Raw genomic sequence first — 72,089 nt, forward strand, 5'->3', positions numbered from 1 at the left:
GTTTAATCCAATATTTATGCACTGTGCACTAGAGCACATGCAAACCAGCTTGCGACCGCACCACGCCGCCACAAGAGCCTGAAGATAAAGCATGCTCACAATCGAAGCGCACGAACGCAGAACTATACGGCTGCGTCACAGTACAGAGGGAAGGTTTAGGCTTGAGCAGCGGTGAAGATAACCTCAGTCAACCCTCAGAGGGATTACCGCAAAATGTATATGGTAAACGGGCACTTCCTGGGTCTATTTGAACACTTCCTTACCACAAAGGCAACGAGCGGATGTTTTGTTTCCTCTTCCGTATGTACGTACCCTTCGCTGTTTGTCATGAGAGACCATGCCTGCGTTTCAGCGTGTCCCGCCTCTCACCTAGATTTTCAGTATTGTTGTAAAGATGATCACAGGACCACAAGAGGAGAAGACATTAGACTAACGATGATGTGCAGTTAACAGTGCAGTAGCGTAAAATATGTAGCTTCCCAGATGTAGTCAGTTAGTAGCTCAGTGTTGGATTAAACTCGCTGGCTTCCATGTACGAACCAAAGAGTCATAATCAGGTTCGAGTGTGGACCTTAAGTTCAGGTTAGCTGGAGCATGGATCTCATCTGCTCTGTGTGCTCTCCGTGAAGCTGACCCTCTCCTCTCTGATATCTGGCTGTCTGAGTGTGGCACATCGCTCTACAGAAGCCTCTTCTTGGACTAAAAAAAAGCAGAAATGAATGAGATCTCACCGGTGAACGGTACTTTTAGATTTCTAAGGTTTATGTAGCTGGGTCAGACAACTCTATTTCACCCAGCTCTTATAAACCAAATGTTCCCACATTCAGTTTCTCCAAACCACCAGTAAATTCATTCAAAGAATTTCCGAGAGCTACAAAAGCACGCAGACTATATCTAGAAGAGCCACTGATGGCTCTGGTCCTCCCCCTCACTCACCCCAGCTAAGCCCAGGCCTGGAACTCCTCACCCGGGCATGTGCCATGGTGCCTGGGCCTTCTCGGAGCCCAGCTGATAGGAGTGGGGCCCCATCTGTTTTTCTCCTGACAGTGCGATATGAGGGAGGGCTGTCTGTGGGACGAAGGACCCCCTGCTACCGCCGTCACGCGACCCTCTGGGAGTGAGTTGCCATGGTCCACGTGCCATGTGTAGATGTCACACATGGGCGTCCGGGTGGGCAACGAGCTGGCAGGCCACAGCCGTGAACTTACAGGCTGTCAATTCAGCGCTACTGACGTCTCACCGCCTGATCTCAGACTGAAAGACATGCAAAGTAACATTTATAGGGGCTTCTATCTAGTCATAATTTTCCTGCGTCATACCTGCTGTTCATGAACCAGGCGCAATAGCACCCTGAACTGTAACCACAGACTTAAGTCACAAGAATGTTCATTTGAATTCATCATTATTAAACCTCATTGTCATCAGTAAGTGAGTTTAATGACGCAGGCAAGCATGTCTGTTCTCTCAGTGGAAGGACACTCGAGGCTCAGGACCCTAGGAAATGGAATCCAGGATGGGCGGGGCTTGGGGGCATGGCTGAGATAAAAAAAATGTAAAAGGTAGAGCTCAGCAGTTAGGTGAGCCTGTTAATAGTCTGATCCCTCTCTTTCACACTCTCCTCCTGCTTTGATCAAGGCCGTGGTTTGAAATCACACCCCATCAAAACAGAATTGTAATACCTGTTAGGTTGTGCACCAGGACACACTGCTTCAGTCACATCCTCCCATGGTAATTAACATTGTTTATGCTGGAAATTTCTGAGGGTTTTTTTTTTCTTGGTAATGTGGTAATGTAATTTTTTTAATTACTTGTCTGGCACATTACTGAGGCGTACACAATCAATTTTTTTTACAAGACACGTATTTGCAGCTATTTGAACACATTTTATTAGCTCCTGCGTACAAGCTCAGTGCTGGTGGGCGCGTTCAGGTCAGCGAGATGCAAACACCGTTTGATGAGCAGAAAGTTCATCTGCTTCACTGCAGCTTAATTATTTAAAGGAATCATTTATTCAGCTGATGATTTGTTTTGCATCTCTAGCTAAAGCTGCTAAATCCAGCAGAAGAACTGAACATAGTATCTGTCTGCTTGCCAGGGGTGGAGTCACCAGGGGTGGGGGCTCCAGGGATGAGGGATCCAGGGGTGGGGTCTTCAGGGGTGGAGTCTCCCGGGGTGGAGTCTCCAGGGGTGGGGGACCCAGGGGTGGGGTCTCCTGGGGTGGAGTCTCCAGGGGTGGGGGATCCAGGGGTGGAGTCTCCAGGGGTTGGGGCTGCAGGGGTGGGGGATCCAGGGGTGGAGTCACCAGGGTGAGGTCTCTAGGGGTGGAGTCACCAGGGTGAGGTCTCCAGGAGTGGAGTCACCAGGGTGAGGTCTCCAGGGGTGGAGTCACCAGGGGTGGGGGCTCCAGGGGTGGGGTCTTCAGGGGTGGAGTCTCCAGGGGTGGGGGACCCAGGGGTGGGGTCTCCAGGGGTGGAGTCTCCAGGGGTGGGGGGACCCAGGGGTGGGGTCTCCAGGGGTGGGGGACCCAGGGGTGGAGTCTCCAGGGTGGAGTTTCCAGGGTGGAGTATCCAGGGGTGTCCTCTGGCGTGGGACACTGAGCCTCCGTCGTCTGTTAGTAGCATCAGAGTGCATTTATATTCCACACAGCCAGTCGAGTAACGATGACTCAAGCTTGATTGAATCAACATGACTTTCTGGTCTGCTTGCTTTGTTTTGCTTTGTTTTTTATTTTCTGGTGAGGTGGGGGTTGTCACCTCCATCACCTCCATCACCTCACTCCCTTCCTTTGACATACAGTAAATCCCAGTGCACCCTTACTTACGTGTTCATGCTCTTATGTCCTTCGGATCACTTTGTTCTCAGTCTGTTTCTATTAGTTCTGTCTAATGCCCCCCAGCAGTCGCGTGGTTGAAGGGAAGCAAAGCCAGACGCACCTACTGGTCAGACATTCTTGGTCAAATAAACTTGCAAAGTTAATGCCCCCCCCCCCCCCCCCCATCTCTCTCTCTCTCTCATGGCTGTAATCAGCTCATTGGAGTCTGACATTGGTGTGCACTCACTCAGGAGCACAGGGCCAGGTGTTCTGATTCACTGAGTTATTTATTAAACTGGATCAGTATTGAAATTTATTCTGCTGCCACAGCTGCTCTTCCCTCTGCCACTTCACAGGGATTCCTAGAACAGGAGCCCGCTGTTCACGAAGCTCTCTCTCTCTCTCTCTCTCTCTCTCTCTCTCTCTCTCTCTCTCTCTCTCTGTCTCCTCCTCTTTTCTCCTTCTCTCCTCCCATCTGTCCATCCTGATCACCTCTTTCTCTCCCTCTCTCACCTCTCTGTTCCTGTCTCTACACTTTCACCTGTTTCTCTTTGCTCTGTTTTGGCTGTACCCTGTAGCCTTACTAACTAACTGTGTCCCGATCACTTGCGTTCTCTCTATTCACAGTGAATAATCTTCTCACTCCTTTACTCTCTATTTTTAACTTTCTGTGATCACCTTTCTTTGCCAAACTTCTTTCTTAAAGTTTCTTCCATTTGCTTTATATAATGCTTTCTTGATCAGTGTCTCTCTCTCTCTCTCTCTCTCTCTCTCTCTCTCTCTCTCTCTCTCTCTCTGATGGTTTCATAACATCTTGGATTCTTTTAGTTCACTTCTCGCGTTCCTTTTTTCTTTTTTCTTTACTGTCTCTTGATCTCTGGTCTTCCTCTCCTGTTCTTGTGTGCTACACAGCTTTGAAAGAGAACCCGGTGAGACGGAAGAGATGAGCTCCCCTCTCTGGCTCCAAGAGCACGTTAGCGGAGCCTTCTGAGGGAAATTAAAGACAGAGGCAGCCTGAAGCGCAGCTGTTGGGCTGCTCATAAAAGAAGGTGCGTGTTGAGGTCTCTTCCCTGCCTGTTACAAGCAGAGGCAAACAATACAGATGAATAAATAAAACCCTACTAAGTTCAATTTGAACCATTTGGAGGGTCAATAAACAGCCCATGTCCTGCGCTCCACCTCGGAGGGAAAACGTAGCTACTGCAGCCAGTACTTGCTGATTTGGCCACATTTGCACATGCCGTTGTGTCTCACACTTGGGCAGCGTGCTGCACATTTGAAGAAGTGCCTTTAGGAGAGCGAGCTGTCAGAAGCAAGTAAACGCCTCAGCCTACATGACAGAGGTCCCACGGATCCTTCTTCTCTCATGTGGAATGGGCTATCGTCAGCTGTCAACCCAAACAATGGACCCTGGCCTGCTGATACAGTCTGCTCAGCCCCAGAGGAGTAGGAGAGGAGGAGGAGAGGAGAGGGGAAGAGAGGGAGGAGAGGAGGGAGGGGAAGAGAGGGGAGGAGAGGGGAAGAGAGGGGAAGAAAAGAGAGGAGAGGAAAGGAGAGGAGAGGGGAGGGGAGGAGAGGGGAGGAGAAGGGAGGAAAAGAGAGGAAAGGAGAGGGGAGGGGATGAGAGGAGAGGGGAGGGGAGGAGAAGAGAGGGGGAGGGGATGAGAGGAGAGGGGAGGGGAGGGGAGGGGAGAGGAAGAGAGGAAAGGAGAGGGGAGGAGAAGAGAGGGGAGGGGAGGGGATGAGAGGAGGAGGGGAGGGGAGGAGAAGGAGAGGGGAGGGGATGAGAGGAGGAGGGGAGGGGAGGAGAAGAGAGGGGAGGGGAGGGGATGAGAGAGGAGGGGAGGGGAGGAGAAGAGAGGGGAGGGGAGGGGATGAGAGGAGGAGGGGAGGAGAAGCGAGGAGAGGGGAGGGGAGGAGAAGAGAGGGGAGGGGAGGGGATGAGAGGAGGAGGGGAGGGAGGAGAAGAGAGGGGAGGGGGATGAGAGGAGGAGGGGAGGGGAGGAGAAGAGAGGGGAGGGGAGGGGATGAGAGGAGGAGGGGAGGGGAGGAGAAGAGAGGGGAGGGGATGAGAGGAGGAGGGGAGGGGAGGAGAAGAGAGGGGAGAGGAGGGGATGAGAGCTGCACTAAGGGTACACTCCCAGGCAGAGGTGTTTCCATGCAGCTCTTGTATGTGGCTGGCAAATGATTACATCACGACCCTTTATCTTCCAACTGACAGTTTTGGAGCACAGCAAATGTGGTTTTTTGTTTTTTGCTCATTCAAATTCCCAGAAATTCCAACAGTGCAGAGAACAGACAAAGGTTGGAGCCTCAGATCCTCCGAGAACCAGCATCATCTACAACGTCAGCTGAAAAAACACTGGAGAGGGAGCCAAAGCAAGCATCTCTCTCTCTGTCTCTCCCTCTCCCTCCATCGCCTTCTCTCCCTCACCATCTCCCCCTCTCCGTCTCTGTCTCTCTCTCTCTCTCTCTCTCTTTCCCTCTCTTTACCATGCCCTCACTCTCTCTCTCTCTAACCCTCTCTCTATCTCTCCCTCATGCTCTCCCTCTCTCCCTCTCTGTGACTGACAGCTGCAGACCCTGCCCATGCAAAATGTCAACAGGAGAGTAAGAAATGAAGATTGAAAAAGAAAGAAAAAATCTAAATTTATCCTCCCAACTCACATCTTTTTCACTCACTTTATTTCTCTTTCTCTCTCACTCATGTACTGTCACAGACACAAAGACACAAACATGTATATGCATATGTACATATACATTTTCTTTACTGTGATTGTTAATCATTCTCTCACAGTAAAACATGCACATGTGTGTAATGCTGAATGTCACTGTATGAATAGCTGTCTGCTGGTTAGCCAATGGGGAGGAAATGAGGAATATTAATTACTAAAACGTGTTTGGAATCTCTCACCTAATTTAATCCAGACAGTGATCTTTATACAGTATATGCCACATGATACAGGTGTTATTACTGGGTGACAGGGCTAATGATATATGTGCACTATTTAGTTGTCTCTATTCATTTACAAGTATTGCGATTGTAAAACAATTCCTCCAGGAGATGGCTAAACAGATTCATTTATTTGCCACCAATAAGACAGTGGTTTTCTGTGCCAAGGGAAATAGTGGCACCATCATAATGGGATCAGCTGTTCCCAGTGCAGAAGAGAGACCAAAGGAAATACTCAAGATGTCATTTTGATATTTCACGTGGAGGGTTTGACTTCCACCCATGAGAAAGGAATGTTTTAAAGACAAGTTCCACTTCTCTTGGATAATTCGTTCAAGTTTATGAGGAGGTGAAAGAAATTAGACACAGGGAGAGATGGATTCAGTCGTTAAGACAAGGACTACCAGCTTGTGACACAAGAAACATGTAGACTAATTGGCCCCCACTCCCCTAAGATAAGAGTCACCATGTGACAGAGGCTCGGCTGAGTCGTAGAATCAGGGGCGACGTGGCACTGGCCCTGTCACGTCCCCTCACACCTCAGACTCCCCTCCCCGCCGCTCTCCAGTCGGCTGTGGGCGGGGCCGTGCCGACCCCGCCGTGGTCGATCGACATAGGGCGTGTGTGAGCGCAGCTCCGCCGAGCCCCGTCGGGTTGGATTAATGCGGGCGGCGTCGTGGCTGGAGGACGGCCGGGGTTCTGGGGCAGACAACCATGACGCCAAACACGTGGCCGTAATTCCCCACATAGGTGGATGCGTTGCTGATGGCTTCCGACAGTCCCTCAGAAGCTGGCTCGCACGAACGAGGGGAGTTTCAACCGCCCGAGGAGACAGCTGAGCATGAGGTGAGCAGAACCCTGAGAACAGGGTGAGACGATGTGGGTGAGAGAGAGAGAGAGAGCGAGAGAGAGAGCGAGAGAGAGAGAGCGAGAGAGAGAGAGAAGGATGAAGGGAGGCAGACAGAGAGGGATGAAAGGAGGGAGAGAGGGATGAAAAGAGGGAGGGAGACAGGGAAGAGATGAGGCAGAGGGAGAGGGATGAAAGGAGGGAGAGAGGGATGAAAGGAGGGAGAGAGGGATGAAAAGAGGGAGGGAGACAGGGAAGAAGCGAGGCAGAGGGAGGGAGGGATGAAAGGAGAGTGAGGGAAAGAGGGATGAAGGTTGCATTTATAATCAGCTCTAACCTTTACCTCAGTTCCATTGCGTGGTAGTGCTGGTGTAGTGCACAGTGCCTTGTGTGGAGGTCACTCAGAGTGTCGGTCATGTGTACAGGGAAGGCGCGTGTGGCGTACGCACTCTGCTGGACTTCCCCATGCTGAGAGCATGTGGCCTCCGGTCAGCTGAGCTGCCTTCAGCAAGGGCTTCCTCTAAAGACCCAAACACAGGAAACACTGGTGAAGGGGGCTCACCAGGGACACGATAAAGACCAAACAACACAAACCAAAGCAGTGAGCGGGTGCATGTGGTGATGTGTGTTCAAAAGGTGTCTCCTGTCTGTAGATACTCGACCCATTTTGCATGAAACCATTTCTTTGCATTTCACTTCGCACTTGTCGGTCTTGCACGAAGCCTGTGTCTCTGCAAGGTAAAAATGACACAGATTTAAATCGACCATCTCAAAGGACTGAGAACACTTTAGTTCCCCTTTAAAACACGGGCGCGGCAGAGGCGGTGTGCAGCTGTTCTCTGCACCAGAGAGCAGTGAGACGGAGAGCTGGGTGCTGGTGACAGAGAGATAAAGTGAGTCCAATGCGAAGGGCAGTGGGAAGGTGAGCACGTAATGAGCCATCCACCTGCGACCCCCCGGGACCCACCACTGCAGACTGATTATAGGTGTGGGATAATTTACCCAACATTTCCAATTTGTTCAGAATGCACTTGGCAATTTGTGCTCCATTTCCTGTGATCCCCCCACCACCCCCACCCCCACCACCACCACTTGTGTGGTAGATTCACAATGTGTCAGCTATATGCTAACGCTTTCTGTACATTTCTCACACTGCTGTAGTTATATATGAGGTCAGGACTTCAGGAAAGGCCTTATGTGTCCCGTTGTGGTACAGGCTATTGCAGTGATGTAAAAGAAAGGGCCATTCCAACAAATTAATATGCTATGTTCAAACAGTACAGACCCAACAAAGTACTTTAATGCTTTTTGAGGGGATGTTTTATTATTCATTTGCATCAATTAAAAATGCATACAATGTGATTTCACTTACACAAAAATATCCCATTAACTGAAACGTCACCTTTTTAAGCGAAACAACCACGATTTGCAAAGTCCCCAAAGTGGCTCCAGTACTTTCAAAATGCCAGCTCCCAAGCCCAAATTGGGCCAATTATTTCAAAGCCACCTAACCTTTCTCCACAAACGCTTCACCATTTCGCCTCGATAGCTCACAGAGGGAAGCAGTAAGATTTAGTGATTGGTGATGTTGCAATTACGACTCTAAAAGGTTTGGAAAAGCCTGTATTCTCCAGGACGCCGCAGGCTCGTTTCAAAACTCTTAAAACTTAGAATTCTGGAATTGTCAAAGGAACATTAATTCATGTGTGCTCTTGAAAAATAACATTACCGTTGGAACATTTTCATATTAGTGTCTATTTGGTCATAGCACTTCAACTGCAGCAACACGGGCAGTGAATAACCTATGTCACAGCCTTGAAGACATTTTCATTGGTCTCTCTAAGAAGTCTGATATGGTGGCCCATCTCAACCAATCAAAAGCCTGGAGGTCTGAAGCACTGGAGATGCTGCTTTCAGCCTTTCAAGGCCTACCAGTTTGCTTTTGTATCATGTCCAAATTGCTTTTCATGGGTTTCACTCAAGTCTCAGTTAAAATAAAATGAAATGATTGGCCTTCTTGGTGTCCTTTCATAACCTACATCCATTAATTTTGAAAAAATGTTCACTGGAATGAAGTTCATTATAAAACTAGATTTTGATTTAAAAAATGATTAGAAGAAGAAAAAAAAATGGCTAAAAATATTCACGTTTTGTTCTACTGTAGGCTACACATACTGGACGCTGCCAGATTAGAACAGGGCTATGTTCTCTCCTGTTGTGCAACTCTGAGCTCCAGTTGGTTTTGCCACTGTAAACACACAACTGTACATCTCAAGCAGGGGATATACAGACAGACGGATAACTGAGCCTGCTGTGTTTGTGAAGGTACATGTTGAATCCCACGGTACGTTTCAGTGTGCGGTTTCAGAAGGGACGGGGACTCGTTCTGTGTCGCTGTCGTCTGTCCGGCCCTCACGTCATTTTGGGTCAGACTCTTCCCACTTCCATCCCAGCAAAACTGGGCTTGTGTCTCAAAGCAAACAGGCACCTGGCTCTACCCAGGAAGTCTCTTTTGCACTCCCATAAAATTTGAGCTCTTTTCCTGTCTCGTGAAGAGTGGTGAGATCACACATAGAGCATGAATCGAACGCCTTTCCAGTCACGCGGTCCGCTCGACGGGACGGGAACCGTGATTAAGCTGAAATGGCAGCCTGAATAATGTTAAGTGGAATAAAACTGGACTGAAGACTCCACGGCCCTGACTGAACTCTGTATCCATGTTTATAGTCTCTCCCCCAGACTCAGATATCCTTCTGACTCTTCAGTCTAATATTTCAGTTTATGAGAAGCAGAATCCCCTCTGCCCGTGGTGGCAGCTATAGAAACAACGCTTCTTCATTTTAACAGTATGTTTGACAAGAAGAAAAAGTCTCTAAAGACTGTGAAAATAGTCAGACATGAGGTGACATCATCTGAAAGTCTGGTTCTGCACCAGCAGGATCGCTACACGCATGCCCGGTGCCCCTTTGTGAGGCCTAGCCGCGCAGCCACATGTCCATGGTGTGTTTACGTAACATTTTTCTCTAAGACAAAACAAAAGCTACAGGCCCTCCGGGTGCTTTGTAGACTCTTAGCGTGAGACACCAGACCAACCCCCCAGTAAGCACACTCACATGGAGCTTCTCTGCGCCTGTGTTCCGTGACATTGTTTGTTTTTGTTTCGTCGCTGTGAAGCTCCTGCTCTGGAGTGTCAAGGTTGAAGTCTCCTAAAAAGAAGTCCCCCCTTTCAACCTTAATCCCCTCAATTCTCATTAAATGAGCAGCACCTATGACTAATCCTCAGGAGAATCCAGAGGAAACACACACACACGTACGTAAACAAACAAGACGGCCCTATAGTAAAACGTGGCAGGCAACAGTGAGTCCTTATGAGTGAAACAGTTACTTCAAGACACACTTAAAGTCCAGTGGTGCATTTCTTCGTGGGCTTGGCAGAGGGACTTAGCCCCTCTCCGAGGGCTGCGACACAGCCTGCATCATTATCTCTTCCAAACAGATGTCTCGCTCGTGGCTGTCTACCGAGGACATGTTACGCCAGCGGCCGCAGGTGTCCCTGTCCAGCTGTGTCCAGAGTCATCAAGTCACTCCAACTGGACGTGGATGCTGCTTGCACAAGATTGCTTATCTGTGAAATAAACACCGAATGTGAAATCTCAAAGGCAGAATTTAAAAAAAGCAATGAGCAAATAAGACAGATATATGGAGGAATCATCAGGATTTTCATCAAGACCTACCAGGGGAAAAACAAATATACAGATACTCCCTTTCACGTTTTTTTTTCTAAAACAGAATGAAAAGCGAAGACCACAAACAGCTGAGAATCCATAAAAGCTTTTATGATCTGGAGCTCCATCCAAGTCCTGGACAGGATAATTAGACTGTCTGTGAAGTATGTTCAAGAACAGGGCCAATTAACCAACATGGATAGGGGGACATGATTAGGAAGTATAGGACAACACAGAAATGAGAGAAAACCAGAGAGAAAAACATGAGCCTAATCAAGGGATGGAATCACAGTGGTGTGTCATCTGTGCTTCTCTGTGAGTGGCCTCTCCAAGCACACAATCACAACCACATTATAACTGGCCCAGTGTCTGGGACATGGCCGACTCGTGCATTACCACCACAAATGATTTGGGTTACAAACAACCAGCTGATGTTTCTGCCATGCCTCCTGTGTTTTTCTCTATCTCTCTTTTCTTCCAGAAAGGGTCTTGGCCTTTATATAATTCTGAGGGGTAACATATTTAAAATAAGAGGTACACACACTCACTCACAGACCCTTATATGTACTGTATATAGAACTTCAGAATCAGTGCGCTTGTATAGCTGATGAAGGACCTCTATCTGAATATCATGTATGTCCAGAAATATCCAAAAGAAGATGAAGAATATTTAATAATATGACAATGTCGATAATGGCACATATATATTTAATATTGTAGATCTATATCCATAGATATTCTGAATAAAAGCTGAGTGAAAGGGACTGTTCTGTTGACCAGGTGTCAGGAGGAAGAGGACGTTAATATCAGGACAACCACAGAATACTAACATTCTCTTAGCAGGACTTGTGTTCTCCACTGTTGAATTTAGCTTTCTCAAGATAACACTGCAGAAATATTCAGTTGCAATACTCAGTTGCACCTGAGCACCTGCCAAGAGAAATTCTAGCAAGAGAGAGGTAGAGAGAGAGAGTGCGATAGGTAGAGAGAGAGCGATAGGTAGAGAGACATATATATGGAGAAAAAGAAAGAGATTTTTCAATGGTTTTCTCCACATGGAATGGAATGGAATTCAGAGTGGAAATCTCAACATTCCTGAGGTCTGGAAACTTGAATAGCCTGCACACATTTTTCTATTCTTTTCTCTCGATTGTTTCACATCATGTGCTCATTCTCCTCTCTTTAAAGGAGCACAGCCTTTGCCCTCTCCACACACTGCTGCTCCGTATAAACCCATAAGGGGAAAGCATTTTGCTTTTTATTTTTTTTGCACCAAGCCCCTGCACCATGGAGCTTTCTCCAGCGTGCCCCTCCATTTTCCCAGGCAGGGTGCACGGAGACAGGGCCGCCTCCCACTCCCCCATGTGCTGCCCCCGCCCTACATTGAAACACGGTGCTGCTCTCTCAATTGCAGACCACTGTGAATGTAGACTAAACCATCTGGTGGGGGTAATGGGGCTAGGAGGCTTTTTTTTTTCTACGTAGGCTAGCTCGGGGAGGTCTGAGGTTACATAGTTCTACAGGCGGACTGTTCGAACTGGCACGGTTCAGAAGAATACTTAAAAAAACACGCCTTACATGCTGCAAAAAGGGAAATTCTGAGCTTTGGGGCTGAAAATGCACATAGTTCTAAGAGTAACCATGCATGAAACAGGTGGCAGACACAGGTGCACATGCTAACACAGAAAACCAGCCAAAACAGTACATAGCCTTTTCATGCATTTAAGAGCCCAGGGGAGCCACTGACGTCTCTTTGTGAAGGGGAGGACACACACCTCCAAATGTTCTGAATGGCCAGATCATTACTGATATAAAATCTCAACAGCTCTGCCATCTTCTGCACTTGTGCACCAATTTACTGTGTGATTCATGAGGTGAAAGAAACTATATCTAAAATAGGAGCTATGTTTTCTCTACACTATTGAGCACACTGAATTAGTTAGCATTCATACAGATATTGTCTGCCTTAATTCAATCTGGGATCCTGACCGCGAGTCCCTTTCAACCTTTGAGTCTGATTTTAATATGAAAGTACAATGGCAATGCCTCCTAAAGTCGCACCAGCCATCTTTGGTGTGTGATTATGGTGCAGGCATAATGTACCGTGCCATTTTGTAACTTTACAGGAAGACGGACACACAGACAATGAGCTTATTCACTTGGGCTGTAGGCAGGAAACAGCAATGGCTGCAGGGCCATGCAGTACTGCTGTGGAACTAACACAAACCTGCAAGGCACAAGAGGCTGGCAAAGTCAGACAAAGATAAACCCAATTTAACATGCCATTCTGTGTGTGTGTGTGTGTGTGTGTGTGTGTGTGTGTGTGTGTGTGTGTGTGTGTGTGTGTGTGTGCGTGCGTGTGTGTCTGTGTGAGCGTGCGTGTGCACTTGTAAAAGTTGTTTGTTTATACTCTAATTTTTGTGTTTATTTGGTTTTCAAATTGAATGTCCCCTCTTAAATGAGAGCTAAACTGAAAGTGGGACTTTGCATCTAACTGCATACTTTATCAAAAACTAAATGAATGACTCAGAGTATGTGACAAACACATGGCCAGTCTGTTATATCTGGCCTCAAATAGCACATTACACGTCCTTGTTATCTGACCTTGGGAGTCGGTGTGACGGCCCAGTCTGTGCTGTGTAAATCAGGGCTAATTGCCAGTCCATGGCTCCAGATCTCTTTTAAGTGCCCAGTTACACGTGGCAGATAAGTTATTTTGACTGATGATTGTCAGTGGTGCCCTTGCAGTTACGCAGGTGGGTAAATTCCACACTCCCCCTGGTCTGGCCTCACAGAGTTATGGGGTTTGTAGGCCAACACTTAGCATACATATTTTGCCAATAAATGCTAATTTAGTCCATGGCGCTAGGCAAAGTAGGGCTGAGTACCAATGCAGAACGCAGGCTGCTTCTATTGGCTGGCAAACCCAGTTTTGTTCCACAAAACACCAACATGGAGAAACATCGAAGCGGCTCCGATTACATGTGCAAAGTCTGTTTGGAATGCATCACCGTCACCTCGGGCTGATGAATGCCTGGAAGACCACTCTAGCCACGAGCGGGAGCCGAGGCCAGCCAATCACGTTAATCGATGCCCATGAGCGTGAAGTCATCATTAGGCTTGTTACAGCGCTGGAGTGAAGCATTCCTTCAAACAAATGCCTGTTTTCTGATGAAGTGTTCTTGCAAGGCCTCTGCAGACAGTAACGGTCACATTTTTTGGTTTTGCACGCTGAGAACAGAAAGAGCTGCTCTACAATCTGCATCGTTTGCCCTTCCCATTACTGTTGTTGAAATATTATTTTACCTGGAAATGATGCATCTTGTGGGAAATTAAATGAGGTTAGAAAAAAGGTTTGTAATTTGTTAAACCCGTTAAATATTGGTTGGTGAAAATGGTGGCTTGAGGAGTTCAGAGCAGTAATTTCATATGAAAGACCAGAGGTGAATTACACTGAATGAAAAATGAGTGGAAATTCTATGTCTAATGGTCCTACTGTGCAGTTGTATTAAAAGAGTGCTTTAATAAAATACTAAGGGACGATTTTTGTCTCAGAAATCTTAATGATAATTAATAGCTCTCTCAATCTGTAAGATTTAAGGACTTTAGATTTTAGCAGCACCAGTAATTTCTCAATTGCTGAGGATTTGAATTAAAATGTTGATGTTATAGCCAGGACTAATGTATACACACAACGCACCTGTTTCAGGCTACCTGCTTCATTGCTTCTTTATCTATGTAACTACTTGTCACAGGTGTTTAGACAGTAATGGACAGATGAGGACCAGAGATTTTTTTGAAAGAAGCAGATGTTCCTGTATTGTTCTCCACCTCTGCTAAGTCTTCAGCTCTGAATAAGATGCTGGCCTGCAGCCTCTAAAGAGCCAATGCTTTCAGCACGTCACATAAACTTTCATTACCGCCCCCACACCCCCACCCCGGCCTGGCCACAGCCCACTTCTAAGCTCAATTAAAATCATTAGAACCCTGAATTGGTGCAGCCGGTCATGGACGTCTGAGGCCGTAGTGGTCCGGGAGATTTGATTATGGACTGGGACGTTGGGAAAAGTGATACGCCATAATGCGCCACAAGGCAGCAAGGAGAAAGGGACACGGGCTGTGAAGAATCGGACCATTCGGCATCGTAAATTACAATTATTTGCACCAGAAAGGTTGGAGCGAGCCACTTAGCATCTATCAGTCCGTCCATATGGCCAGGAGATCAGCTAGCCCCGTGCTTCCTCTGCTCTCTCTATCTCTGGATGCTTCTGGAGAAATTGCATTATAGCGGGCGAGGAGAAGGCTTAAAGCCAGGAGCTTGACTTAAATCACAGCCTCCTAAAGCATCCTTGCTCATAGGACCATCATCACCCATTGGAGGAGCATGCAGGTTGGAAGGCTGTGTTTTCATTGGTTAATGCCTCTGGGCCTTTATTCCCCCTCTCCTGTTCAAGTTTCATTTGGAAATTCCTTGTGTAAACATCCTTTTTTTTGTCACTAGTAGTGACATCTTTGTCTTTTAGAAAATTGGATTGGAAGGTTCTAGATAAACGGTTAAGCATGTGAAAAAGATCCTTTGATCTCAGCCAAACAGGCTTTGCTTTATCAATGGAAAAAATGTTAACAAGTTTTGCACAACAATAGTGATCATATTTGTGCAGCTGAATTGACTACAATACTGAGGGTGATTCAAGACTAACCATTCAGTGTACAAGGCAACAGCCTGGATGTTACCTTGGAAACCAACATGGTTCTGATTTCATCTCCGTGTTCTTTTTGGCATCTGATCACTTGTGCTGGAGCCAGACAGAATGTATTTTTTTTATATTTGTCAAGTTTTGTTGAAATTCCCGTCACTACAATCCACAATGTTTTCTAGTCCAACAAAAATATCTTAACAGGAAACACATTTTAAGGTTTCTGGAAATAACATTACATCTTGTTCTTTTATTTAACATCCAGAATTTGATATGCTGGATTGCCTATACAGTGTACCAGCAACTGTGACTGAGAGCTTTGGAACTGGTATCTAATGCACTTCTGTGGGTTTGAACACCACTGGTGTGTGAGAGAGCTTGGCGTATTCCCTTTGCAATAAGAACGGTGCTTGGTAAGACCCAGTGGTACCAAATAAGCCCCAGTTCACCCAACGGTACAACTAGCGTTCAGTGGCATGTGTTCTCATTTCCAACCAGTCCAAGTCCTCAACGCTTCCAAAGCCAAATTCAATGGGCAAGTGGTCCACTCTCAAATGAGTGCAATGTAACAATATTAAGCATGACGGCTCCAGAGATACGGGCCACTGACGTACATTCTGCGAGGATGTACAGCATCATGCAAAAATCACATCTGTCCAAGTTTTCCATAGTAAAATGAAAGTGGGCAAGAAGTGGCAGTAAACTATATGGAGTGGGGGGGGGGTGGTGGGAGGGGTGCAGCTGTGTGTCTAGTGCTTGGCATGCGTCCACACACTCGCACATGCGTTCAAACACCGTGCTCTCTCTAATATGACCAGATCCTAGACCACAAGCCCCCACTCATTCCTCCAGCATGTCCCATAAGTCTGCGTGTGGTTTCCTTGAGCGGAGCCACAGACAGGAGAAAGGAAGCCGTCACCAGCTGATATTCCTGTAAAATCAGCCCCGGTTCCTGCAGAATAAAGTGACTTTTATTTCTGTTTACTTCCTACCACCTACAACAGAATAATACGACTAGGACAATAAAAATAAATAAACACAATCCCTCCACCCCCAGAGTGAGCACAGAGCCTGGAGCTGACAGTTAGCAGAGTCTTTTTTCACAGCCGGGCTGCTATAAAATAAAGCTAGGCAAAGGGTCATACATTTATGCAAGTCAAGTGATGGAGAGTTGGCTGCCTCCAGTGCAGATGTCTACCTGAGGCTGAACAGATGTTGTGTTTAATATTCATCCAGGCAGTCGCAGTCAACTATATACCATTCCAACCAAAAGTCTTAAAAACTTCTGAAGCAATCTTATAAGACTATTATGTTGAATTGGTATTAAGCTGTACTAATATATGTATGAAAAACAAATCTTTTGGGGGGAAATTGCCCTGGTAATCTTTCTCTCGCTCTCTCCCACACACCCGTACACACACGTGATCTGTTTGTTTTGTGTGTTTTTTTCACTATGTCTTATTGGGATGTGGGATCATGTATGTAGTCTTTATACTGTGACCTTTGGAGTGTGTTCCGGTTCATACAGCAGGGCGCAGCATGGCAAGATCTACCATAATGCCATGTGTCTCTCTTCACAGTTAGTTAGTCTAAACCTAACGGTTACTGCATGTTGTAAACAGTTGTTAATTCTGGTGTGCGGAGGCGTGAGAACCATCCTTTTGAGTCTTTTTGGTTGATCTCTCCCTGGTTCACCTGCTAAGTGTAAATTCCCATCCGTCCTGGTTGCGAGTCTTTGTAAAGACTCATCTGAGTGTAATTAGCTGTACTCCTGAGTAGAAATCAGTAGTCCTTCATCTTCTTCTGCCATACTACAATATGTCATTATATAACGATATTCAATTTGTCACTATTAAATGATTTTCTAAGTCTAACCTAAACAGATACAGAACTTGAAATGAAGTCACATATAGATATAGAACTTTAGAACTTGTTGGGACTTGGAGTCACACACACACACACACACACACACACACACACACACACACACACACAAAACTATCGGCATGTAATTACCTAAGCAGAATCAGAAAGAAACATGAGAATAAAACTTTCTAAAATGCATTTTACCTTGTAAGGACCATTTAGCTGTCCTGTAAATATAGGGAGAGAGTGGGAGGCAACGCGCAGAATTGGAACAAATACCAATAAATGTAATTATAAATCTGGCATCCACTGGGTTAGCTGCTCATGTCTGTGAACGCCCCCCCTCCCCCCACATTGTAAGTCAGTCTGTCTGTCTGTCTGTCGATCTGTCTGTGTCTCCATCTGTCTGTCTGTCTCAGTCTCTCAGGATGGACTACAGGAGTACAGTCATGCCGTATTTTCATCCTTTTTCTTTTCTTCCCAGCGTCAGTGTGCGGACATGGTCGGCATCTTCTGAGCACATACTGCATCACTAATTCTAAACACACTTGAGTGACTCGTAACATGACAAAGTTCAGAGTTGCCATAGTGATGTGTGAGTCTGGTGCAGACGGCTGGATTGGATCTCCACTGCACGTGTGCAGCTCCTGCTGTGAGCTCCAACACTGCCTTACAGCCTCGGGCCACGCCGGAGCCTAAAGAACCATGTAACCGAGAAGACAAGGACGTGACAGGGACAGCAGCTGTCCCACATCCTGGACGACCCTACCAAAGAGACAGCATGGAGAACCCGAGTCCGGCCGGATCCCCCACCGGCACTGCCATATGCTTTTAAGGTAAATAAGAGAGAGGATCAAAGGAGCCTGTGCCCTGGTCTCCGTCTGTCTCCTGCGCAGGACGGCCTCCAGGGGCGGACATGAAGAAGCACTGAGCAGACAGGCCATTTGCAATTCAGGTGAAGTGCAAGAAACAGCACAGTTCTGAGTGAAGGGAGGGCATGCAGGTGCAACGGGAGCAGAGGAAGATCAAAGACTTCACCATAGCAACAAATGCAGCACCCTGCCAGCTACATAACTTATGCATCTCATGTATACATTCCTGCAGACGCCTGGCATTGAAATACCAACACCTGTGTTGCATACAACTCTCAAACAAATATCAATACACAGGCTTACACACACACCACCACCCAACAGACACATATACGTGTGATACTCAAACATATGCAAATGTGCACACACACATGCTCACACATATTCTCACCCCCCCAACCCCCCCCCCCCCCCCCCCACCCCCCCCCCCCCCCCCAAATGGATAGCACTCGGTGGACAACAGGTGCTGGTACATGTGCAGCAGGGTTGAGCACACAGCCCAGCTACTGCAGCCACTGATTGCTTAGATTAATTTGGAGACAGCTGCCTCTGGACGCCGGTGACCACTCGCCCTGCAGAACTGAAAACAAAAACCTGCTCCCGGAGCTAGCACTGCAAAGGTCAAAGGAGTGGAGAGGGGGAGAGGGAGAGAGAGAGAGAGAGAGAAGTGTAGAGAGGGGGAGAGAAAGGTGAGCAGAGGAGAGAAAAATGGGAGAGAGAGGGGAGAAGGGAGAGAGAGGAAAGAGAGAGGGGGGAGAGAGGGAGAGAAGAGGGGGAGAGGGAGAGAAGAGAGGGGAGAGAGAGGGGAGAGAGTGAGGGAAAAGAGGGGAGAAGGGGAGAGAGGAAGAAGGAGAGAGAAGGGGACAGAGAGGGAAAAGGGAAGAGAAAGAGATAGGTGAGAGAAGAGGAGAGAGGGGAGAGAGATGGGGAGAGGTGAGAAGAGGAGAGAGGGGGAGAGAGTTGGGGAGAGAGAGAGAGCATTTGTGCATGTGAAAAAAACAGAAAATGAATGAATGACCAATTTGTGCTTCCTTCATTTTCTTATCCAGAGGTAAAGACAGAGAACAGCAGGAAACCCAATTAACGCTATTGGTGCATCAGACTGCCTCACTGGGCTTCACCTGTGCACCCCTGTAGCCTTGCATCCCTCCGTGGGGGGGTCAGCTGTTAGCCCCCCGGAGGCCCTCGCCCCCACACTGGTCAAGGCCTCCATGATGCTGATCAGTGTGCAGCGGTGAGATGGTTTAGTGGACATGAAGCTCAAGGCCCATTAGAACACTGCTCGCTTTTGGAAGATGAGTCATACCACTATGGCTCAGAATGTAAACACACGATTCACGCTCATTCTCCCACTGTGACGTCTATATACACTTCTGTAAAATTACAAGTCTAACTGACTAATGCAAGATTTTGAAGCTAAATGACTACCATGTACCCATTTGCACAGGGAAAAAAAAATACTGCACATACTGTAATGCACAAAGAGGGACATAATAAAAGTCCCTTCTGGAGGCACAGAGGTGTGCAGACTCTAGAATGGCCAGCTCAGGAATCCACATTTAAGCTTTCAGGAGACAGTACGTTCAGGATGTTAAGCTCAAGAGTCATTGCCCTCTCGTGCTACTCTTGTTTTGCTGGTCAGATGGATGAATTTATACAGGCTCTCAGCTAAGGATTGTTATTTGTGGTGGTTTTATCTGTAGTAGGGTAGCTGTAGTTTAGCTCATGGAGGTATTAGTGGTGGTTTTATCTGTAGTAGGGTAGCTGTAGTTTAGCTCATGGAGGTAGTAGTGGTGGTTTTATCTGTAATAGGGTAGCTGTAGTTTAGCTCATGGAGGTATTAGTGGTGGTTTTAGCTGTAGTAGGGTAGCTATAGTCTAGCTCATGGAGGTAGTAGTGGTGGTTTTAGCTGTAGTAGGGTAGCTGTAGTTTAGCTCATGGTGGTAGTAGTGGTGGTTTTTATCTGTAATAGGGTAGCTGTAGTTTAGCTCATGGAGGTATTAGTGGTGGTTTTATCTGTAGTAGGGTAGCTGTAGTTTAGCTCATGGAGGTAGTAGTGGTGGTTTTATCTGTAATAGGGTAGCTGTAGTTTAGCTCATGGAGGTATTAGTGGTGGTTTTAGCTGTAGTAGGGTAGCTGTAGTCTAGCTCATGGTGGTAGTAGTAGTGGTTTTAGCTGTAGTAGGGTAGCTGTAGTTTAGCTCATGGTGGTAGTAGTGGTGGTTTTTATCTGTAATAGGGTAGCTGTAGTTTAGCTCATGGAGGTATTAGTGGTGGTTTTATCTGTAGTAGGGTAGCTGTAGTCTAGCTCATGGAGGTAGTAGTGGTGGTTTTAGCTGTAGTAGGGTAGCTGTAGTTTAGCTCATGGTGGTAGTAGTGGTGGTTTTATCTGTAGTAGGGTAGCTGTAGTCTAGCTCATGGTGGTAGTAGTAGTGGTTTTAGCTGTAGTAGGGTAGCTGTAGTTTAGCTCATGGAGGTATTAGTGGTGGTTTTAGCTGTAGTAGGGTAGCGGTAGTTTAGCTCATGGTGGTAGTAGTAGTGGTTTTAGCAGTGCTAGTGTAGTAGTAGTTACAATCAGTTTCACACATATTGCAAAACAGTTATTCAAATTATTCAAGTTATTCAATTATTCAAAGCAATTATACTTCTATTACATCCTTGACCCAATGTGTGGTACCATGGTGCACCACGGTACATGTACAGTCAACCCAGCGCCACCCTCCCCAAGGCAGAATTGACAGGTTTTAACAATCTGCTGGTTCAGGACCAACCCCCTCCCCGTCAAAGATCTGGGCTTGCCTGGCATATCTTCAGCCAAGGAGGGTGCGTGTTATGTGTAAAAAAACTTTTTGAACCAGACCATCATACGCTTCTGGTTTTTTTTTTTTCCTCTCCACCCAGCACAATTTTCTGCACGGCCACACATCTGAAATAGTGCTCCCCTCGGAGAGTTCAGCTCCTGAATCTCACACTCGTCCAATTTACTCTTTGTGGTCTTTTTCTTCCCTGATGTCACTGTAAACGCAGCCATTACCTCTGTTCTGCCCTGCCAACGGTCCGCCCGTAACCGACACACACGCCTACCGAGAGGAGCCATTAGGCTGGCGGCAAACGAAACCACGGAGACGTTTCTTGGCAAATTGCCCTCGCTGCAGGTAGGAAGGACGCTCATTGTTTTTATTGAGCTGATGGAATGTGGCACACAATGTTTTGTTTTATCAGAAGATGATTTTATGATTTCTGAAGGAACATGTGTCATTCAATATATAAAGGTTCTATATAAATACAATGTTACAAAATCCATCATGGCATCATGTACGATGCGTTGAGTACGTATTGTGTTGTTTTCAAATGGTCCTATCACAACAATATGATGTCACTGATTACTTGCCATTATAGTGTACAATATATTTTTATTGTTCTCACTATATATATATATGACATAGTCACACTGTGCATAGTTCACTTGTAGTTCCAGGTTTCTTTCTCTGTCTCTTACTCTCACTCTCTCTTTCACACACACACACACACACACACACACACACCTCATTCCTAAAGTGTAACTCAACCCTCATCCTGAGTTCAATTTGCAGCGCTGCCAAGTACAACACTCACCATTCCATTGCCAAATAGCGCCGTAGGACAGCCCATCTGATCCTCCTGTTATCCCCTCCAGCCTCTCCATCACACCCCCCACCCCACCACTAGCACCACCCTCACCACCCTGTGTTGCCATGCCTCAAGACAAAGTCCTAGACCTTGTATCCTTCACAAAAGACTTGGAGAGAACAGAACTTGATTACCTTTCTAATTCCATTCCAGTTCCCCACTTTATTGGCACATTACAATGTACTGTGCTCAGGTGCTGGTACTTCATCTTTGGACCATAGTGGGTGAGAGATTTCTCCTTTCCACCATTCCGCTTCCCATTATGGCTGGAGGGTCCTGTTGACCCCCCCCTCCCCCTCCACACACCCACCCCAACCTTCCCGCTGTACAACGTCCAGCATTCAGAGGCCCGTCTCCGTGACTACTGGGGGGTTGGGGGGGGGGGTGTGGTTTAGAGCGAATGGAAAAAAAGAGATATGTCAGTGGTGAATGGAGTCCCATTTACTGATAGTTATCAGGATTACCTGTATTCATTAAACTCGATGCAAGCAAAGGTTGGCGGTGTTTGCAGTAGATGGCCCTGGTTGGATCACTCACAGGCTGGGCCTTTTCCTTCCCTAATGTCAGTTATCATCTGAAGTACAATGCAACAATAGGACATCCACACCAGTGCTGATGGAGGATGACAGGCGGGTGGAGGGGGCGGGGGGTGGAGGAAGCCAACAACAAAGAAGAGGGGGGCCTGTCTACGCCTCGGATGCTAATTCATTTTCAAAAAGAAAATGAGGGAAGAAGAAAGGGACAGAATACGAAGGCAATGTGGATCAGTGGCAGGATTTGTCTCCCATTCGCACGGACTCCCAGAGCAATCCTGCTTATCTCCCGCCAAGACTGAGGACAGCAATGGAGTTCCTATTTATTCTTCTTTTTGGATGTCTGTCATGAGGGGGGGGGCTATGCATTATCACATTCTGCTCCTTCTCTTTTCCTGGGGGTGGAGGAGGGTGGTGCTGAACCAGAGGCATGAAGCACGTCCTGTTAACCACATCTGCCACTAGCACAGAGGCGGCTGCGCTGCATTCCCTTTTGAGGGAGATTTAACTGCAAATACATCCAAGAGAATTACAGGACAGAATTCCCAAGGGACACATTGATTAGAGCGAGAGGTAATCTTGAGAAGATGGACGCCCTGCTGCGTCCTGTTGGTTCTGATGTATGAGTTGCCATTACCTCTTTGAATAAATCCTCATTACGGAACCGAGAATATGACAGCTATTTGTCAGCTGTCTAATATATGTTGCCAGTTTTTATTTTTTAATGTTTTTGAATGGTCCAATCATGGCATTTGTTACATATCTTAAATTATGGCACATAAAATTTGGCGATCATGAATTCTCAAAATGATTTGGTTTGCTTGAAGCATTTAAAAGATCTGAAGCTCTTGTTTTGGCACACTGGATGACCGATGTCCGGCTCTAAAGCCACAGTGACCCGGGGGAGACGGGGCACTGCCTCGTCCAGCCCATGAGCTGTCTGCTCTGGTGTCCAGCAGGGTCAACCACATGCCACAAGCTCCCAATTAACCCCCATTCCATGACCAAGCCCCTCTCGACCATCCATCATGTCCATCCTGTTAATTCTGCTTAATAAATGATTAAACAATCATTTCAATCAGCCGGGCTTTAATGGGACCATATATCCTTGTTAGGCAGGACGTCAGACGCTGCGTTATGCTTGTGTACAGCTGCGTTCTGGACAAAAGACATGGGAGGAAGCAGGCGTGGTATATACATGAGGGGGTGCTTGAACAATAGAGCGTGAAAAAATGCAAATGGAAAATAAGTGCGTGGTAGAAGGAGGACGAAAACGATGGCGGGAGAATTGGTTTGTCTTTGATTCGGGATGCGCCGCGAAAGCTGTCACGCGTGACCCGTTTAACGTCAGTCACGTGTGCAAAAGGGCTGAGAGGGGGCTGCATTCATGCACGCTTCAGCGAGCTCGAAGCCCTCCCGAGCTGTCACGACCCTTTGTGCTTGGTAATGTCGGGGACGACGGGAGGCAGAGGGACACTAGCTTAGGCAGGAGCTCAGAGGGCAGGCACACTGAAGAGATGTTGAAGAGCCTGAGGCTTGGTTGGGCTGGTCAGAGACACACACACACACACACACACACACACACACAACAGAGAAGTAACTGTCACTGGCCCCTCATCATCTTTGCTACTGACCAGAATTACTGCTTAATTGATGGTACAGAAGCTTTTTAGCCCCCAGCCATTGGAATGGGCTCCATGGTTCTATCATGACATGTAAGCTTTGTCTGTAGAAGAAGCTCTATACGCACAGAAAAGAATGTAGTGTGTGTGTGTGTGTGTGTGTGTGTGTGTGTGTAGGCCTACATATCCGTGCCTGTCCATGAGGTATTTTTGTTGCCCATCCATCCAAACACAAATTCCTCCTCTTCCCAGCAATTACCTCCTCCTCCTCACCCCCTTCTCTTTAGGCACCATCTCCTTCACCTGCATGAAGGGCCACACCACGCTGACAGTCTCCAGCTCAGCTTACAGCCAGCATCTGTGCCACCCTGGGCTCAATTTCCCCTCCATCACGCTGCTGACATCCATGCAAAGGGCTCCTCAGAGTTCACTATTGTGTGATTAGGTGCGTGTGACCAACCTTCTGCAGGCCATAAGAGCAGATCAGACTCCAGATCAAACAGACTGACGTGGCTACAATCCAACACAAGTCTTCAGAGGTTGGTGTCACTTTCAATAAATAACATGATATGAAATCCCATGAAACAGACAGTTCCTAATTTTTAATATATGCGTTTATATAACCAAAAGCACTGCAGGCATAAATTATGCATATTAGCATATCCACAGATGTTCCTGAGATTCCAAAGCCTTTGGAAGGTTAACTGCTTCATCACAGCCCAAGCTTCTCGTTTAAAGAAACCCAGGGTGTGTTCCCAAACCTTCCTCCTTGACTCCTAGACTCCTCATCACTTCAAAAAGCAGATGAGGAGAAGGAAGGAGGGCAAACAGGGAAGAATCAAAAAGCACACAAGTAAGTTAGGACGTCTTGCATAATTCAGGCCTGCACGCATACTGTGTATGGAATCGTAGAGCAAGAGCACTCTCAAAGTACACACACATCAGAAAAGCACTCTCAAAGAACACACCCGTCAGAAAAGCACTCTCAAAGTATATACTCATCAGAAAAGCACTCCCAAAGATCACAGCCATCAGAAAGGCACTCTCAAAATACACCCATCAGAAAAGCCAGACACTTCAGGATAATGCAGTGATGGCAGAAAAGATGGGTGACTCCACCCTGCTGAGCTGCGCAAAGTGTGTGTGTGTGTGTGTGTGTGTGTGTGTGTTTGTAATTCCTCCCACTCTGAAGATGTACTGATACTCTCTCCTCCTCTCCAGACCTGGGGAGCAGCTGGCGGTGCCCCCTCAGGGCTGGGGCGGGGAGTCATGCTGCTCACTCAGGCAGCAGGTCACCAGCAGGAGCAAACCCACCGCCCTCAGCAGCGGGTAGCAGGAGGAATGGGAGGAACCGGGTGAGGATGAGGATGAAGAGAAGGAGGTGGAGGAGGAGGTGAGACAAAGATTCTGGTGGCACAGTGACTCATGGGGTGCAGCCACAATGAAATGGCATTGTCCTCACTTGTACCCACAGTCTCCTGGAGAGAGGGTCACCTAATGTTTTATTCAGAGCATGGTGGGTGTGTGTGTCTTCATTCCAATCCCATAGGGTCCTTTGTAAGACCTGTCTTCGCTTCTGCCTCATTGTGAGATTATACATAGATTGGAACTAACAATCTATACCATTTAGTAATATATTATATATTTTTCTAACAAAAAACAAAAAGCAACCTGGTGGCTGATGATTATCTAGACTGACCAGAGCTCCATATTTGTTATTCAGAACTGAGAGGCCTGTCTCAGTCACCTCATCGCCCTTATACTTGATCATTTATCCAGCTCTCCCAAGTGATGAGTGAGCTTAAGGCTTGGAATGCTGCCAGCTATCTACACCTGAGAATTAATTACACTTTCTAAAACAGGTCACTTATTCCCAACATTTATTTGTCCTTCCAAGAGTGTGTCTACACTGGTCTGTGTGTGAACGAAACTGTTTCACACTGCCAGAGAAACATTTCAACGCCTATTAGAACTTCTGACTGTGTATCAGCCGCCTGTACAAATAACCCCTACAGATTCCCAACACTCTAACATGTTTGTGAAACCCATGCGGGTGTGTGTGTGTGTGTGGTTTGGGGGGGGGGGGGGGGGGGTGTTCGCCCATTAGGCTAGTCATGTCCACTCTCCCAGTCCCACTGGCAAAATGTTGTCACAGCTTTGAGGAACCCAAAGCCTTTTTTTGTGTGTCTTATCAGCTCGCGGTTTGGCTTCAGCTCATGCCATATGTTGCCGACCCAGAAAAAGCTTCATTGTTGTGTTTCGCTAGAAGACAAGGCCCATCCCGCCCCGCAGTCGCCCGCGCCAGAACCGTCATTCCCAGCGCATTCAGGTGCCAGTCAACCCTTTATGAAAGCAGCACAACCAAGCCATGCCTTAATTAAGGCAGTTAAGCCTGCAGTGTTCACACACCACATTCAGCTCCAATAACGCAGGCGTGATGCAGAATTTAGTGAGGCACTAGGGGCTAATCGATACTTCCTTAAATAACCATTGACAATGAATGCTTTCTAGTCACTCCAGCCACAATTCTCTGTGTCCTACATGCTGGGCAAGTGCATTATACATCACGGAGTCAGATAAGCAGTCCCTCCACCCTCATCCCTCTCTCTCTCTCTCTCTCTCTCTCTCTCTCTCTCTCTCTCTCTCTCTCTCTCTCTCTCTCTCTCTCTGCCTCCCTCTCTCCTCTGACGAGCAGGACCAATGGAGGCGTGCGTGATGAAGAGCCAGCTCCCCTCCCTGTTTACTCTGCGCCTGGGCCAACTGTCCGTGCGAGTGAGCGTCCTCATCAGTCAGATGGCACTCTCCTAGTCACGGCCCGCTCTCTCGCAGGGCACAGGTGAGCCCGCTCCAGCGTGATCTCCACGCTCAGCGCAGGGCCGCCGACACCACGAGCCCAGCCCCTCCTCATACCACTGACCAGAAGACCAATCGCCCTCTTCACAAATCTACTTGTCCTTTACACTCTGTGATTTGTCTGCCAAATAATTGCTTGCCAGTGAAAAATCCCAACGGTTGCAGCAGTAGTGAGGGGGACTGGTCCATCCCCACCCTAGTCTCCGATACAGAACTTCCACTACCTTCTCAACTAGGCTTGATTTGGTACGAGGGTGCTCCGCTAGTCCTGACATTGTCCTGTGTACAAATAACGGCAGTTCAGTGGAATTCCGTCTTTCTGCTACACTCACCTGTGAGACGTAAAAAAAACCCCTCCAGTCTCATTACACAGCAAGACAGACGAAGTTAGACCTACACAAAGACGTATTAGAGGAAGAACGTAAAGTAAAGCGGGAAGGAGTCGCTGCACTCCAGCTGAGAGACGGCAAGTGCGTCAGATGTTGAGCGACAGTGTGTTCTGTCTGTGATTAGGCACTATGGCGGGGCAAGGCGCAGAACTGCGCAGGAACGCACGCTCAACGAGCCATTCATGTGCTCGTAGATCAAAGGAGCAGGCGAGCTGCACCTGCAGAATGGGAGTGCAAAATGAAGCACACTGACAAACGTTTCATCATATACCCATAACTGCGTTAGCATTGTGCCGGGTTAGTGCCTGAATGGAAGGGTGGCAAGGATCTGAGTACAGAAGTTTCAGATCATATTACTTTTTTCTCTCCCCAGGGTAAGAAGAACCCCCCCCCCCCTCTCTCTCTCTTCCTCTCTTTCTCTCTCCTTCTCTCTTTCCTTTCTGTAATGCTCTGAGGGCCTTGGAGAGACGAGGAACTCAGACAGCTTCTCTCAGTGTGTCAGAAGTATTATTTAATGGAATCAGCTGGTCAAATGTGGAGAGCGAGGACAGAGAGATGTCAATAGATCTCATCAACAGAGAAAAGAGTGAGAAAACAGCGGGCCTCAATAAAGCCCTATTGCATAATCTATTACATTAAGGCTGCTGTTTACTGCGTCCTCTGACGTTTGAACTGTCTGATGGTGCCTGGGAGGCTGTGTGTAATTAATAAGGCTTTTTCGCTGCCTTTTTCTCCACAGGACTGCATGACTGGAAGTGTGATTTATTCATTCCATTTATTCAAAGCTGTAAACACAGGCCCTCTACCCAGGTCTTGTACCCTGTGGATAGACGGGGGGAAGACAGGAGATCTTGATATGCAAGCTTCGGGATCAGAAGAATCTGAGGGATCCTATGGACGCTTAGCGTTGCGGAGGGTTTTCCTATATTTCTTAAAGACACATCTCCATAACAAGGGGCGTCACTCCAGAGATCATGAGGCATGTTCATGTTCTCAAGCTGCTCCTCTGCAGATCTGTGAGAGGAACCCTGGCCTCTGCCACCACCACGGCACCACACGGCGTGAGCTGTGATGCTGCCATTAGCTTTGAGGAGCAGCTGTACTTCAGTCACACGACGGAACCGCAGCCCATCGGGAGCTTTCATTAGACGTGATGCCTTAATTTGCGCACAACAGTACTTTACTGTGATTGCACAGCATTTTACAAAGTCTAAGGCAGACGGCAGGAACTCCTGAAATGCCTGTTGACTCTGGCACTAAAAACAGCTCATTTAGGATGGTGGAAAACCTTCTTCAAGCATGACTTCTGCTCAGACCCCATGAGGACCCATTCACTGTAATTCATCATAGTCACTAATTACACAAGGTTGAAGGCATTCTCTCTTTGAGACAGACAGGCGGGGGAAGGGAATCACAACGATGAAATTACTAGCAGAGTAGAAGGCAGCTATGCTAGGATGAAAGTGCCATATGTCAGAGGCTGAGAGTATCATGGAATGATTAGGCGACAACATTTCAACAGTACTGGAGTTAAAAAATAGCACACAAGCTGTTGCATCTCTTCCTGAATGTTTTCAGTAATGAGAAATAAAAAAACGTGCAACCTGAAAGAAAGTGTTACCTCAGGTTAATTTTTTTCGTCATTTTTTTTTATCATCAGAGAAACAAAGTTGTGATTGTTTTATTTTTCACCTAGAAGATCTTGTTGTCATGGAGACTGGAAAGCGAGCCGAGCACAGAGTGACTACAAAGCACAGGTGGAGAAGTTAATGAGGAAGTTATTAAAACGACAGGTGAAGCTCGGTGATTCGGCAGCCATCAGAGCAGGTGTTATTACAAAGAATCACAAACAATTCTGAGTTTCTGCCAACCAGCTTAAGATAAACGAGCCAGATGTGAAGCTCACTCCTCAACTCCTGTTTTCAACACTCCTGTAGCAACTGCTCATGCCTTGGGATGCTCTTAACTCTCACTCATCTATAAGAATCTGCAGAAAAGTAGTTGACCGAATTATTTACTGTATCTGGAGTCAGAGGTAAACTGCATATTCCAGAGTACAATCAGCTTTATCTGTAAGTCGTACAGATTCTGTCCTATCAGATAGGAGGGGAGGAGGTGTCAGACAAAAGACTATGTGCCAAAAAGATAGGCTTTACATGAGTTTCATTCTCAGCACATCATCACACATTTTTGATCCCATTAATTAACATCTGAGTTGTTTATCTGGGTTATATGAAAGTCAATCATTAATTATGGAAGAAAACAATAGCTTGATTCCCAAAAACGTGATGAATTTCCATCCGTTGTGAAAGGGAATTATGACTAATTATTCATGCCGATGCATTAAATATTCTATATTTTACTTCCAGCATAAGGCTTTGACAGATTCCAAAACAATCAGTGATCCTAATTAGAGCTGTTTCACTCAGGGAAGTGAGATGAGAATTTATATATATGTTCAGATTGCATTTCGTTTAGAATTGAACTTGTTCTCTGGGGTTATTTTGACACATCTGGTGCTACTGGGGTACTTGGAACCCTGTTTCATTTTAAAAGCCACCCCCTAATTAAAAGACCCCCGACGCCTGTCCTGATGTCCTGCGTCAGGATTTTGCGATAGAAGACAGGAGTGCAGTTAATGTAGACATTTCCCTGCAAAAACAAGCCAAGGAAAAAGTGACACCTGGGATGTTAGCACCATTCCCCTGCAACGCGTCGACTGCATTTTACACAGCCATCACAAAATTGTCTTGGTAACCAAACATCACATTTCACATCCAGTGTTTTTGTGTTCATGTCTGAGGCCTGTAGGTGTACCTCATGGAAGACGGGTTTGCCTGTGGTGTCATGTTGCCGCTGCATTGATATGTGTTTGGTTTGCACTATCACAAGTTTTTTCATTTTGCAGGCTGCAAACGGTAGCAGGGCACATTCAGAGGGTGGTAGAGGTAGCTTGACTGTCTCCAGATCAGCTTTAGTAACTGAGCTGCAGGCTGAGGAGTGTTGTGTGGAGTTTGCAGGTATTTTTACTACTCAGGCGGTCAATAAAACAGTGACACATGCTCTAACACTCCAGAGGAATAACTGTAGACATTAAACATCAAAAGTCTATACTGAACTACAGCCCTAGATGAAATTATAGAGGTGTGTGTGTGTGTGTGTGTGTGTGTGTGTGTGTGTGTGTGTGTGTGTGTGTGTGTGTGTGTGTGCACTTCAGGTGTGATCCTCAGGTGATCCTCAGGTGATTTTCTTTCACTACAAGGGCAGGCGCTTGCAGTGAATGCTATGACTTAACACAGGCTGTAGGGTGTAGTCACCCCTTAACGCAGTGCATTATGGTCAGAACTGACCTGTACACACAGAACTTCTGCCCTGTAGAACAACACCAACCACCATCTGTGATCCACACGGAACCTATAAAGCAGTCCAAACTTCGCACCAGGTACATGCCAAACCGAATCTACTGTCAATGACCTTTGACCCTTCGAGGTGCAATGAGTACTGCTGTGTTTTCTCAACTCTCCACCATCAGCTTTCAGGGCACACACATCGGGCACACAGACAAATGCTGCTTTCGGTTTTAATGAACCACTGCCATTTTAAATAAGCCGATGACGTAATTCCATTTATTATTTACAACTCAACAAGATTAGAGGCATTTGATGTAATGTTGTGTTTTGGAAGAGTAATGGAAAAACATATGACAGTTCAAGCCCTCAATTACCCTTCGGACGTGACGGCAGGAGGAAATAAACAGTAGTTCATACTCACCAAGCATTTAATCATCAATGTTAAGAACAGATAACCACAAGCCTTTTGTGACATTCTCGCTTGTAGCGGAAAGGTGAGAAATGAACCAAGCTCTCTCCCAGGCTTTGTCTGAAAACTGATGATATGAAAAGAGTGAAGGAATGAGGAAAAAGAGGTGGAGAGAGAGGGGGGGTGGGGGAAAGGAGCAGGTCAGCGAATCACAGCGCTTCTCCGATACCCCTGGAGGTTTGGAAAATTCATTATAAGTTGCACGTTCTTCATCGTCTCCCTCACCCTCCTCGTCCTCGTCTGCCCTTGGGAAGGTTTGTTTTTCTTCAATTCAATTGCTGCTTCAGGGCTGTGAAATATTTGTCTAAAACTTCCATACATTTTCGTGCCGTAGCAGACGTAACATCGCATCTCCTGTCTTCCTGTAATTGCCAGCCTCTGTGTGAATCACGGTGGAGAAAACGTGCATTCATCAAAAGCCTGATGATGTTTAAGAAGCACCCGATCACCCTCATCACCCCCCACCTCCAGAGCTCTGACGGAGAGTGCATATATGGAGTTATGCCTCCTGATTGCTGTCGTAAAGAAAAATAAATCTGATATTCGCCTCAATGAAGTCATTAATAAAAGGGAATTGCCTCTTTAATGCTGAGCTCTGTTATTGCATAACCCGGGGGAAGCTATAAAAGCAGGAAGACAAGTCTGACAAACATGACTGAGACCTTTATAAGACGCATGTGAGGAGGAAACAGCATTAGGATATAGCAGCTGGGCCAAAATGTCTAATGCTGCCTCAAGACATTATTTAATTATGTGCAATTTGACCTCAAACCCTGGCCTAACATCTACTGACTACTGACTGTGAGGTGGGAGTGGGAGCCTCACCATGCTCCACTCTGGCCTCCACATCTGTCTGCTGTTTGTTCAGAAACAGATATTTATGGAAACATGGTCCATTTGTCCATTTGCGGTGAATCAGATACTCACCCTGGGCTGCAGCTCTTGGGCTTCCCACGCCGAGCTGCACACATGTCAGATCAATGGCATCAGCTTGGGGCTCAGTGGGTGTCTTCCCATGACACACATCTTTCATCCATGCCTCTCACCCACAACTCTGCCATTCAGCTTCTAATGTGCCATCTATTTAGCGGTTTAAAGACCTGTCAGTGGCTCTGCAAAAGGAATGCAAAACATCCCACTCCTGGGCTTTTCAACAAGCCCTTGAATAAAGTATCTGCCCATTAAAGACGACATTTTATCCGTCACTCATAAATTTCGAGATGGATCTGGGTTGTTTACTCTATAAATGTTATTTTTTGGTGAGAGGGAAGTCTTGGCATGTGTGCCGAGTTCCCGCGTTCCTGGGTTTGTTTTTGGAGGGTCTCCCCAGGAGGCGAGGGCTGGCCTGCAGGGAGTTCTGGATGTCGGCCATGTCCAAAGCCTGCTCACCCAGAACCTCTGGCTTCAAATAAACAGTGTCCTCCGTCAGCTTTTCCGTCAGCTGTCAGAACCGCACAGCACACACCGCACGAGCATCAGTGGGTATCACAGAGTATTGTCACAAGGGGCAAAAAAAAAGGGTTTGGAAATGTGGACTGCGCAACATTTCAAAACACGTGTTCATGCAAAACGAATGTCTTACAGAGTACTTCCCTAGAGGAGCATCAGGTCTTCATCCTTCCCTAGAGGAGCATCAGGTCTTCATCTTCCGTGTTTTCTAAGACCACATAGGGGAAGAGAAGAGGTCACGTGCATGAAGCCCAAACGATATCATCACTTCACCGTGCAGGAAAAGACCTGCCCATGGCAACGGAAGGCCAAACCAGAGTAATAAGCACACTTGGTCTGCTGACCTTGGGTGTGTGTACTGGTTTTTGACCCCAGACAAGAATGTGCATGCGTGCATGAGTGTGTGTGAGTTTATCTTCCATCTCATGTAACCGGCCTTAGCCAGCAGATAAGATCTGGGCCTGTAGCGTGTGAGGCACATTCCGCCTGCACCTGCTGTGGAGGCCGGTGTCAGCCTGCTTGCTAATCCCCCTGTCTAATTCATCTGCGCTGCACACACTCGCTCTGCAGTCCATGACAACAGGGCAGGCTCAGAACAATGCTCTCCTAAAGGCTGCTGTCTCATGCACAGAGTGCGGAGGCCCATCTGGTCGTTTCATCAAGGCCTGTGATGGAACGGGGGGAGGGGGGGTGGTTTAGGGGGTGGGCTACAGCTCATGCAGTTACAATGGAGGAGCATGCCTTCAGCCCTCCTCTTACCTTGGGTGCATTAATACACCAGCAAATGCTCACAAGTGGAAGCACAATACCACCCCCACGTCTCTGTCTGGAGCGCTTCGATGTTTTGGGGACAGCTTTGAAGGTAAGAGGACAATCACAGTTTGACAGACATCGTCGTATTCCTTGCACAGCGGGCACAGGGTGACACTGGCATGGGTATATAAACAATGATCTGCCCATATAACAACTTTGTGGAATAGTTCTTTTACCAGAGTTCAGTGTGGCTTGAATTGTGGCTTTTTCCTCTGGCGGACCGAAGTAGGACCCAGACGATTTTTGTCTTCCCACACATCATTGGAGAAGTGTGTGTAGGAGGGAAGGGCAGGCCTGCGTTCTGCCTGGGTTCTGCCTGGGTTCTGCCTGGGTTCAGACTGGCTTCACCTACACTTCCTGCTCCCACACATCTCCGCTAATTACCTTCAGCGTTTTGGCACCATCATTACTTGACTCCACCACAACGCTCCCTGTGCCAGCATGAGCTCTCGTGTCTCTCACAGGAGCGCACACACCCAAAACACGCTCCCTGTACCAACATGAGCGCGCGTGTCTCTCACAGGAGCGCACACACCCAAAACACGCTCCCTGTCCTACAAAACGTTTCATCACTCGGGTCGACGTGACCAATTGAGCAAAAAGTGGCAAGCGAGAAGAGGATTGCTTTCTGGGTTCCAGCTGTGATGGGTGAGGAGGGGACGATTTGAATGCTGAGGCGAGCCGAGTCGGTCCAACTACACTCTGCAAAGCGTCTGGGCCCTAGCTGCACCACATGCCCATTTAGGATAAATTACTCTGCAACGCCCCCTGGAATGTCAGGTAATGGTACTGATGCCGGAAAAGAACAGTCAAACCAGTCAACGCTGCCCTACCTTGAAGTGTAGACCGTCTGTGAAGACATATACATATACATATACATATAGCATACTTAGTACTTAGTGGCAAGGGACTGATGCTAAGATATAAAATGCCCCATGGTCTGTAGAAAAGTGATATGTTACCCTGTGGCCCATAAATTACAGCAGTTAATTGACAGAGAAGCAGAGCCCGCTGTTAACTGATGACTGTCCTAGGGAGATAGGAGGTGCGTGGACTCCATTTCATATGAAAATCAGGCAGCTGTCTTAGTTACTGAGTAAGATACTGTGAGTATTAACATTATGAAGGAAATATTTTACAGTGCATCTTAAGTGCATCTTAGTAATAAAATATGTTGGAACATTCTATTCCCATTTAATATTTCATAATTTAATACTTTGACTTCAGCTAAAAGGAGACTTGCCTGCACAGGACTGATTGTCAAGGTGCTAATCTTACACGCGGCTAGACGTTCATATTTATTGCTTTCTGGTCATGTGGTATTCTTCCTGGAGCACGTGTCTTCTCTGGCTGCATACACAGGTTCGCAGGTACACCAGGCCAGGCGACGGTCCTGTATCGATCCGTCTCCAGGTACTCTTTGACAGGATCCTGATTTGTTATTGAGGCTTAAACATGGCACAGGAATGCAATTACACTAATGTTTGCTGTAGGACACTTACCCCGAGCTCTAACTTATCACTGCCACGGGGCTGGTGTGACAGCCGCACCGTACTGACCGCCGTGTCTGAAACGTTTCGCAAGTCAGCCGTAAAACTGCGCACTCCTGTTAATTGCAGTGCGGATTTGAAGTGCAGGAGAAGGTTTTTGCTGTAATTCATCCTTTGTCCAAACTTCCTTTTCCTCCCCTGTGGTACTCTAACTGCAGTACAGGCAAAGTGAACAGCGCGAGGCGCTGAATAAATCATGCTCTTTCTGGTTTGGAAAAAGGCCTACATGAGCTCCTAAGTTAGTGACGGCCTTTGAACTAATCCTCACAGAATGGCGAGCGATTATTTATTCATCTTCTCCCCTCTTCTGAACGTCGCCCTCATTATCATCAACGCATCCCTCCATCCTGTGAGCATCATGCAAATGGGACCTTCTTTCTCTCTCTCCCTCTATCATTCCCGAGCCACAAAGCCTTGTCAGATTAGAAGAACCCCTATATGACACATTTGGGGATCAAACAATTGCTCCAAAACTGAAATGAGTTGGCTTCATTAATATTGTAAGGCCATAGCCCAGATAATATAATTCTCTCCACTATGCCTGACTTCTGAGAATGCAGCAAACAGCAGCCAATGTGCATTGAATAGTTATGAACAACACAGGCTCACCAGCTCGCTGTAAAGTGCAAGGGCCAAGGGAGCGAGAGGGAAAAGTCACCTGACCATGACCGGGCCCCTGTGGCACGGCCCGTGAGCTCGGGAACGTCACTGCAGAAAACGCAGAACAGATAAGACAGCAGGCGGCGGTGCCGGAGAGTGAGATCTCTGTTTAGAAAGCAAGCCAAGATAACATCTCAGACGGCTTCACTTCTGGGAAGAGGGGAGAGCAAATAATGTGAAGTTTAATAGAATACTTATCTACCTTTTCCTTTCAGATGTTTACTGTTAATGCGAAATTGCAGCGAGTTGAGCGGGTTTGACCAGAACTTAATTTAATTTCAAAGGATTCTCTGAAATTAATGAATTTGCTTCAAGAGCCTCAGCAAACAGCGGTGATGTAAAGCCCATGGCTACACAAAAGCAATGAGCAATGCTAAAGAATGTAGTCCTTCATTAATATATAGCCTCACGTTTGCTAATGTGTCCAAATGTATTCTGAATAACCAGCCAGAACTAGACTGTAGTTTGCACATTTTGGAACATGTGCATTTTAAAAGCTGCAGTAAGCATTTGATCAGTGTCCTATAAACAGGCCCCTTATACTAATATAACCGTATATTTCTTCTAGACCATATTTACAATCCGTCTAGAAAGACACTTTGTGAAATTTGAGAACCGTCTAGCTGATCTATGACATGAATTTCTAACATCCTCCCTGCAAATAATGCGCAGTGTTCTCAGCAAAACAAACTGAACTGCGACGTCTCACCAGCGAAGACGAGCGAGGGGCTGATGAAGCAGACACCAGCCACTCCACGTTCGCTTTACTGCTAATGGGCTCCTCACTCTTTATTGTGCTGCCAGGACCAGATGCAGACTCCCACTATTTTACCGCCTAATCTCGCATTTGATCCGTCTGTTCCTGCAAGGCAAAACAAAGCATCGAGATAATTGGATCAAATCCGTCGGAAAGCAGACGAGCCTCTCAGTCTGATCTGGAAACATGAGTCTGAAAGCCGACTTTCACAGAGAGTTGGTGACGGGGGAGGGGGGGCACAAATATATTCACTTTTTTCTTGCCTAAAGTACAGCAACAATGAGAATTTAGTGTCTACTATATGGAATGACTGGAAAATTGAAATGTAATCATTTTGATGTTCTATTCTCTGTTTTATATATTTAACTACAACGTTAGCTACAGTATGAACTCCAATGTTAACCACAACACAGTCGTGAGCAGGGTCGGTCTTGGGTCCTCACCTGACAGGACAGCTTGCGGCCTTCAACAGAACAGTGCGTTCAACTCTGCTCACACAGACCACAGCAAGTGTGGAAGCCCAAGCCGTCAGGACACGTTCTGGGGCAATTACTTTAATCTCCGCAGGTTTGGTGCATCTCATAACACACCGCTCTTGGCCCGAGGATAGCAGCTATTACTGCCGCATTAGCTCCTCCTGTTCATGAAGAACGCGCCTCAGAGTGAAACTCACTATCGTGTTACGCTCTTGTGCTGGGCCGTGGTCTCGCTCAGAGACCTGGGCATTTCATAAATCACACAGTGTTTAATCGTGAGAAGCGTCGGCCCACGAACCGGTGGAGCGGGACCATAGGCCGAACTTTCCAACACGTGCCGGTCCTCTTTTCTCAGCCTAATGACGGAAACGAGGCAGAGAGTGGGGGGTGTTTGGGGAAACCCTAACAAGGGCTGGCAGTGGCATCAGCGCGTCTGACCGCCATTATGTTTCAGAAACCGGGAAGCTTTTAATGTGTTTAACACACCTCCTGGCTCCACGGTACCACACACACTGTCTCATATTAAAACTGATTGCAGTGCCAGAGGGAACAAATGAATAAATCACATTTCTGTCAAAAGTTCTATTGAAAGAAAAATGACCAAACCCTGGCACATATCATAGGACCGCATGCAGTCTCGGTGTCTTGGCAAAGCAACATTTTAGCATCTCATTGGTGGTCTGCTTTATAGGGGAGTGATGCAAAACACTTATTTCCTCTGCGTGGTATGAAAGTTAAGCTGTTGCCCCGCCATGCATGCAAAGAATGAGAAACACGCCTTTGAAAAGCTGCAGGCAGTAGCAGAGTCAAATCCCCCTGATTACGGCCGTATCCATTACGAGCTGCTTCTTGAAAGAGTGGCTTAGGGTGGGGCTTTTGTTGTGATAACAGAGGATAGGCCAAATCTCAAAGCAAGCATTGCAGTTGAGGAGCAAAAGACAAACATCTGATTGCTTGAAAGGGAGGTCGTTTCCCCTGACACCCCCGATGTAAACCACAGGAGCAAGCCCTTAAGATCTGTTGGTAATTAGAAGCACCTCTCTAATCAGCCAGAGAGCCTCCGTTGGTCATAATGACAGCTTGGAAGTATACAGGGCATGCCAACCCTTTCGAGATACACTGATATGTTTACTTGATCTCTAAAATAGACATCTGTTGCAGCAAATGGAGATGAAACCCAAGTGGGACCACAAAGAAACTAATGAAAAACAGAGCCAAGGATATTTTACTGTCAAATGGTAAAGAGAGAAGGAGGGGGGGGGGATCCCACTCGGGCAGGACGAAAAGCAGATCCATCACTGGAGAAGGAGCTCTTTTGCAATGTGAGTGTGTGTATATATATAGAAATCAGCAGCTATTCCCTAGTGTTGCGCATGGCCAACATCTGGTCTGCGTCTGCTACGGGCACATGCTGTTCAGTGCTGCGTTTAGCTCTCCAAGTTCAAGACCGATTCCAGGGCTGCATTCATGGCTGTGGTCAGCCTCGTGTTGAGCTCCACGTCCAGCTCCGTATTCGGCCACTGCTTCCAGCACCACCTCCTTCTTCACATTCTCCTTTATCATTCATCAGTCAGGCCCCGTGTCCGAGCCCCGCATTTGACCCCGAGTCCGGTCCGCCGCCTCCTCCTGTGGCCTGCAGGGCGAGCACCTCTGGAAGTCCTCACGCCACCTGAGGGTGTGTTTCATTTCTCCCCGTCTGTTAATCCATCATCTCCTCCCAGCACGCCTCCTGCTGGCCGCAGTCTGTGCCAAACGCTGGGGACCGTGGAGCACAAAACGGGGGAGGGTGTGAACGTGCGCGCGCGCTCGAGCCAAGCGAAACAAGCAGCCTGCCGTAGTGCACGTGTCTGGGATCCGGGCGACGCGAAGCCGGTCTCGTCCAAGACGCGACGAGCACGGTGGAGCCGCACCAGAGGCACCGAGAGATCACACGTGAGATATGGGAGAAAGATCACCGCACAGAAGAAAAAGACTGAAATGAGAGGAAGAAAGAATGTGGCTTCATAACTGCTTCATATGAATAAAGAAGACACAAGAGAACGTGGAAAGTCATAAAAAAGACACAAGAGAACGTGAAGAGGCGAGCAGGCACTTAACGTGGAGGTGGCGTGGAGACGGCGTCTGCTGCCAGACCAGAGTACGCTCTTCGTCCTTCTTCATCTTCCTGCTCATCGGGGACCACACCAAAGTTCGCATGCGGCCTTCGAAAATTAACATATTAAAGTAACAGTCATGGAGGAAAATGCTGGAGAAACAGATGGTCGTATCCCGAGCTGACGATATTATGCAAACCAGGCCCCGGGGCTAGCCCTACTCTCTCCTTTAATTGGCAAAGGAGCAGGAGGTGTCAGACACTGCAGGTGGTAAGGAAGCTCTCTGTCTCTCTCTCTCTCTCTCTCTCTCTCTCTCTCTCTCTCTCGTCACAGCCCAAGAGAGCGGTAGACGAATACATCTCTTTATTTGTCTCTCCCAACAGGCCACTTGATCAGGCTTCTGTACAGAGAGACCCGAGGTCAGCGAGCGTTTGTTTAAGGGGCGGAGAAACGACACGATCGACGATTATAAAAACACATATAATTTAACATAATTAGTCATGAACTGTTGTTCACCCGAAAAGCATTTTTCTTGTTAATACAATGCTTCACTTGCTAGTTAATAATAATAATTAATGACATAAGAGTCACACATGTCTATTTGGACATCTTCACAGTGAATAAAAAAATAGTTATATCAAAAAAAAAAATGTAAGCTTTATTTAACAGAATTATTGCAACTTTGCACCAAAATACATGCTTATGTGAGTCATATAATATGAGGGTTTAATATTAGCCGTGCTGTGGAATGAAGTGCAGTGTTTACATTAATGACAGTGTTAGCTCGTGATGACTGATCTCATTGCAGAAGCAGCATTTCCAGTGCTCTGCATTCAAAGGTCTGCCCGAGTGGTTTGAGCACATTCCCTCACCAAGGCAACGGTACCAGACCCCATTTGCAGTGCTGAAGGTGAGAGGAAGACTCCCAGTGGTCTCTCCTTTTCATTCTTCATCGCACTTTGAGCCATTGATTAGCGATGATTCACCCAGGAGTGTGCTGTGTTAATCACAGAGCTCTATCTCAACAGTCCTTGGCCCACAAAGGTCTTTTCAAGCTACATTTGGAGGGGTGGCTAAAGACAGCCATTTTGCTTCAGAAACTGGCCTCAAAGACCACCTGGGGGAAACAGGAAAAGGGTTCCTGCTGCGGAAAAAAAAAATACAAGTTTTGTTCACGCTTGATGAAACCCTTCTAACTTCAAACGGCACGGGAAAAAAGAGAGAGTTAAAAAGACAGCGAAGAAGAGTGATTGAAGAAAATGAAGTCCAGAACTATTCTAAATCAAGATGTGTTTTTGAACTCGAGTTTCATTTCCGTGTATGATGAAATATGCTCTTCCTTGCAAGTCGCCTGTGTAATATGTTATCAGTGGTTCACTTCCTGAAACTTCTCAGCACCCGCCATCAATCATGTGCTGACTCATCGAATCTCAGGAAATGATGGGATTAGGCCCCATATCCAGCGTAGGGGACAGCTCAAATGCTCCCACCACTGAGACTGGGTTTTGAATTCATTTGTCTAGATAGCAATGCAAAAAAGCCCAGCCAGAAAAACGTTCTTCTGGTCTTAAACACATAAAATAATGTGGAATTAATCCATGATATAATAATGTAAAGTAGACATTATAAAGGCTCGATAGTCACCACTGAATCTATAACAGCACTGCAGAACTGCTGAGCAAATAAGAATTTTCATTTTCAAACATGTTTTAAGCATGTGGTTTGGCCTGAGGCCTTTTTGCCAACCCCATTTCCACCTGACAGCCACTGTACTCTGCCAGACCCCGACAGCCAGGGCGGAGACTGCAAGGCGCTAAGCAGCCGTGAGATCAACAGCACGGAGGCACGGCCCCGGGATGCATGTTCACTTCCTGTCTGGATGGCGGCAGCGTGTGCCTCAGTGAAGGGGTGACTGAACACACTCTCTTCCAGACAGACGCTCACCGAAGACCCAACTGGGTACACATGGCACATAAACGATGTCGGGCGAAGCGCCTCATTGGCCGATTTACTCAATAAAGCCTCTGCTTCTCTAGCCCACAGTCTCCTCACACACACTCTTGTGTCTTTTAGGCCTCTTGGAAAGCAGTCGGGGAGTTTAGTCCATTTGAAATCATTTTCATTGACAGAAGTTGTGATGAATCTCTCTGCCAGATGTTTGTGGTGAGAATCCAAGAGAACAAAGCATTATTCTAGACGCGCACAAATATTTCATCGCCACATCTGTCAACGCAAATGGTGACTGGAATGCACTGATATAGTCTTGCATGTCACAGAGGGCCCTCTCAGCTCCGCTCTGCTGTGCTTGCTCGTAATATTAAACCTTACTCACACCGGACACCCTCACTGTGGCCAAGCTAATTGAATCAACCCCAGCGTCGCTCTAGAACTTTTCTAGAGTACGTTTGGAGTGATGACGAATGGCTGCGCTGGCGGGGAAGATCTGCTTTGCTTTCTGACTCCCACACGGGAAAATGATGAGTCACCGCCCAGAGTGTCCCCGTGTCCCCACGTCCCCGTGTCCCCACGTCCCCCTTGTGTGCGCTCGTCCGCTCTGGGCACCTTTTAAACACATGGTGGCTGATTCAGGAACAACATTTACCCATCCATCGATTTCCTTCATTTTCATTAAATACTACCTGCAAAATCCAATTTCAGCTGTTCTGCAAAATGAAGTTATAAAATTAAAGGCAGCATTAGCGGTAACTCGTGAAGCTCCTGTCCTCCTCACATCAGTTTAATTGCTGATGGACTTGCAGCCATTAATGCAGAAACAAATGAAGCAATAACACGTTGTTGAGAAAGGGAGAAGAGATAAGCTGCTCAGTGCCGTAACCTACAATCTCTTCCAAAGGCAGCACACAATATGGCAACGATGTTCCCCTCAGGAGAAATCCTGAAACAAAAACAACAGAAGCACCAGAGTGTGGCATTACGGTGGAACTCAATGAAGGATCCTGGCCTCCTCTCCCCGCACAGCAGACAGGCCCTGACTTCCACCAGCCTCTTCCTGAAGGAGCTGTTGTTCTTCAGGTCCATTTCGAGTCCTCCTACCACCAATTACGAGGGACAGAATCCCACACATACACCCCCCCCCCACCCCCCACCCACCCCAAAATGCACCATGGGAGAGGGGAAGTGTTGAAAGGCCCACCAAAGCCCCGGCTAATCCCCAGAGCACACCCTGAATTCAATCTGCAGTCCCACCACCTTCCTGCCTGAGTAAAAGCAATACATCTGACAACGACGTGGGTCTCCTTAGTCGGGGTCAGGAGCACGTCGTGGGCACGCTGTGCTTCTTCCAGTGTGCAGCCGTTGCCAAGGTTGCAGATGCAATGAAAAAAGAATGAACTGACAGGAAAATGAGTGGGTGCATGTGTACATATGGGTGTGTGTGTGCGTGTGTGTGTGTGTGTGTGTGTTCACGCACATACATGCATGCGTACGCATCTTGCACGTGTGCATATTTATGGGAGCTGGCTACACCTAACAGAAAGGCTAGGTTCCAAATACTAGGCTGGCACCAATTTTGAATGAACTGGCCAAGCTGGCTTCCCCAGCAGCCGAGGGGCGGGGCTACAGGCAGCTGCACCAATCCCGTGCCCCGGCTGAGATTCCTGCTGGGTCCAGGCTTGGACGAGGACGCAGCACCAGCTCCAAACCCCTTATTGAACACTCTCAAGTCCATCAGTCAGACAATGTACCGACGTGCACCAGAACCTCACCTATATGCTGCGAGAGCAAAAACTGTGAGCAACAGCACAGCCTGTGCCGATGATGTCGATAAGACGCCTGGCGTTCGTGAGAAAACCATACAAGTGTCCTTGGAGGAAATGATAAATCTGGAGGTGAATTTTACGGACAGCGAATGGCCATGATGAAGCTCAAAGGCTTAAGACTAGTAAAAATAAATAAATAAATAAAATCCATTAACGCTCAAGCTTTATCAGTGTTTGGCCAAAGCAGCGGAGGATGAGTGAGTCTTCTCCACCTTGATGTTCTGCACAAGTCTCTCAATATGCAGCGCAGCTGGTACTCCAGGGTGAACACTGAATACAAAGAGGATGGCTGTTCAACACATCTAACCTTTACTCATCCCAGCAGGACTTATTAACCAGCCCAACACCAGCCTGGAATTCACTTCTGAAGATTACACTGTAATGAAGCTTCAGGCAGTGCACAGTCATAATTGGTTGTTAATCTGTTGCAATCCAGACTTTATGCCTTGTTTGTTTCTTTCTGCATACTGTAAGGTCAGTGACCTTAATGAGAGTTCAGCTGATATGAGTGAAATTGCAATTAGCAAGAACTAAACTAAAGGTCAGTGGAGGGAAAAATGCAATTGCAAAAAGGCAATTAAGCATTTTTGATCCCCAGACAGAAATGAGAAATTTATTTATCAAACAATTCTGAAGCTATAGCCCTCAAAACAACAGCACTCCATTAACAAATAGAGCTGTTTTTCTTTGCAGCATTACGGTAAGAGTTTTCCAAGAAACGTGGGTCTGCAGGAAAGCAGTGAGAGAGGTTTGGGATATGCGGCGTACACACAATAGAGAGATATGGAAGCCCAAACACTGACAGGCCTGGAAGAGAGACTTAGGCACCAGGAGACAGGCGAGGCTCATCCCACAGTCTGACCATCACCCCCTCTCCCTCACTCTCCCTCACTCCCCCTCACTCCCCCTCACTCTCCCTCACTCTCCCTCACTCCCCCTCACTCCCCCTCACTCTCCCTCACTCTCCCTCACTCTCCCTCACTCTCCCTCACTCCCCCTCACTCCCCCTCACTCTCCCTCACTCCCCCTCACTCCCCCTCACTCTCCCTCACTCTCCCTCACTCCCCCTCACTCCCCCTCACTCCCCCTCACTCTCCCTCACTCCCCCTCACTCCCCCTCACTCCCCATCACTCCCCGTCACTGCCCCTCACTCCCCCTCACTCCCCGTCATCCCTGACTGGACGTCCTGGAATGCAATCCACAGACATGAAACTGAGGAAGCAAGAGAGACAGGGAAAGAGAGGGAGAGAGGGAGAGGGAGAGAGAGAGAGAGAGAGAGAGAGAGAGAGAGAGAGAGAGAGAGAGAGTGAGACAGAGAGGAGTTTCTGTTATCACCCCTAACCTCATTTCTCCCCTCCTCCCCTTCCAACCTTTTATTTACCTCTTTAAGCAAGACTCATAATCTTCAACCACCCAGCCAGTCTGTCCCGAGCTTCAAAGTCTGCAGATTGGCTGCGATGGTGCTGGGCTATAGTCAAAGCTAGCCCTGCCAGCCCTGGAGCCATAATCATGGCAACCCCGGCCTGGAGGAGCCCTTTAATAACGATGTAAAGGTGATGACTAGCAGCCTTATCAGGCAAAACAGATGGATCGGGTTGGGGGTGGGTGAGACGGTTTAAAGAGAATAAAATGAGAAGAAGAAAGAAAGAGGCAATAAACATTTTCCCCCAAGGAGCGACGAGCACAGAATTGAGAAAACGCGTTCCTCGGGAAAGTTGAGCGGGAAAGGTGGTGGATTTGTTCCCGTGTCTCTTTGTGTGTGTGTCACTGTCATGTGGCCGCAGGCTGGTGCAGGGGAGGGCTGGAGGAGTGTGTGCGCTGGGGGGAGCCCTCGCTGGGGAGCAGGAACCACACCGCAGTGCCCCTCACCTCCACCTGATCTTTCTACTCCCTCCTCCTCCTCGTGCACCTTTAACGTCCTCGGCCGTGTGGACGGACCAAGGCCTGCCTTCTGCTTCACACCTGACCTACATGGGGATGTCATAGGTCACATGTGGGAGATTTCAGAGAGAGAACAGCTACTTCATGTGTGTGGCATTATGGGTCATGTGTTTGTATGGTGACTGAGAGGCTTTGATCCAAAGCAGATCTTTACCCATCTGTCCCTGGAGAAGATTCCCAGCGTTCCACGCTGAAGCAGGCGGGACCTCGAGAATGAAACTCCTAACTAAACCAGCTTTACTCACTCTTAACAACGAGCCACGTATTTAGGGGTTGTGACCCCCATTTCACAAGTTTTACAAGCAGTCGTGTGCATGTGCGCACGCACACACACACACACACACACACACACACACACACACACACACACACACACACACACACAAAAGGCACATGAGCTTTCATCCAGCTGTGAAATGAAAGTGATTTTCACTCTGACAGAATGACAGCCTGACTCAGAGAAACGTCATTAAAGATGGTTTGATGACTTTTTCGTGAGATTATGACATGGCTGCCTTCTTTGAATGGACCAGAGACGCACGATTGCAGCCTGTGTCCATCATCCCTCAGCCTGTGATTACCCAGTCTTGATCAAAGCTAGCAGAACTATGCCTTTTAACCACAATGCACAATTTAAAGTTTCATACAAGAATGTATTTTATAAAATGATACTGGCGTATGACACAGGGTGGTCTGTGTGAGGAATCAATTATCTGCACTAATGCCAGATGAATGAAACAGAATGAAACAGGCCATGGTTTTATAGATGAATTTTTCACAGCGGCGGAGCGAGTTTGATATGACAATGTTGATATTCCTATCTGACATTATAATATTCTTACTTCTCTGTGCTTCTGATGTTGTAAGGCTCTATGCCCCCCTCCCTCACACCCACCTGTCAGCTGTCAGATCAGTTCAGATGATTCACTTCCTTCCCTTCATTTCCTTTCCCCTTAAATAACTTCCTCTTGATGCATATTCAACAAAATGTCATATATGAAATTAGAAACTGAGCTTCGTTTCCAGCATGTGGATATATATCGACATTTAGTGTGCTGTCATTTTGATGACCACAATAGGTCTGACAGGAATATTCAGCATCGACACTTTAATTGTGTATGTGCACTATTTGACACAGAGGAATATCAGGTTTGGTGTGACATTCACAAGCTAGCCCTACGCTAAACAAGACTGTGTGGAGAAGGAGAAGGAGAGAGCAGTGTGATGCCTACTTTCACTCAAGAAGGTAAACGTGTTTTTGGGCTGCAGTATCAGAGATTTGGCTCGTGGAGGAGGTGGTCAGAGGACATGGTCAGACGACTTTTACCACAAGAGGATCTGCCAAAAGACACATTCTCACTAACAGAATCAAAGTGACCTATTAGAAACCCCAAAACCAAGTAAACTAACAGGAATTATCCTGGCTTTCCTTGATAGATACAGAAGACATGAGTCATTGTATGACGTCAAATGTCACTGGCAACCATTTTTACAGGAGAAGCTGGTCTCTCCATTTTACTTTACAATTCAACTGCTTGTTATTGTAAAATGATTTGTAGAGCCTCTCATTTCAATGCTTATTCATATAAAAATGTTTTTTTTTTACTAAGGAAGCAATGGAGCTCTCCTGATCCTACAGCACATCAAACAACCATAACAGCACACACTTCCACCCATACATCCATGAAAGCGGAAATCAGGCCAATTTGTATCTCTAACTAATGGATGCACATAGATTTGCAGTACATAGACAGTGGGAGTATTTCTGCTGGTGAGCAGTAGCTGAGGGTCAGTCCAGTGCTGGTGAACCTCACACTGCACCCTTGTCATGGTCCGTCTACTAGAAGACGAGACGTGTGGTCTCACAGAATTTACTCTACGTCTGACACACACCTGTCCATTTCATGACCTTGCAGTCTTTCTCCTTCTAACATAAACACACACAAACACAAAAATACACACGCACACCCCCACACCTCCACCCCCAAGATGAAATAATTCAGTTGCATCTGCTTCCTGTCTCAAGGCCGAAGCTGTCCAGCTCCTTGACAACCGCCTATTTTGGAATTACAAGGCATAGCTCCAGCAAACTAGGTATTAAATATATAAATTTTAAAAAGTCAGTTTTTCTCCCAACCAAACTATTTTGTAAAGACACAGTCAAGGTGAGTTATGCAACCCTAAAGTATCTGACAGCAGAAGCAATAGTCTGGAACATTCTTTGAGAGTGCAGATTCTCTTTAAAAAAGGTTGCCACTGTCACTTTATACCGAAACAAATGATGAAAATAGAGAGGGAGATGCCATGTTAACATGGGACATGGATCCCATGTTAAAATGGGACTGGCCTATTCCTAAGGTAATTCTCTCCTACCCATCAGACGAAGGCAGATTTATGAGCACAAAAAAGTAATACAAAAAGAATTATGTACACAACTATTACGTAACAATGAAATATGAAGCATGCCTTTGAAATGTCTGATTTGAATAACAATTAGAAAAAAAGCATGAATGTGAAACCTGACGCCCACACTAACAAGTTTACATATTCCAATGAACTTGCTATCATGAGATCACTTGGAATGAAATCATAGAGGATGTCAGCATGAGTAATATTCAGATGGTGAAGTGAGAATAAAATATTGAACCTCTTCACGTGACACTGAGTATCATATGCTAGTTTCCACAGCAAAGGTAGGAACACGAGGCAAGGACACCACAGACATGGAGAGATGCCAGCAGCTCATAATCCACCCATGCAGTTTCACACTGTGGCACTGGGAGCTAACAAGAGATGAGCTGGCTTAGCTCAGTGAATATTACATCCCCCCACCCCACCCCCCGCAATCTTTCCACAGATCAGGAGAAGCAAAACGCAAATATCCTCTTTGACAAAGAAAGCTGAGCTCAAATGAACCTCCTCGAGGTAACAAGGCGTACTGAGTACAGTGCTGTCCAGAGCCCAGGGCCACACAACGTTTGCAAATCAGAACATGACCCTCCGCTGTGGGCAGGATGCGGAGGAGGGCGTAGCTTCCTTCCTCAAGCCCAAACTTGGAGCTCTTTGGGGGGAGAGAGGGAGGGCAGGGGCGTGGCTCCCGCATTTCACACTGGGCCTCCATCCTGAGACTCCTGCTCAGACGGGAGTCAGGATGAAGCAGTGGGAGAGCTCTGGAGACCCCACACGTCATCTACAGCGAGAAGAACTTCCACCTCTGAGAAGCCCGTGAGGGCCGCGGGATCCCCTACGCCATTCTGAAACACAAAGCGGGAGCTGGATGCAAGGTATGTTTTTATATCACTGGACAGCCCACACCCACGTGTTGGGACATGTTGAGACATGGTGATTCACGAAGCTGTACCCAGAACAACCACCCTAAATAATGTATTCTCTTACACTGACTGTCATCGTGGTGGGCCTCGGCATTAGGGGAAATCCTCCTCCTAATCTCTTCTGTCGTCTTAGTCCACTGCAGAAGGCAGTGATGGAGGGATGGGGAATCAGAGGGATGGAGGGATGGAGGGATGAAAGATGATGCTCCTTTAACCACCACTAAGCCTCTCGAGTCTTTTGTCCTGACACAGTCCAAGTCAGCAGCAGTGGAACCCCCTCCAGCTCTCTGCTCGTTCTGTCTGTCTGGACGGTTGTCCATCTGTCTGTCTGCCCGTCTGTCTCTCTCTCTCCTCCTCTCAGCTGCGTGGTCATCAGAGTCGTGCTCGGCCACCTATATCCCGCAGCGCGTCACTTCCCATCCCCGCTGCCCAAGCCTTCTAATCCCGCCCCAAATCCCGCCGCTAAATGAAAGCAGAAAAACCTCCTCTCGGCTGCTCTCCCTGGCAAATCCTCCCGCTCTTCTCCTCCTCCCTCTCCTCCTAACTCCTGCACCCCTTCCGCTCTTCCTGGCTACCCACGGAGGAGACGGTAATGGAGAAGCCTGGCTCAAGAGGCCACCACGCTCCTTGACTCCTCCTCGTTTAGCCGCTGACTCCAGTGGCCTTGCTGCCGCGGATACTCGAGGCTCCGTGGCTGTTACACCGTGCTAGGTCCCTGTGCTAGGGAACGACACCTCTCCAACGTGTCAGCATGCTTCTGTCTGGACTGTCAATCACACCAGGCCTGATGGGATCATTATGAGAGCCTTTTGGTCACTAGTAGTTATTTCCCAAGGATCCGGGTCACGGCACCACGTCCTGAAGGCATCGGGAGACGAAATAGCTTTGGCCTGCTAGATCAGTCATGACCACACTCAGGGGAATAAACGAGTGCAGTGTATGTTCTGTGACCATTTTACCTAAAGACAGAGCAGGTTAGAATGCTGCTACAGCCCTGAGCTAGTACAGGTAGTGTTGGCTTATCCTGCTTCCTTGTTTGAAAGCAGAATCCAGACTCGGTATCGATGCAGATTAGGAGAGTTTTCAGCCTTATCCCTGCTGCAGACTCAACCCCCCAGAAACGACCCAAGCAAACCAGACAAGCAGCTCTTGCATAATGAAGTGTGGAACTGTCACCTGTCCAACTCATCTCAAGCGGCGTCTTGAAAGTATTACATATTTGCATTAACCCTTTAAACCCAAGGTCTCCATGGGCTTCTGCTTATTTGCATTTCATCCCACTCAGTGCAGGTTCTGCTGTAGACTTCTATAATTCATTCTCTATATTAAATGCCATGCATCAGTAACCTTTATGCAAAAGCCCTCTCTGGAGAATCTGCGTGCAGTTCTGAAGACGTAACACACACAGAACAGACTCGTTTTGCATGCTGGCAGCAGCCGTATGTGGCGACTCTGAGTGAACGGAGTTCACAGCTTCATGAATGCAGGTGCGACCCGTCCCAGAATACCGCATGCAGCAATCTCACTCACGACACCCAGCAAAAACAACTAGATTTATGAGATTTCAGGGGAGCTTCTTGGTTCCACTCATGCAAATGTTGAGAATTTTGATCTGATTTGTTGTGTCTCACTCAGAATACTAGGGGACAACGTTTTTCCTTCTGTCCTTTTGCCTTAAGGAGATCAGGATAATGTACCATGTCAATTAAACATAGGCACATTAACCTAACTGGACATGAAAGCTTTCGTCTGTTATTAAGGACAAAAACCCTGAATGTGGTCTGTTGGAGTTATGCCATGGAAGAATGCAAATGCACACATCTCCGTGCTTTTTGCAATGCAAATGCATTAACTGCAGCCTCAGTGTAAACTTCCTGCAAATTTATATGCAGATTTTTAGGACTCCAGCAGCCTGGGCTGTTCAACAGCTCCAGCCGTACATGCGTGTCTGCAGCGCCGTGCGGGCCACTAGGGCCCAGGAGCAGCTGCTGGGCCTGGGGTCTTTAATGCACGGGTACAACAGGACTTCATTTCATTTTCTCCAGCAGACCTCTGTGTGTGGGGAACTCAGCAGGCGCACAGGAGGAAATAAAACATACTGTACAACAACATAAAGATTTTTAGCAGCAGAATGTAATTTGTTTGAGAATGCCACCTTGAAAACTCATATGGAAGTGTGAATGTGTGTGTCTGTGTGGTGTGTGTGTGCGCGTTGGTCTAAAGCTATCCCTTTATTAATCACACACTGAAACGCCACACCACTTATGCCAACGCACTAGTGCCAGCAAGTACTAATGAGATACCACCAAACTGTTGAACTGAGCAGTGTGCAAAAGACATTCACAGAGCACGCATGACGACAGCTGCCAGAAGATGCAATGAAAATAGTCTAGCCACAAATCTCCAGTGTACAAATACATCATACCATAATGTAAACGCTCCTCCTGCATTATCTAAACAACTCCTTTAAGATGATGCACGGTGCTTTAGGAACATGCAGTAAAGACCGAGTTTGCTTCATCCCTCGCTCTTTCTCTAAGCCCTTTCTGTTCTCCCTTCACCCCCTCATCCCTCCTACGTTTAGAAAGGTTGCTTTTCATCCAGGAGGCGTGACACCAGCACACCACCACGGAGCGGGCTTGGCTGCCTCCGGCACACCTCACGAACCATCACCCAATTTAACATGAAACTACATGAAGAACACCCAGCCTTTCAAACCCCTCCATCACGAACCTAACGTGGCTGGACATGGCAGAGGGGCAGGAGACGCCCCGCTCTCTCCCCGTGTCTTTATTAGCACATCCCCAATTACAGCGGGCTGGTGCTGTGAGTACAATGGGGGACCTCCTGTAGAGGACACTGGGCCTCTTCATCGAGCCCTTAGTGGACTATTAGCCTGAAGAAGAGGAGGCAGATGGGTGCTGCTCCCTAATTAGATTTATGCAACTGTCCAATCAAAATGTAATCGTTCACTTGTATGTCACATGACCTTCCTGACAAGTCTTACAGCTCTGACTGGTCAGCGCAGCTAAAGATGTCTAATGTTACACGTGCAAAAAAGCGTTTGGATGCCTAAGGGTTCGAGTGTAGGAAGATGCTGTCTCTTGTTTAGCAGCTGCAGCACTAACCACATACATTAGCACCACAACATTTTACACCTTGTAAGAAAGACTCTTGTCTAGTATGGAACTTCATAACTTAATAAATTCATAAAATATAATAAAAGCAGAAACATTCATTTTAATATTCGTTTAAACATACTACTACTACTAAAAGAAATTTAGATTTGGGTAATAATGATGTTGAGGATGATGACATCCTCATCATCATAATTATCCAAATCTAACTTTTTTTTACTAATAAATCAAACAAGACTGTAGACCAAAATCTTTCACTCGTTTTGCTTAGTTTTAGAAAACACATGTCAGAATTAATAAAAAAAAGATTTTCCAGTTGTTATACTCCTGAAATCTCACAATTTAATCATGTAATTTTAGCTATTTTTGTCAGTGAGTAGAGATAGTAAAAAAAAAATAATAATAAATAACTAAAACAAAATAAATTGGACATCGAGGAAAAAAAAAACAGCTCTGAGAAGCACTGATATAAATGACACTGTAAATACCTGATTGTACGCGTCCGGTGCTGGAGAGATTATTAAGGAAGATAGAGACTGAGGACAGGCACACAGCTGCTTCCGCACTGCTGATCTGTGCTCCTGAAGCAATCATCTGCCATTTTCATGCCTAAAAACCAGCGGTAAACAAGATGGTGTCCTCGGCAGCAAGCTGAAATCAGAGATTCATTTCAGATATGAATAATGGGTGTCTCACTCCTATTTCTCTCCATCAAAACTCATCATTATTTTCTCCTCAGCAATAAGGAAGACCGTGATGAAGTCACAGAAAGGTTTCATGATTTAGATAATCACAGGGTGTGATGTTTTCATCAGCGCTTACAACAGCCTACGTGTGATGAGACTAAAGTAAGATGTAGCTTTAAAAGACAACCTTAATTGGAAATGAAATTGCGAGCACTTATGGCAAAGTTAAAATTGCAGTGAAACTGCACTGAAGACGCAAGAATGCACAGCAGAAAAGCGAAGGTTTGTACAAGTGGGCCTGTGGTGTCCGAGCTGGATCGGCATTCACCAATCTGAGCCGTTTTACTGGCATTTTAGTCACAGACATAGGAGTTCATTACCTTGGTTTACGTAGCTAATGCTTTGAACAGCGACATCGATCGGCTGCTGTGGAGGAGAGTGATGGGTAAAGTGCACACACCCCTCCTAGTGACTCCACAGCCATCTAGGTATTGACGGGTGAAGAACAATATGGAGACAGGTGGACCACAGCCTTGAGTGGCCCGTCTTTGTGAGGGTGGAAAGGTCTGTTTGACGGCTGGACGGTTTAATTGACTAATAATTTTGGAGAAGCCTCTCGAACCGTCAAACGGAAGTTTAATAAGTCTAGATAGATAACAGATTAAATAATTTGGTAGTGACTCTGTGATTCCCACCGATACAGGCATCATAATTCATCCACTGTCTACAATAACTAATTACATTGGTGATTTATGAGTAGATTTGTGGTACTACTTAAGTTATTGATTAGAACTCAGAAACATTAATGGAACTACCAAATGTGGCATGAAACTCATAACAAATGTTTACCTTTAACAGGTCACATGGGCCTCTGATCAATAACTATTTGAAACATTCGGCAGTGGCGATACCTTGTGCACTATTGAAGCTGATCGTTTTTAGGCATTGAGCTGGGATTAAGGTTCCTCCCTCTTCAGATGTCTACAGCACACCTCACTCTGCGCTGGGCTGCGTCTCACTCTGCGTTGAGCTGCGTCTCACTCTGCGTTGAGCTGCGTCTCACTCTGCGTTGAGCTGCATCTCACTCTGCGCAGGGCTGCGTCTCACTCTGCGCAGGGCTGCGTCTCACTCTGCGCAGGGCTGCGTCTCACTCTGCGCAGGGCTGCGTCTCACTCTGCGCTGGACTGCGTCTCACTCTGCGCTGGACTGCGTCTCACTCTGCACTGGACTGCGTCTCACTCTGCACTGGACTGCGTCTCAATCTGCGCTGGACTGCGTCTCACTCTGCACTGGACTGCGTCTCAATCTGCACTGAGCTGCGTCTCACTCCGCGCTGTGTCTCACTCCGCGCTGGGCTGCGTCTCACTCTGTGCTGGCCTGCGTCTCACTCTGTAAGCGGCACAAAGAGCAGCAGGTGCCAATCACCCAGCTCCCAGTGCGGCAGCCGTCTGGCCGTGGGCATTGCGGTCAAGGGGAAAGGTCACGCAGGTCATGTCCTCCATGTTCTCGATCCCCAATCCTGCCGCCTCCCATGGCCTTAATTCCCCATCACACGCAGCCTTTTCCTGTTACGAGTGAAGACTTTTACCCCTCTTTCTTTTACCCCACCTTCAGGAGCACCCAGGTAAGGAGAAATCCACTATGGACAACCTTGCCCTATAAGACAGAGCCCTCCTACCTGTGCACAAGGACAAGACATGGAAAATATAATAACCATCTTGAAAAAAATGACTGAATTTTGATTGGTGGTATCGTTCCACACATTCTAACCCATTTAGGTCACCAACTACCTAACTATGAATTAGTCATAAACACAGATATGAATACTGAATACATAATTATGAATTCTGCCATCAAACACAGTGCTTTTTACCTTAAGGCTGTTTTTGTTTTTTTTTTAGCCTTATGGTATATGAAAATGGAGAAATCCCCTCTGCCACCTGAACAAAGGATTCTCCTGTATCTCTCCCCACGCACTGCTCCAGCAGTCCGGGACAGATCACTGTAAAATTCTCAAGGATTAATTTGACACCAGGCAGAGGGGGGAGAAGCAGAGAGGAGGCTGGGATATGTTCCTTTTGTCAGAATAATTGCTCTCAGGCATTCTGGGGTGATTCCGCTGCTGTAGATTATAGGATTTGCACCCATGTAGATGTGCTGCTGAGAAGCTTTGGTGGGTATTTCATTGCGCCCCAACCAGCAGGGCGTCTGCTTGCACGCACACGCACACAAACACCCGGCTCCTGCGAAATGACGTTTATTCCCGCAGACGAGCGAGGCAGAGAGTGGCACATTAGGGAAACGCATGTCAACAGGCCCGATTTAAGTGACAACTCTCAAAGCCTGGTATTATAAACCACTGAGGGGCTCTCAGTCGACACGGGCAGATTGGAAAACATGCAAACATTGGAAAACATGCAAACAGACGTGTGTAAAAAAAATTATAAATTAAAAAAATTAAAAACAGGTGTGTCTGGTACAGGTAGGTCTAATGACACAACCATAGTCTGGGTTAACAAACGTAAAGTCAGTGAAAATAGTGCTTTCAACAGGTTTTAAATGCAATTCAAATTCACCTTTTGTGTACAGAGATAACAAATCACAGCAGATTTTCAATGAGTTGAGATCAAATGGAAATGATTGTGAATATGATTGTGAATATGATTGTGAATACGCTACTGATCAGTTTTAGATCCCATAAGAGGCCACGAAAGGGAAACACTGCATTTGAGCAAGAGATTATTACCACATCAAAACATTTGCATTTGTTGTTTGTGGTTTATGAGTGCAGTTCAAAGAATCCATTTCCATTTCAAAAGAGAAGAAATATGTGTATAATTCCATGTCCAAACACAAAAACAACTGAAGGAACAGTTTTCCCCAACAGAATATTAAGAAAGGCACAGTGGAAAACCAATGTGAACAGGCTGTGTCTTAGCACACCATCTCCTATTCATCATCTCCGAGCAGTGGATCAAAGGTCTCATCAAGGTCCTGATTTTGATAAATTTTTTAAAATCTGCAATTAAATAAAAGGTACAAAATAATTGATTGGTGAAGAAAACTGTATACATTACAGGAAACATGCAAGTTCAAAAAAAGTTGTGGGTTAACGTCCCTCCTGTTCAATCCCTCCTGACTCTGGCCAGCTTCTCAGAGAAACCTGAAGTTGATGTCTGCTTCATGGGGATTCAGCATGGTGAGTTCTCTTTATCAGCAAGCAGAGGCCAGTTCGGTGTTATATTCTTGAGGTGGTCATGGTCATGCACGTGGTCTGCAGCGTAAAGCATTGCTCTGTTTGGGGCTGTCGGACTAATCTTCCTGTTAACTTGTCACTTGTGGAATTTGCCAGCATGCAATTACGATCATGAGGTAGCCAGGTGTGTGCACAGATCAGCAGATAACATTTAGGAAGTGTATATGATTAAAAAAATGTAGTATGGTTGAACGAGTATGGTTCTCATCTAGTTCACCGAGTCAAATTCACTGCAGGACAATGAGAGTTAGTCCTCCAAACACAAATGAACAGATGAGGACATCGCTCATGACTTTAATATAGATGAGAACCAAACCCCTGATAAATAATATTTAGAGAAAGTTTTTTTTTACTTTCCATTTACTGCATGAAGGTCATGCATTAAAACTGATAAAATATCACTGGGCTCAGGGCTTGATTCATTTGAAATCGAACAAACCAGCCATTGGCTCTCGTCATTTCTATGAATTCTGCAGTGTCCCAAGCTTGAGCACAGAGTTTTCACACCTTGCACAGATGGATTTAACACATGACAAGCCAACAACACGAAGCGTGTTGCAGAACATGCCTGCTCCATCCATATGGATAAGTTTCCATCGTTACTGAAAACTGAGGGTCTGCTTCAGATAGCCAACGCACTGTCCTGTGTCGCACGGAGGCACACGTGAAGATCCTGGCCCAGCCCATGGAGTGCTGGGGGCCACCTGGTGTGTGTGGTCTCGGTGGAAGCCTTCTGCTCCAGAGAGGTCTGGTAAGGTCTGGTGTCCATCCAGGCCGAGCGAGGGGCTAAATGCAGAGGTTAACCACATTGACATTTCGTTACAATTTCACGGGGCTTTTGGCATGAAGCTAAGTAGAAGGAATCCAGCAACTGTTCTTATCTGAGAGATGCAGCAAACAAAGCCCTTCTGACAAAAATAAATAAATAAAAACACCCTACACACGGGAACACACACACACACACACACACACACACACACACACACACACACACACACACACACACGTACACACAAACCCATTCTCTTTCCGGACTTAGCATCAACCTTCACGCCCTCTTTTTAAAGATTGAGTGAAAGCGACCTCCACCCCCTCCTCCTGCCCACGTCCACACACACACACACACACACACACACACACACACACACACACACACACACACACACACACACACAGGCCTCCCCCCCCCCCCCCCCCCCCCCCCACACACACACACACACACACACACACACACACACAGGCCTCTCCTCCCCACACACACATCCCCACACACACACACACACACACACACACACCAAGCAGATGTTAAGCCAGGCTCGAGGCACCAATGGGAGAGCAGCATGAGAAGAACCACTCCCTACAATTAGCTTTTGCATCAAGAAGATTTATGAGTGTGTTTTCGCTGCTGATAGATATGGCCTCAGCCACCCCTGCGGTGGTCGACAAAAGTGGCTGGACCCAAAACAGGTGACTAGAGTCTAGCCTCACGAACTCAGGAGGTGGTGGAATATGGGAGAAGATTCCGGGGGCAGACGGAGGGAAGATGTGGACGTGAAGCTGGAACAATACATCTGTTTCCCATATCCACACACAAACGCAGGCTTGAGAGGAAACGCGGGCTTTGGGCTTCAGCTTCAGATGTTGCTACACACAATCAGACCTGGGATTGGACCTCAGATTAAGACTGTCCTACATACAAGCAATCAGACTTCGCATTGGACCTCAGATTAAGACTGTCCTACATACAAACAATCAGACCTGGCATTAGACCTTAGTTTAAGATCATCCTACATACGTGCAATCAGACTTCGAGACTGGGTCTCAGCTTCAGACCCTTCTACACAGACCTGCAATCAGACAGTGGAGTTGACAGCTCTGCTATCGATCCCAGACGGTGTAGAGCATCACGGTGGTGTGAACAGCTGCCTCAGACTCAACACACAAACATAAGGCTAGGGAGGAAGTGGGCCCCGGGCAAGGGAAACACTTCCTGTTCTCACGGGTTGCTTTCCGTTTCATGGCAGGGATGAGTAACACAACAGGACTTGGTGGTGATGGACCTGTACTATATAGGTTGATCTGTTAATATAACACTGTACAAGTGTTTGGTCTTGAATATTATAGCAATATGCCTTTTGAGATTTTTTATGCAAATTTTTGTCACTGGGTACTGATATGTTTTTATAAGGTAGAATAACGTAATTGTATTGCAGACATAAATTAAAAGTGTTTTTGCATGATATCATACACAGAACAAATGGTAAATGCCACATGACAAATGAGAACAATTTCATAAGTGAACATAAGTGACGAGTATAAGGAATCTATGCTATGCATGGAAAGTCAAAAATAAAGTGGACAGAATGTGTTGCTGTGTGGACCATGGTTCCTCTCCGGGAGAAATGCTGACATCACTCCGGTTCTGTGTCACAATCCAACCTCAACCCCCACATCCCCTCTCCTCCAGCCCAACACGCAGAGCGCCCTGCTGGGTGAGGAGAGGTGGGAACCTGCCTTCACAGCTCCACGCCGGTTCTGCTCATTTCAGCATCCTCGCTACGAGCCTCTCCCTTTTTCTTTGTGTTCGTCTTCTCCTCCTTCCCTCCAACCCTCTATATCCGTCTCTCCATCTCTCTCCCTCATACCCCTACAGTGTCAGACAGATGGAGCTGTTCAGAGGGCCCGTCTTCCTCAAGCCCAGATACTTTTGGCAGCTAGAACCGAGAGGCAGCGTCACTAAAACTCGCCCTGACCCGAACTTCATAAATTTCACTGTTGTCTTTACGGCCATCAAAGTCATTACACTTCCCCTTACAGCACCACACTGCCATGTCCTGCGCAACATTAAAATGATCTACAGGTTCAGAAATAGATGAAAAAGAGGGACGTGGAAGGAGGATATTCCTTCACCTTCCTTTTCCGTCTTTTCAACAGCGCCACAATGTGCGTGCCACCCTAGGGGAAAACCACACGGTCTTCTTCCTAAATTGGAACTCTTTATGGAACGGGGCTGACCGAGACCAGCAAACGCAGCTGTACGCAGATGGCACACGAGACTGCAGTGGGCACGATGAAAAGCAAAAAGAACGCCTCTAACTGGACTCTGCCATGCATTTGCATGCGGTGAATTACCAGATCAATCACAATACACAGATGTTTACTGTAAACAAGAAGAAGGAGCAGCCTTCTGTTTATTTATTCTAGTTTTGATATGTACAGAGAAAGCTGTGTACACTTTCATACAGTATGTATAAAGATTGAGCAAAAAACAATTGCACTGTGCTTACATGAGTTACCTGGGACACCATGTTACCTCTGGAGAATATAGACAAAGTCATAAAAATACAAAACCTTGGACTTATCATATTTTATTTTTCTTAGATTGAACCAATGTGTGTTTTTTTTTTTTTTTTTTTTTTGGGGGGGGGGGGGGAGGAGGGTGTGTGTTCGTACAACAAAAAAATGCAGGCAAGTACACCATCTCCAATGTTTCCAACATGTATCAATGCATAAAATACAAAACTGGAAATATGAAAGCAGCTAATTTCAAAACAAAACAAAAAAACTGCTGATGTTCTGCAAAGTTCTTTTTTACGATTTAAAGAGACATAAGTCAAGGAATACGTTATAGCACTGGATCCAGCACAGTCTCTGGAGTACACCAGTGACCCCAGACCCAGGAGGAGACACCCCACATAGCACTGGATCCAGCACAGTCTCTGGAGTACACCAGTGACCCCAGACCCAGGAGGAGACACCCCACATAGCACTGGATCCAGCATCGTCTCTGGAGTACACCAGTGACCCCGAACCCAGGAGGAGACACCCCACATAGCACTGGATCCAGCATCGTCTCTGGAGTACACCAGTGACCCCGAACCCAGGAAGAAACATCCCACGTGGCCTTAAATATGACGGTTTTGTTCCATGTGCAGAAGAGATAAGGGGAAGCAAGAGGAGGAGAGAGGAGAGAGGAGGAGAGTGGAGAGAGAAGGAGAGAGAAGAGAGAGGAGGAGAGTGGAGAGAGGAGAGAGAAGAGAGAGGAGGAGAGTGGAGAGAGAAGAGAGGAGGAGGAGAGTGGAGAGAGAAGGAGAGAGAAGAGAGAGGAGGTGAGTGGAGAGAGAAGGAGAGAGGAGAGTGGAAAGAGGAGGAGAGTGGAGGGAAGGATAGTGGAGGAGAGGAGGACAGAGGAAAGAGGAGGAGAAAGGATGAGACAGGAGGAGAGAGGAGAGTAGAGGAGAGAGGAGGAGAATGGAGGAGAGAGGAGGAGAGAGGATGGAACAGGAGGAGAGAGGGGAGTAGAGGAGAGAGGAGGAGAATGGAGGAGAGAGGATGGAACAGGAGGAGAGTAGAGGAGAGAGGAGGAGAATGGAGGAGAGAGGATGGAACAGAAGGAGAGAGGGGAGTAGAGGGCCCTCTGTGGAGAGCCTGGGGAGGAGGCCCTGCACCCCACCTGTCCTCCCTCTCCCACACAACTCCTCCTCAGTGTATCCACATGTACTGTCCATAGACATGGGAATGTCATGATACAGGCACTGACCCCACACACACACACACACACACACACACACACACACACACACACACACACACACCCCGAAGACTGAGGCAAATACAAAAAAAAAGCACCACTGATGAAAGCTCTAGAATGAAAAGTGAATGGTGATAATACAAATGGTAAGTGACGTGGATGACGTAACAGGGGTGTGGCCAGCTGACAGCAGGCTGTGGAGGTCTTGGGTCATGCAGAGTCCTAATATTTCATTTGTAGAGAGTCTGAGCAGCTCAGTAAACATTGATAACACACTCGTGGAACTGAGCAGGTCTTGGACTTGAGTCTGCACCCAAAGGCACAATATAAACACACACACACACACACACACACACACACACACACACACACACACACACACACACACACACACACACACACACACACACACACACACACACACACACACACACACACACACGAGTGCAACTACACAGAGGTCATCCCAGTGAAAGGGTGAATGAGGTGACTGAGGTTTTCTAGGCAGAATGCAGGGTGATAAGGTCATGACCCCACCATTCCCATCCTACTCAGGTCAGCCACACAGCCTGATGTCTCTATCTGCTTCACTCCTCTCTCTCTCTCTCTCTCTCTCTCTCTCACTCTCTCTCTCTCTCTCTCTCTCTCTCCTCTCTCTCTCTCTCTCTCTCTCTCTGACACACACATAAATGCAGAAACGTACCATTACTTTGCGGTATTCAAATTCAAATATATTCAAAACACACCCATACATCCTTTCTTGAACACTCCACTCAACATTCAGATTTGGTGCTTTATATGAAATGTGATATGTAGGTCACAGCACTGCCAATGCACAGGAACACCAGTGCAGGAATACCATGGGCTGGCTGTCATGTGATTGTCAAGACTAGTAGGAAAGGGTGTTTGTCAGGCTAACACACATTCACACACACACACACACACACACACACACACACACACACACACACACACACACACACACACACACACACACACACACACACACACACTCAAATGCACAAAAAAGGAACTAATGCATTGTTGCATTGTACATGACGTGCAAAAAAAAAAAAAAAAAAAAAAAAAACAAACAAAAAAAGAAAAGTCAAAACTGCTAGGTTCAAAGTTGGATAGCCACGCCTCCCTTTGCTATCTTTGTTCACTGCTGCTGTGTCAGGCTTCGCCCCCCTGTCCTCCTCTCCGCCCCTCAGGAGTAAAACGGCCGTCCCTTCTCGGAGCCCTGCAGCCGGTTGAGGCGTGCGAGCTGGGAGGGAGATGGTGGAACGTCCTGTCGGTAGGGCCCTTTTGTGGGCGTGGAGGTTGGAGTCAGGGGCGGGGCTTGGGAGTCAGGGGCGGGGCTCAGCTTGGCCTGGGCCTCTTGTTCCTTGCGTCTCTGCTCCTGGCGCAGCAGCTCCTGGGTCTCGAGGAGCACGCGGGCGTTCACGCCTGACGGAGGTGCGCTCAGGTAGCCGTTAGCGCCGGGCCGGCCCTGGTAGCTAGCGTAGCGTGGGTTGTCCTTAGATGACTGGAACACCTCACCAGGGGGGTAGACCTTATCCCACGAGTCCTGGGACACCGTGCTAGGATTCTTACGTGGTTGCCTGAGGCCATCAGAGACAGACACACAGACAGACGGATGACAGAGGGAGAAAAATACAGAAAGACAGACAGGCATAAGGTCATGATATACTGTTCAAATCACTGAATTATGCACTAATTGTGTGATGCTGTGTAATGCTAATGTGTGTGTGGGTGCACAAGGCTGTTTCATGGTAGTTTCCCCTCTATTACAATGTGCAGCTTGTATAGGAAGTGTAGGCGCGGCTGGTATATGAAGTAGTGCTCTTTGTTTCAAATCACATTCCTTACTCCTTTACAGGGTCCAATCACAGCCCAATAGGATCTTCAACGTAGCACTGGGTGCGTTTGCGTGTGAAGAGGAGAGAGAGGAAGCACCAGAGAGCCCCGCCCCCAGCACTGGGCACCACGCACGGCAGATTTATGCTTCAGCAGCCACACCACGGCCAGACGACAGCCGTGTAAGCGCTCCGGGCCTGACCCCGCAGCCCAGAGCAGCCTCTCTCGGTGCTGCCCGACGCGGGCTCTGTCCTTACAAGCTTTAGTGACCTTCATTATGCCCTGACCGCTGCCACAGGGTTTTTTTTTTTTTTAGCTGTAAGAACGTGTTGGACATGGCAGTCTTCAGATCCCAGTATTCTGGCTCCATGACGTCACGAGAGCACAGAGTTGAACCGAGGGACAGTGTGGCCAGAAGAGGACAGAACTATCACAGTGTCAACCTGCCACTGAACCATCTGCTACAGACCAGGGATTAGCAAAGAGGCTCTGCAGCCTAGCCAGGAGACATACGGTGCAATGAGTTCTAATTACAGTATAATACATTATTTATAAAACATATAAAACCTGGCGCAGTGTTTGGTGTTTGTTAAGACGACGCAGGAATGGAATGCCTTGTGTGTGTGTGTGTGTGTGTGTGTGTGTGTGTGTGTGTGTGTGTGTGTGTGTGTGTGTGTGTGTGTGTGATTATGTGTGTGTGTGTGTGTGTACGTGTGAGTTCTCCTTTCCCCTGTTTTTGCAATGTGCAGCTGTTATGAGAAGCTGCACATGTTTCACATGATGGTCACTAGTCCTCATGAACCCACAGTCCTGATATTCCCTAGATGCCTGCGCACACACACACACACACACACACACACACACACACACACTCTGTGTGTCTAATCCATCTCCTAGTAGCAAATCGCTTCATTACTGTGCTTCTAAAGCCCAGCTCTAAATCAAGACCACAGCACCGTCCTGTTCCCTCGTCTGTCAGCGAGGGAGCCTCCGTCAGCTGCTCTGCTACCAGTCACACTGAGGCCCGCCCTGCTGGACGCCTAACGAGCTAACCACTCTGTCTGAAGGTCAAGGGTCACTTCACACCAGCATGACCTCGCTGTACTGTAGTACACTGTAAGATTAAGGGAGGAATCCCAATGAAGGGGGAGGTCTGTGCTTGCTGCTTGCCCAAGAAGAGGTCTGGAGTGCTGGGTGGATCTGGACACGAGACCCCCTGGGACATCCGGGCGGTACGGAGACTAACACGTGGAGCAAAGACAGTGGGGAAAAAGTGGACGTGGATCACTTGCATGGATTAAGTGTCATTATGTCCATGTCCTGTGGAGCACTGGGTGTCAACATTTCTATCGACTCCCACAGACATCGCCATGCCCTGGGAGAGGGGCGGGGCTAGAGATGGATCTGTTTATGGAGGACGTTCCCAAACACACAGACACACACACACACACACACACACACACACAGACACACACACACACACACACATATATACACACATACACACAATCCAGTGATGAACTCCCCACAGCCTAAAGGATCTGGATCCTGTAATTATGCAAAAACTGCACTGAACTAATAAAAAGAGAAAACCATGGCTAAAAAAACTAAATCACACGTTCCAAAGTCCACTCATGCACGCACATACAAGCGTACCCTGAGACCCTCCACCTAAAACAAAAGTCCACACTTGCACGCACATACAAAAGACGCAGGCGCACACACGCACAAACAACAGACTACAACACAAACCCCATTACACAGTCTGTGAACATTTCGTAATAATTCCTGTACTAATTACCGAAAGAGGCATAATCTGATTGTTTGCAAAACAAATGTAAGCGCTCTGAGCTTGACAGCGTGGTCTTGAGGGCAGTGCGCGCTGAATGTCAGGACCAAGCACAGCGTGCCAGCAGTGGGCAAATCACCGCGTGGGGAAGGAATATTAAATACAGGAACAACCACTGCATTCATCTAAATGACACCTCCAAGTAAGAGTTGTTTGTGGTTTAAGGGAACGTGTCAAGCTTGGACGGAGGTGCCCATCCGTTTTAGCCATTTTGCATGGGCTATGGAAGAGAGAGAGAGAGAGAGAGAGAGAGAGAGAGAGAGAGAGAGAGAGAGAGAGAGAGAGAGAGAGAGAGAGAGAGAGAGAGAGAAAAGCATGATAACTCTGGCTGCAGACAGAGACCTTTTTCCACACAAAGGGTGTTACTGACACGCATGACAAATATGCTAAAGAAGGCGGAGGGGGGGAGGAAGAGAGGGATGAGAGCAAGCGAGCGAGGGATGAGAAGAAAAAGAAACAGATGGAAGGAGAGAGATGAACCCTCCCCACCAAAAGCCAAGCAGGGCCCAGAGGAATGCAGCTGCCAAGATCAACTTCCTGCTGAAAGCGTGTTCTCCAGGTGCTCTTTATCAGGTTTAAGAGGACACACAAACACATGGACAAACAGACAGACAGACAGACAGAGAAACAGAAACAGAGAGAGAGAGAGAGAGAGAGAGAGAGAGAGAGAGAGAGAGAGAGAGAGAGAGAGAGAGAGAGAGAGAGAGAGAGAGAGAGAGTGTCTGGAGTTGCAGCACACCCACAGAGGCAAGAATGACAGAGGCAGGACGTCTGACTGAAGCATGGTACTTGCTCACTGAGAAGGTGAGTGTGAGCGTGTGTGTGTGCATGTGCAGTGTGGGGTGTGGTGTCTGGAAGAGTGAATGGTGAAGAGTCAGAGCATGTCCGTGACAAACTCTAGCAAACAGATCCTGCAGACATGGAGACGTGTGTGTGTGTGTGTGTGTGTGTGTGTGTGTGTGTGTGTGTGTGTGTGTGTGTTCTTACCGGGGTAAGGAGTTGTACTGTCTCTGTGTTTGTGTGAAGGAATCTCTGTCCTCTTGTCTCTGCCGTTGCATCTGGACTTCAACTGAAACAGAATGCCGTCCAGTCTGACTGTAGGCCCCAGCGCTGGACTGTATAACAAAGCACACACACACACACACACACACACACACACACACACACACACACACACACACACACACACACACACCCTCCATTACACACTGAGTGGCTGAAACAAATAAGATCACTTCACAAGCAACCAGTACTGCAAATATCCTAGCATGCCACAATATGTGTACCAGAGGCTCATTGTAACACCCTAAGCTGGGAGTCACAGTCCACAGTTGCGTATGCTGGGGAGACTGGGGCCCCGTTCGAGACCCTGGATCAATTATCTGACCTCAGTTCAGTTTGCATTGAGAGATAACACTGCAATATCAGATGCTATCCACAGTGTCCAGAGATCAGCCATTGCTAGCGTCACATTAGCCGCGCACAGCGCCAAACTGTAAGCGACTCCGCAGCTCAGACCCCACACTCATTATACACACATGACCTTAACCGTACGCGTGTGACTCCTGGTGACTCCTGGCGTGCTCGTTTCTCCAGAGGGGAAGATGATGTTGTCCTGCATGGCAACTGCTCTAACGAGCAACATCGTTACTGTACGACAACACTAGCGGCTCTGAGCTCCAGCTAATGCTAACAACACTGCCTTCTCTAGTGTGGGGAGGGGGCGGCTGAGGGGTCAAGGCAGGAGTCCATACAGGCCCGTTTGGTAAAAAATGGGATTTGTCTGTAGTGCACAGCTGTGCAAACAGAAGAATTAAAGCCATCATTGGAGTCATTAAACACAGGACAGGGCAAGAAGAACACCGCCTCTAACAGCTCCAGAGCCGCACGCCCCGCAGTCAGAATCCTTCCAGCCGGGCGAGAGAAGGCCGAGCAGGAGGACTGCTGCCCGTCGGGACGGCACAAGAAGTGCAGAAGTAATTAGTCACAGAAATCTAATTTTTAAATGAGACTTGTAGAGGGAAACAAGTCCCAAATCCTGTAGCCTGCAGGAACGAGGAGGAAACGTGAGCCTGAAAATTAGCCCTGCTCTGTGTGCGTGGGCGTGGCGCGGGAACGTGTGCGTTTGTGCACATGTTTAATCAGTCGCTAGAGATGATGGCCGATGTTTTCTGAAAGTCGGCCTTGGGGAGTGTTCACTTGCAGAGCTTGACAGTGTTAACCAGGGCAGAATCTGATTATTCTTTCTTCACGGAAAACACAGAGGTTTTTAAAAAATCACGACATCTCCCCAGGTCGTGTTCCGCCACGGCACATGACTCTACCGCGCTCGGGAACAGACGTGTGGCCGTTTGAAAACGCCACCTTCCCTCTCTCTCGAAATTCCTCTGTGAAGAAAACACGATACAACTAGTTCCATCTGTTCAAACACATACAGCCTTTGTCAGAGAAAGCTATAATTGTGAAAAATTGCTCACTGCAATTCAAAATGTAGGAAAGGGACACAGCGAACGCGAGAAGGAGTCGGAGGGAGGGAGGGAGGGAAGGAGCTGGCGGCGAGCTCGTCTAGAAGGCTGCCAAATGGGGGATAATAGTTATGATTAGCTTGTGGGGTGACCCCTGACCTTTCATATCAAAGCTGGGCCTGCTAGCCGAGTGGATGAGGAGCAGGGTATGTACGTAAGCTAACTCCCTCTCCTCCGCATAACACTGTCAACTGCTTTATACACACAATGACTTCCAGAGATTACTTCATGTCTCTCACACACATACACATATGGAATGGATTTCTCCACTAATGTGTCTCACCCCTTAAGCTAAGGGGAATATATATATATATATATATATATATATATATATATATATTCACACACACCTTGGCCTCTTTATTAGGTATTAGGTACACCTGTCCAACTGCTCATTAACACAAATCACCAATCACATGGCAGCAACTCAAAGCATTTAGTCATGTAGTCATGGTGGCCAAGATGATCTGTTGCAGTGTAAACTGAGCATCAGAATGTGGAAGGTGATTTAAGTGACTTTGAAAGTGACATGGTTGTTGGTGCCAGACGGGCTGGTCTGAGTATTTCAGAAACTGCTGATCTACTGGGATTTTCACACACAACCATCTCTAGGGTTTACAGAGAATGGTCCGAAAAAAGAGAAAATATCCAGAAAGCGACAGTTCTGTGGGCGCAAATGCCTTGTTGATGCCAGAGGAGAATGGCCAGACTGGTCCAAGTTGATAGAACGGCAACAGTAACTCAAATAACCAGTTGTTACAACCGAGGCATGCAGAATAGCATCTCTGAATGCACAACACGTCAAACCTTGAGGCGGATGGACTACAGTAGCAGAAGACCACACCAGGTGTCACTCCTGTCAGCTAAGAACAGGAAACTGAGGCTACAATTCACACAGGCTCATCAAAATTGCACAATAGAAGATTGGAAAAACGTTGCCTGGACTGATTTCAGCTGCGACATTCGGATGGTAGGGTCAGAATTTGGCGTCAACAACATGATCCATCCTGTCTTGTATCAACGGTTCAGGCTGGTGGTGGTGGTGCAATAGTGTGGGGATATTTTCCTGGCACACTTTGGGCCCATTAGTACCAATTGAGCATCGTGTCAATGCCACAGCCTACCTGAGTAATGTTGCTGACCATGTCCATCCCTTTATGACCACAGTGTACCCATCTTCTGATGGCTACTTCCAGCAGGATAACGCGCCGTGTCATAAAGTGCAAATCATCTTGAACATGACAATGAGTTCACGGTACTCGAATGGCCTCCACAGTCACCAGATCTCAATCCAATAGAGCACATTTGGGATGTGGCGGAACGGGAGATTCATGGATGTGCAGCCGACAAATCTGCAGCAACTGCATGATGCCACGAAGGATTAAGGCAGTTCTGAAGGCAAAAGCGGGTCCAACCCGGTACTAGCAATGTGTACCTAATAAAGTGGCTGATTGAGAGAGAGAGGATGGTGGACATAGACACGTGGCGGAGGAGAAAATACTACGCTTCCTGAGAAACTCCCGCCAGACTCCCTGCACGTCCGACTCTGACAACCTAGTAAGTGCAGGACACCATTTGCAGGGCCCGGCCATGACCCGGCCTACATGTCCTCACACCTTTAACACGCAGGAGAACCTGCAGTAGCACGATGGAGACACAGAGGGCTGAGCCTGCACATCCAGCCACAGGACCCACTACCGCTCCCGGGACTGTGCGCTGAACTGCGTGGTGAACAGGGGGCCGTGTGGTGAACTGCAGGGTGAACTGTGTGGTGAAGTGCGTGGTGAACACAGGATAAGTGGACTGTAGTGCAGGGGTCAAATATTCCGCCACGTATTACACGGCGGTGAACGAGTGTCTTCGAGGAAAATGCAGAGCCCCCTGTTCTCCGCGGATAATCTTATCTACTGCAAGTGCAAAAATGCATAGCAGGCAATCTACACCCGGGCCACAGAGGGGATAATAGTAACTTTGACTCGACGGGCTCTTATCTTGCAGTTTCGGCTACATTATCCTGTTCCTCGTTGACAGAGAGGTGCTAGCTTGGTGCTAGCTAGCCAGGTGTGCTGTATGGTGGTTACCTGGGCTGATTTCCAGTTAGGCAGCTTTCCTGGATGGTGGCTACATTGTTTTAAGGACACCCTGCCACACTGTCCAGGAAGGCTTTTGTCTTGTAGAAAATAATTTTAATTTGTCTGAAGGTGTCGGGATAGGCAAGCATGATATTGCACTTGTGTTACCCTGTCGTGCAGAGGCAAGTACTGCATGTCCTCTCTTAAGAGTTTTATGCTAAGAACATTGCATTACCTCAAACAACGATCGATGTTTATTGGCTGGCCCACAGACCGGCCCACAGGTCATTGGGAATAACTCATGCTTTATGTTGATCATCTGACCCCCTTCCCCATGAAAAGCTGGACCTAAATTACAGGTTGTGATTGGCTGAGGAAACAAATAAGGTCTGGAAGAGGTCTGAGTGTGCTCATTATCCTCCTCCGTGACATACAGCTATTGATCTGGCCAGCTAAAGAAGTCTATCATCAAGTCTTTAAGGTTTGGAGTGAAAGCCATGTAGAATAAACATGTATGCTGACATATGTCAATAAAATTACCCACTAGGCCATTTGATATGAGGTTCTGAATCTGCAGTAGTCCTCATGTGTGACTGACCTGCTCTGAGGGTTTCGAACTCTTCTTCACTACATGAGTTCAGTTGGACATCTAATAGGTACAATTACATCACGATGATTAGAAAGTTACTGTGTTCACAGCTAGGAAAGTTCCTCTGGATTGTTTTCACAGAGTGCAAAAATCCTTTGGACTGTTTTCTCAGCCTGTAAAATTCCTTTGAAAGTGCCTTCCGGAGGGGGGGGGGCAATTTAACTTGTCTGGTCCTGTAACAGACCAATTTTTGGGGACGCTTTGCCCCAGTGGGCTGTTAACATGCCACGGCGGTGACTGTGGAGGGTCTCTCAGCACTCTGAAATGGAGACACATCGCATCTGGACTATCAGAAAACCACTTCAAATCTTCCCTTTGCTGTGGGGGTCAGTTCCTTTCAAACAGAGTTATAGATATCCCAGCTCATTACCTTGTTATGACAGTTTCGGAGCAGCGTTGTCACGCTTCTGACGGTAAGATGGAGTCAGATAGGCTTGTGTCTCACTCTCACTCCAGCTGTAGTTTCACACCTCTGGTCGTGTTCCAGCTAGGACAGACTGCTGTTTATTTGTGCAGAGCAATAGGAACCCAGCACTAGCGGTTTCTCAGGCTCAAAATCACCATTTCTACTAATGTCACTCAAGTATGCGTGCGCGTATAAGACAATTCTCTTTAGAGACCCTAATTTTAGTTTAGTACCAACTTTTAGTAAACAGCGTGCAGCACAACACACACAAACTAATGCATGCACGCCAACCTGCACACAAAAACAAATGTATTTCTTGACATAACTGCTTCAGGCTCTAGTAGCTCTAGTGTTTGGGATCAATACATCACCAGTGTGTGGGCCACAAAGCTGCTCATGCAGCAGGTGGCAACACGGCGGTTTGTCTCCCCCCAGCCTTCCTGGGACCCTGCCCCACTGCGGAGGAATGCCCCGACCAGCCTGTTGGTATTCCCGCCACCACGTAAGCGGCCGGTCCCGTGGGTCAGGGTTCTGAGCATGGCGGGGAAGGCAGAGCGCGGGAAGCGTCCCCTCCAGCCACACGCAGGGGGCAGCAGAAACAAAAGCACTGCTCCAGTGTCAAGGAGTGAGACATGTCTGCTGAAAGCAGCAGAGTTCAGGAAGCCACGCTGATGGCCCCTGGGCATTGGTTAAGGCCCCTGAGCATTAGTTAAGGCCCCTGGGCATTAGTTAAGGCCCCTGGGCATTAGTTATGGCCCCTGGGCATTGGTTAGGGCCCCTGGCCCCTGGGCATTGGTTAAGGCCCCTGGGCCCTGGGCATTAGTTAAGGCCCCTGGGCCCTGGGCATTAGTTAAGGCCCCTGGGCATTAGTTATGGCCCCTGGGCATTGGTTAGGGCCCCTGGCCCCTGGGCATTAGTTAAGGCCCCTGGGCCCTGGGCATTAGTTAAGGCCCCTGGGCATTAGTTAAGGCCCCTGAGCATTAGTTAAGGCCCCTGGGCATTAGTTAAGGCCCCTGGGCATTAGTTATGGCCCCTGGGCATTGGTTAGGGCCCCTGGCCCCTGGGCATTGGTTAAGGCCCCTGGGCCCTGGGCATTAGTTAAGGCCCCTGGGCCCTGGGCATTAGTTAAGGCCCCTGGGCATTAGTTATGGCCCCTGGGCATTGGTTAGGGCCCCTGGCCCCTGGGCATTAGTTAAGGCCCCTGGGCCCTGGGCATTAGTTAAGGCCCCTGGGCATTAGTTAAGGCCCCTGAGCATTAGTTAAGGCCCCTGGGCATTAGTTAAGGCCCCTGAGCATTAGTTAAGGCCCCTGGGCATTAGTTAAGGCCCCTGAGCATTACTATGGCAGTGCCAGAGCCTCAGGGGACAACCTGTAGATTATTACTGCAGCACATCTCCAGACTTACAACGTGCTATCAGCCATCTGTGAATCTTCTGGTTCTTTACAGTGTACATGAATGTGCATATTTGTAGTGGATATTGTATATGTTCTTAGCAACACATAGTTACTATTATCCACATGAAGTCACACACCAATACCCTATGCCACACACCACTGCACAAAGCAATCACTCACGACATATATACATGAAGTCCAAAAATACCTACATATAGCCACTATTAACCACAAGCAGCCACAGACAACCATTTACAACTACAATTAGCCTCACAAGATCGACACACAGGCGGAAGCATACACTTCTACTCCAGCCTCATGGGTAACAAAAGAACAGGCCATATACTTATGAGTACTTACACATTTCTTATGAGGACACAATCCTGCTTAAAGGAAAAAAAAAGTCTGTTGAATTTAGAAGACGTGTCCACAAGAACTGAAATAAAACTTAAACTTACTCATGACAGGAATATTAAATATAGTACAGGATAATCCAAATCAGCCAACAGAGATTTCTCCTATTACTCTCACTTATGGATTACTGATATTATGAGGAATTTCATTTTGACGTAATCTCATATTCTACTGGATTCTACAGTAAATAGACTGACATAATTAAGAGTAGTTTTTAAGAATAGTTTTTCTCTAGTTTCACAGTCCTCCTCCACTGATACTTGCAGGACAGGGACCCTTCAGAGAGGCCGTCTCTGCAGAATGAATCAGAACCCACACCAAGGCAAGAAAACGCATGAAGATGAGACACGTCTGAGTGCCGAGGGTCATCGAGCCGACCCCCAATTTAGGAAATGGTTCTGTCCCTCGAGGTAATTAGGCTGTCATCTTTTCAAACCCGCCTGCGCCTTGAACAGGAAGTCACAAGACAGACCGCCATGTTGGACTCAAGCCATTATGGTGAAAGGATACACAGCTATGTGACCTTTGACCCTTTGTGACTCAGTTCCCAGTCTCCTGAGCAGTGTATATTGTTTTATCTCACTGATAACATTAAAATAACGCATCACCTCTAACCTCTGAACATAAATGAGAGAGAAGGAACGCGGGGGGCACTGTTCAAACATACACATATGAGTGTAGGGCTGATGAAACACGGGGCTTCAGGAGACCTGTAAATAAACTCAGCGCCATTAACATGGCAGCGTGAGATCAGGCTGGAGGCACTGTTGCTCATGGGACGATCCCATCACTGCTGATACCTCTACGCTTGGAACAAATGTCTTACATACTTCACAGACGCGAATGTGTGTGTGTGTGTGTGTACTGAATTAAATGCTCACAGGTGTTATTATCTGAATACGCAATTTAAATAAGCAATTAACAAATCAAATGAAGAATGTAATCACAGAAATAAAATCCACTTCCACTGAAGACTCCCAGTCAGACTATGAAGGCAGTAACACAGAAGGTTAAACGTGTGGCTCTGTCCTCCTAAGGCCTATAACACACATCACCAGCACAAGGCCAGGACACTAGCATGATTACCCAGCTCCAGGGGGCACTGAGCAGGCATCTCCCCTGGAAGTGCATCACCCAGGCTGGGTACGAGCGTGGCGGGGGGGTTGTGGTAGCACGCTGCACTCAGGGCAGGGCTGCTGGCACACATGCAGGCTGCATACACGAAACAGGCCATCGGCTGGAAGGGTCTGGCACGCTCACCCATGTCTGCTGCTGGAAGCTGTAGGCACGGCGACGGTCGTCAGGCTCCTCCTGCTTGGCCTGCTGGAACTCCTGCCTCAGCCGCTGTATCCGGTCATGGTTGCTAGGCGCCAGTCTGTTGCTATGGGAGAGAAGAGGATGAAAGGAGGAGAAGGAGAGTTGGTCATGTGCTCTGGCTTGTGTGCGCTAATGTGCCACTGGGTGCTAGGACATCAACCCTAAAGCAACAAGAAGAAGACAGGCCAATCAATAGAGAGCAGATCACTTAGAACAGTGATGATCTACTAGACTGGGACTCACTCACTGGTGTATGAGCCCAATACTGAGACCAATCATTAAACCCTTTATTGTTGCATAATACAACCATACACAACCAGTACACACGTCATATATTGCATGAAGGAGAGAGGTTATCACTATATAACACATACAGACTCATCTATACATCTTGACCATTAGGTTTAAATCAATAGCACAAGCTCCATCCTGGCCAGAATTCCCCAAATCTCCATCCATTAGACTGCACCACATGTATGGATACG

At 47.3% G+C, this 72,089-nt stretch overlaps 1 protein-coding gene and 2 long non-coding RNA genes across 3 annotated transcripts in view; 1 reads left to right on the plus strand and 2 right to left on the minus strand.

Annotated features, from left to right (window-relative positions):
- Positions 1 to 4,790: 4,790 nt before the first annotated feature.
- On the minus strand, positions 4,791 to 31,021 carry LOC143474112 (uncharacterized). The gene is made up of 4 exons (XR_013120688.1): positions 30,882 to 31,021; positions 30,609 to 30,723; positions 6,956 to 7,343; positions 4,791 to 6,623 (listed from the first exon to the last, which is right to left on the minus strand). It is a non-coding gene; the product is annotated as an uncharacterized LOC143474112 (long non-coding RNA).
- On the plus strand, positions 25,765 to 27,357 carry LOC143474428 (uncharacterized). The gene is made up of 3 exons (XR_013120765.1): positions 25,765 to 25,924; positions 26,291 to 26,431; positions 27,211 to 27,357. It is a non-coding gene; the product is annotated as an uncharacterized LOC143474428 (long non-coding RNA).
- A 26,721-nt stretch (positions 31,022 to 57,742) lies between the features above and the next one.
- Positions 57,743 to 72,089, minus strand: part of pard3aa (par-3 family cell polarity regulator alpha, a) — a 129,138-nt gene continuing 114,791 nt past the window's right edge. Inside the window, exons 9-11 of the mRNA XM_076970145.1 lie at positions 71,548 to 71,668; positions 63,814 to 63,941; positions 57,743 to 60,721 (exon numbers count right to left, since the gene is read on the minus strand). Coding sequence (XP_076826260.1) covers positions 60,328 to 60,721; positions 63,814 to 63,941; positions 71,548 to 71,668 — 643 coding nt within the window. The 3' untranslated portion in view covers positions 57,743 to 60,327. The remainder of the gene's footprint in view (positions 60,722 to 63,813; positions 63,942 to 71,547; positions 71,669 to 72,089) is intronic.

This window comes from Brachyhypopomus gauderio, chromosome 13 (assembly GCF_052324685.1).
Source record: "Brachyhypopomus gauderio isolate BG-103 chromosome 13, BGAUD_0.2, whole genome shotgun sequence".
Lineage (NCBI taxonomy): Eukaryota > Metazoa > Chordata > Actinopteri > Gymnotiformes > Hypopomidae > Brachyhypopomus > Brachyhypopomus gauderio.